This window comes from Bubalus bubalis, chromosome 8 (assembly GCF_019923935.1).
Source record: "Bubalus bubalis isolate 160015118507 breed Murrah chromosome 8, NDDB_SH_1, whole genome shotgun sequence".
Classification (NCBI taxonomy): Eukaryota; Metazoa; Chordata; class Mammalia; order Artiodactyla; family Bovidae; genus Bubalus; species Bubalus bubalis.
In genome coordinates this window covers 117,793,539-117,851,040 of record NC_059164.1, presented here as the reverse complement: position 1 = coordinate 117,851,040, position 57,502 = coordinate 117,793,539, and the positions used below count along the sequence as shown (strand labels likewise).

At 58.2% G+C, this 57,502-nt stretch overlaps 2 protein-coding genes and 2 long non-coding RNA genes across 5 annotated transcripts; 1 reads left to right on the top strand and 3 right to left on the bottom strand.

Annotated features, from left to right (window-relative positions):
* Positions 1–11,854: 11,854 nt before the first annotated feature.
* Positions 11,855–15,067, bottom strand: LOC123334864. The gene is made up of 3 exons (XR_006553036.2): positions 14,840–15,067; positions 13,180–13,635; positions 11,855–12,995 (listed from the first exon to the last, which is right to left on the bottom strand). It is a non-coding gene; the product is annotated as an uncharacterized LOC123334864 (long non-coding RNA).
* A 190-nt stretch (positions 15,068–15,257) lies between these two features.
* Positions 15,258–20,733, top strand: MNX1 (motor neuron and pancreas homeobox 1). The gene is made up of 3 exons (XM_006061412.4): positions 15,258–16,249; positions 19,011–19,171; positions 19,822–20,733. Exons 1-3 carry the CDS (start codon positions 15,550–15,552, stop codon positions 20,182–20,184), a joined length of 1,224 nt encoding a protein of 407 aa, XP_006061474.4. The 5' UTR covers positions 15,258–15,549; the 3' UTR covers positions 20,185–20,733.
* Positions 20,734–37,488: 16,755 nt separating this feature from the next.
* On the bottom strand, positions 37,489–50,250 carry NOM1 (nucleolar protein with MIF4G domain 1). Of its 2 annotated transcripts, none has more exons than XM_025291943.3 (11): positions 49,264–50,250; positions 47,769–47,896; positions 47,043–47,238; positions 44,882–45,205; positions 42,963–43,073; positions 42,022–42,189; positions 41,409–41,530; positions 40,567–40,699; positions 40,063–40,194; positions 38,717–38,826; positions 37,489–38,402 (listed from the first exon to the last, which is right to left on the bottom strand). In XM_025291943.3, the coding sequence occupies exons 1-11, from the start codon at positions 50,233–50,235 to the stop codon at positions 38,246–38,248; spliced, it is 2,553 nt and encodes an 850-aa protein (XP_025147728.3). In that variant the 5' UTR covers positions 50,236–50,250; the 3' UTR covers positions 37,489–38,245. The 2 variants fall into 2 exon arrangements, with proteins under 2 accessions (XP_025147728.3, XP_025147730.3); XM_025291945.3 differs by having other exon boundaries at positions 47,769–47,893.
* Positions 50,251–50,554: 304 nt separating this feature from the next.
* LOC123334863 lies at positions 50,555–52,874 on the bottom strand. Its single transcript, XR_006553035.2, has 2 exons — positions 52,156–52,874; positions 50,555–51,053 (listed from the first exon to the last, which is right to left on the bottom strand). It is a non-coding gene; the product is annotated as an uncharacterized LOC123334863 (long non-coding RNA).
* Positions 52,875–57,502: the final 4,628 nt, after the last annotated feature.

Sequence of the window (57,502 nt, the reverse complement as noted above, 5' to 3'; positions counted from 1 at the left end):
ATAATTATAAAAATGATTTTTTACTCACAGAAATAAAATAAGAATATTGTTGTGAACTATTTTACATTTGTTTTTTTTTTCTTTAGTATTTCTGGAGACTGCATTTAACTGCACTTTAATAGAAAGGTCACTGATGGGTTAATAAAGGGCCAAGGGTGGTCTGGCTACAGAGGCCAGGATGGTCTTTTAAAACCTCTTTAGCTGGCAAGACAGATATTATTAGCTCTGTATATCATCAAAAGGCCCATGTTTGAATCAAATAGTTCTTATTAATTTAATTATTTAACCAAATTTGCAATCATTACAATCCCCTTCAAAAGAAAAATTGTATTATCAATATATTTCCCATCAAGGATTCTGAGGAGCTTACAATTATCTGCAGATATATCCGTGCTCTGAGTGAGGTCCTCCATGTGAGACATTTCATCTTCCTCATCTGATATCCTTTATCACCTGAAAATGCTTTATAATAGATTGGGAAAACCAAACTCTCTTCATCTCTTAAGTTATAGGGCATCAGTTCAAAGGAAGGTCATTATGATATATTTAAGGCACGCAATAACTCCTAGGCATATTTTTTTGCCTGTGTAGGAGCCAAGCAAGCATTTTCCTTGTGGTAATATAAGTGGGAAAGATTCACTAACTAAAAATAAGTATGGCTTGGTAATCACTTAGAACGATCTGGTGAAGACCGAAAAGGTTAGGGTGATGGGGAGGTTGATGATGAGAGTATTAATAAAATGTGTCCTAAATTGCTCTCTAACTAAATCAATAAACCCCAGCCCAGAATCCCCGGGTCTCCAGGCATGGAGGGAGGTAGACTGGGGAGGGCATGCCTTTCGGACGATTTCAGTGTAGTGGAAACTTCATAGAAGTCTTGCCTTTTCTCTCCACGAGGCTGCCTTGACTGAAGTTGCCAGAGTCTCTGGTTGGAAGTGGAACTGCCTCAGCTCGGTGCTGTATGTGTGTCCTCTCTCTCGTGAGCACCAGATGCTCAGTATGTCTTAAACGGATTTTTTAAAAAGTAATGTATTATTTTAAATTCAGCTTGGTATGCAAGAATAAGGTCTATAGAGAAACATAAGAGCAGTCTTTCATGTTGCAAAGTTTTTTAGTTTTTTAAATATTTGTTTGTTTGATTGCACGAGGTCTTAGCTGCAGCACGTGGGATCTAGTTCTCTGACTGGGGCTCAGACTCTGGGGGTGCGGAGTCTTAGCCACTGGACCACCAGGGAAGTCCCACAAAGTTTTCTTAAACAGACCAAGTCAGAGAAAATTTATATACAAAGATAAATCTATCAAAGTAGATCTATAATGAACACCAAAACGCTTAGATGACAAATTCTCATTACTAGATATTACTAGATATATTTTGGGAATCAGTGATGCTATCTAACCATCTCACATGAACTTGAGCAAACTCTGGGAAGTAGTGGAGGACAGACGCCTGCTGCAGTCCATGGGGTCGCAAAGAGTTGGGCACGAGTTACTGACTGAACAGCAAGAACAGCATCTTGGGAATCGGAGGAAAACACAGATAAACTCAAAAAGATCAAATTAGATGGCCACTAATAGTCCATTCTAGGATTCTCCATCCTAACAATTCACCACTTGCTGTTTGGAAAATGCTGGCCTGCATTATGACAGAAGAAGAATATTACTCTATTCAATTTTATTCTAGAAAAATGGATCCTTGTTATCTGAGAACTAATGTGACTTGCGCCCCCAACCTCCCAGGACACCGAGTACCCTCAAAGACACACGGACTGAAATCTGCCTCCTGACATCGAAAGCCTTAAAAGTCTATCCCTCCTCCCCTAAAACACCGAACAGGAAGAGAGCATGCCTGGGGGCAAGGGCAACCCTGGCTTTAAGAATGTCCTGTGTACGTGACCAGCAAAGGGGACAGGGTCACAACACCTGGCACCTCGGCCCCCTTTCCAGATCCTTCTCCTTCAACCAGAAAACCCAAGAGAACACGCACGTCAGAAAGTGCCACGGGACTATGGCATGGCTGAGTGGGTTTTCATAGCATTCTGGGCTTCTGAGCCCCTGAAGCCAAAGGCCAAGCCCAGAGTGGTTCCCAGCTTCCTTTGCTGGGCAGTTCTCCTGGCTCTGAAAATGCTTGGTGCCGGGTTTCTGAGGCCTGGCGGCTTTAGGTGAAATGCAAGGTCGGCCTGGGTTGATTTAGTGCTTTATTAGCTGTTTATACAGTACTGAAGCGGCACAGGACGTATGAAAAATGACTTTCCGATCTCAGGGAGTAAATCAGGGCTGCTCGCGATTCCACTTAATACTTAACTTGGGCCAGTAAAATATTACACCTGTTATTATTCAAGGCAAACACAGCCCTTCCATTTGCTTATTGAGGAAACAATTTATTTGAGGACATTTAATTGCAATAGTGAAGCCTGCCTTGGGGGGTTAATCCCAGTTTATCGATGCAATTAAAAGCAGTGTGTGCTGGGTCTCATATTTATTATCTAGAGGGAGAGTGTTGACACAAGCCGGTGTTAAGCCTGGCCGCCCCAGAGCATCTGGGCGGCGTGAGGTGTAAGTTGCGGGCTGCCGGCGTGTGTCCGGGAACATCACTGTTTGTGCTCCGCGTAACCTGAGTTTGCATAATCTAATTGGGGAAAGGCTTCTAATTTGATTTTACTTGGAGCAATATGGGTTCAAATGGTCATACGGATCCAGCGCTGTTTGGTTTCTTGTCAATGATTCATGGCATCTTAATGCCCCCCAGACAAACACTAAAGCTTGTCACCTCACATTTGGCAGCAGGCCTCGGTCACCTTGGCGTGCAGCCCACCCCCGACTCCTTCCCCAGCCTCTGGATGTCTGTCCTTCTCCACCTCCAATGTTATTAGGTCTTGCCTAAGTCAGTTCCTGGGCGCCTGCCCTCTCGAGGGGTGACAACCTCCTCACAGCTTGGAGGGACTTGTCTCCCAGCGAGCTGTTCTCAGATGGGGTTGGGGGGGGTATGGACAGGAAGCCACCTGCTGGCCCCACACCACCCCCCACCCGGGGTCACCATGAGATGTGGCCAGTTCCAAAGACCTTGAACATCTCTCTCTTTTCCCCCTTTTGGTTACTATCTTCGTTTTCTTGATCGTATTTCTGGGGCTTTTCTTTGGGCTTCCACATTTTTCTCTTTAACTGTCTGTTTAATACTTGCCTCCCAGTCTTGGGAACCACCTCCTGATTTAATTTTGCTGCACTAATACGCGGAATGGGGACCGGCCTGAGGTTTCTCCACTGCCAGCCCTCCCCTTCCTGTCGGCCTCCTCCTCAGCACAGCTCCGAAACCCGCTCGTTTGCCTGGGCTGGCCCTGGTGGCCGCGGCTTCTCTCAGCAGGTCACTGGTTTGCATCAGTGGCCTTCTCTGTGCGTCCTGACCGTCCCCCCGGCTCCGTGTCTGGGGTGCTCCCAGGCTGTTGGTGGCTGGACTCCCGCACTCGAGAGGCGTACAGAGCAGTGGCGCTTGGCTTTTCAACAGAAACGCGAGGCTTCGTCCTGCTGACATGTCACACTGCCCCCTTGCATGGTGGCAAATTCTCCGCTGCGAGGCGCTCGGACGGGGACAGATGCTTGGCGCGAAGGCCTTCCTGCCGAGGGCTGCCAGGCTGTGGCAGGAACAAGTGTGAGCACAGCGACGCGGGGCTTCGGGCCATGCGGGTCTCGGTTCAGATCCTGTCTCCGCCACTTGCTGGATGCGTGATTTGGGGGCAAAGCAGCCAAAGTCCCCAGGCTGCACCCCCTCCCCTGTAAAAGGCCTTAATACCACAAACGGCAGCTGGACTAGCATAAATGACCACTTCTCCACTGGGCTTCCACCATACTGAAATACCACAAATGCTGAAACATCCCCTTCTGTTTGATGACTTTATGAGCCTCCTAACAACTCTGTGGGCTTCCCTGGTGGCTCAGCTGGTAAAGAATTCGCCTGCAATGCAGGAGACCTGGGTTCGATCCCTGGGTCGGGAAGATCCCCTGGAGAAGAAAATGGCAACCCACTCCAGTATTCTGACCTGGAGAATCCTGTGGACAGACGAGTCTGGTGGGCTACAGTCCATGGGGTCGCAAAGAGTCAGACACGACTGAGAGACTGATATATTCATTTTCAATAACTCTTTAAGGATGGATGGCAAAAGACATTTTTCACGGATGATGAAATTGAGACCCAAGGAATTTAAGTAAAATGCCAAGGCGATGGGTAAAGAATGAGAGCCCAGGGCTCGAGCAGAAGTCATGCTTCCGTTGTGAGATGAAAAGAAAACAAGCTTCCCGCACCATTCCCTGTGCAGCCCGGGGTTCTTCCCTTAGAAGGGTCCTGGAGAGACAGTCCTGGGATCCATTCCATCACAGGTGACCCGGCTGCAGGTCCGCCTCCACCAAGCACTATCCCTGCTGCGGGGCAGGATTCCACTGTGTTTCTGTTTCATCTGTGCACGCTTTTCCCTCCCTTCAGAAGGAATTAAGTTCCTTGAGCACAGAAAGGTATTTTAAGTGACTGCTTTATCCTGCAATATCAAGCTGGTTGTGCAAGAGGCTTGATGAGCAGTTGCTGACTTGGATCATGTTAAATAGATTTGGGGCCAACACACCAGAAATGTCTCTGTGAGTGTCACCTGGGGCAGGGGAATGAGGCTGGATCCTCACCCCCTCCCGCCACAGCGGGAGATGTTGCAGGGAGTGGAGGTATTCCAGACTACAGTTTCAGTGAGCGCATCCTCACTTCCTCATCCAGCAGAAAATTCGCTTGGGGAGCTTACCTGCGCTCCCGCCCCCCGGCTGGCCTGTCTCCAGCCCCTGCTCTGACCACGTTCAGACTAAGCAGTGGAGACGAAAATAAAATCCATATGTTTTGCTCCGGGCTTGGCCGTGACCCCCAGGGTGGACATGACCCCCAGGGAGCCAGGCAGACGTCTGCAGCGTTTGCCATCTAGTGATCTGTGGTCAAGGACTCTTCTTCCCGTTAACCTGTTGGTGCACAATCGGGTTAATAACCAGAAAGATGAGCTGACCACAGTTTGATCTTCCCCAGCAGAAGGATTCAGGGTGAATTAAAGGAGACGGCCTGCCCTGTCCACTCTCTGGGAAAGGCTGGTCTACTGTGGTGCTTGGTACTGGAGATTTTCCAGTAGCATCCAGACTGAAGGGTTCCCCCCTCCCATCTTAGGCAGAGCGGCTGAAGGAATGGGCACCAGATTCAACTGGCCAAAGTCCTCCTCTCCCCTCAAAAGATGCCACTGCAGTAAAGACCCCAGGCGCCAGCTCCTCCCTTTTCCTGGAGCAGTGTCTTGGCAGAGAGGCAACTCACGGAAGGGCGGCTAACTGGGGTCCGGGCGCAGGCGGGACCCTGGCGAGGCCCCAACTTCTCTGGCCTGGCTTCCCACGGCCTCAGACGTCAGACGCCCAGACTTACAAAGTTCATTCTCTAGTCCCCTCTCCAGCTCCCCTGCACCATCAGCATTCAGGGAGCAGGCCCAAGAGCAGGACCCCTCTGGGCCAGGAGGAGAGAGTTTGAGGTTCCTGCGGAAGGGGATCTCCAACAGAGGCTGTGGCAGGAGGCTGCCCCAGGGCTGCTGTGCCAAGTGATCTCATGTTCCCACCTTCAGGACAGGGACCTTGAAGAGGAAACCGGAATCCCTGCTCCCTCCGCGGAAGGAACCCAAGGTGCCTAGAGATCTTCCCAGTCCAGAAACTTGTGGGAGGGGAGACTCAGCTCCTAAGAAATGTGCAAAATCAGTTTCTATCTGCCATGGCCCGGTGAGGGGCGGGGGGGGCAGGGAAGGAAAAGAGGGTGAGGGGCTTCCAGAACTCTGGCTGGAGGAAACCACCCCCCACCCAGCCTTAAAACTGGGGAAGGTTTCTATCAATAGAAGTGGCCTGGGGAGCCTGAGCCTGCAGGGAGGTCTCCTGAGAGGCTCAGGCAGGGATGGGGCAGGGATGGGGCAGGGGCTGGGGAAGCTTGACATTAACCATGGGTCCTGGGACACGGCTGTGACTGCCACCCAGGTCCCACTTGGTGGCGACTCCAGGGAGCCAAGAAGCCGACCCTCGGGACCTACTAAGCATCCACAGCAAGTAGGGAAGGACAGAGCAGGGACTGGGCGCAGGGCTGGGTGTGGACTCTGCCCTCGCCTCCTCTCCCCTGGCTGGGCAGGTCGGCGGGTGGGTGGGGAGTCCTCCCATCAGTTACCGAGTTTGAGGCTGGGGGCAAGCAGGGGTGAGGGTACGATGGGGGTGAGGAGAGCTGGGTCGGGGTGGGAGCGGGAGCTAGGCGGGGCTCGCACGGGCCAGCTGGTCCCTAATCACCGCGCGGGTAGGGGGGAGGGGGCGCGGGGGCGCCGGCGGGACGCCCGCCTCTTCCCGGGAGGAATTAGTTAATTCATCAATTAATTAATTAAGGAGAGGAGGACCCCCTCCGCGGTCAAGCTGAACTTCTGCGCCGTCAGATGGTTGTGGGGGAAGGAACGCCGTTGTCGGGGGAGCAGAGCCGGAGAGACTGGACAGTCAGACTTAGCCACGCCGTTTCCTGAAAACGATGTTCAGGCCTTTCAAAGCAGCGAGGAACGAGAGGGCGGTGGACAGGGGAGCCCGGGAGCCGCCCGGGGCCGCCCAACGCACCCAGAGCCTGCTGGGTGGCAGCGGCCCGAAGCCGCCCGGAGGGGCTACGGGCTCCTCCCCGCAGCGCTGCCCGAGGCGGCAGGGTTAAAATCGAGAGCAGCCACGCAAAGGCCCCGGGCGTGGAGGTGGCCGCGGAGCCCAACCCGGGCAGACCCCGGTGCCCATCGACCCGGGCGCTGCCAGGAGGCCCGGCGGCCCATTTCGGCCAGATGTTCAAGACAGATGAGGGACCAGTAGTTAAAACCCGCATTATATAGTTCTGTCGGGTATAAAATTGCATGTGCTGACCCATATATTCTAACTGGAAACGGACTCGAGTCACTTAAAATATTGCAACGTCGATAGGACTAATTAATTGGAAATAAGAAACGAAAGAATACAATTAAACGAGAAGAGAATCATTTTCTAATTTAATAGAGGGACATTTATAAAGATCACAAGCTAAAAGGCATCGAATGATCCTATCGACATTCTATTAAATCAGCCCCCGCGCCCGGCTGGGAGGAGGAGGGCCGGCGAGCGCAGCGTCCGCCCGGGTTTGGTTCGGGGTCTGGGCCCCACACCCGCACGTTCCCGTCTGACCCGCCTGCCGCCCTCCCCGCGGAATCGCTCCTGTCTCTGCGCCGCTTAGGTCCGCCCAGGCCAGCAGAGCCCTGCCTCTGCGAGAGTCCCCGGTTCGCAGATAGATTACAACAAAATTACTAATTGGAAAATGAAATTGTCAATAAAGCATCTCCCCACCCCCGCGTATACAATATCCTTAAATATTAAGTTATTTTATTAGACCCATTTCCTAACAATAATTTATTGCAATAAAACAGACACCGCAGGTCCACCTAAATTGTCTTTTCATAATGAATAAATTTAAGCAGGCTAATTAATATATAAACTAGCCCGATTTGTCAAGTTGATTTGTATTTCAGTTAATTGTGAAAGTAATTACCACATGGTCAAATTAACAGCTTTCTGGAAATGACCAAGCCTGAGGTTTTATTTCCTTCCTGGGTGAAGAAAATTCATTTTTCCAAGCTCTTGATGTGATGAATAAAAGTCATAAATCTGGGTGATTGGTGCAGGCAGAGTCTAAATGGCTTCATATTTCATTTTAGGTTTAATAGAAATATTCATGCTCTGTTTTAATGAAATTAAATTGAGGGGGGATGGGGCTGGGAGGCAGCGGCTGGGGGCTTAAAGCGACAGCGCAGGCTTTCCTCCCCCACCTGCAAGCCGGGCGCTGAGGTCACGTCCAGCGCAGCCCCTCAGCCTCTCCTATCCGTGGGAGCCCAAGGCCTGGAGGGCCTCTTCTGCAGCCGGCTCACCTGGGGCGCAGGCGGGGGCAACCAGCCTGAGCCCCAACCCAGGTGCACTCTCAGGCAGCTGGTGCCCTCTCCCACGGGGCTGAGGTCAGGGGCCAAGGGCAGGGGCAGCCGCTCCCCCAACACCTTTCTGCCTACAGTGGACACGCTCTGGCCTGCGCTGACCCTTCAGAATCCGGGGTCCCCTGGTGGGGACACGCGGGAAGGACATGTGGCAGAGAGCCCCTCACTCACGCCCTCTGCCCTGCGCCCCCTGTGACATCCCTCCTCCCCCCCAAGGTGACCTGCTCCAAATCTGGAGCACCGAGGACCCAGAAGAGTGGAGGGAAGGCAGGCGCTGGGCCGTAGGCCTCTCCCTGGTCCTCAAGGGAAGTGGAGGCGCGTCTTCAGGCCTAGCGCCTCTGCTGTATTCCTCCCAGGCCCGCTGCTCAGACTTTAGGGGAGGCCAGCTCTAGACGGCGGGGCTGGGTACAAGGTCCTCAGGGGTAGCCCTGGGCCCCAGGACAGTCCTGGATCTGCAGCCCCCTGATCAGGGCTGATCTGTGACTTGTTGATTTCCCCTGAGCAAATAAGGCTTTGATGCAGTTCCGGCAAGAGTGGTTAGCTGATGAATTGACAAAAACTAATCAGCTTTATTGGGAAACAGGTTAAGGGCACGGGCGTGTCAATAATTCTCAGCCTGACCCCCTCATCCATTAACCGAGGCAGGCTGATTAGAGTAAGAAGACCCTCTCGCATTTTGCACTGAAATTGCTTTCATAAACTCACCATTATTAGCAGTCGATGCGAGCAGCTAATTTAGAGAAGACATCCCAGGCACGTCACATCTATCATCCGGGTTTATGTATCATTATCTCATTTACAGAATGTCGCAGTGTAATATGTGTTTTTGGCAATAGGCTTGGCCCCCGCGCCTGGGCTGCGCCGCTCTTTTTAGCAGCACAGCGGGGACCTCCTCGCCTTCTGCCCCGCCACCCCGCCTGGAAACCCGTGCCTGTCGGGGCCGGAGGCGCACGGAGAGCCGCCCCCTCCGTCCGAGAGCGTCAGGGCCGGTGGTCGCCGCCCCCGCTGCGCCCTGGCTAGCTGCCGGGCCGGCGTCCCCGCCCGGGGGCTCCCTCGGCGGCCGCTCCTCTGCGCCTGGGGGGCGCGGTCCCCGGCCTCCCGCTTGGACCTCGGCCCACTGGGTCGCTGAGAGGCGGGAAGGCCCCCCTCCGCCGCTCCCCACCCCCGGCGGCGGCCCCACGGCCCAGATGCGCCCGGGGGGAGAGGGCCACCTGTCCCTCCGGGTAATTATTTTAATGCAGGGGCGCAGCGTCTCCGGGTGCGCGCCTCTTGGAGCGACAGACGGCGCGGCGCAGAACCCTCTGCAGCCTTTCAGTGGAATTTCCCAGATGGGCCGAGGGGAGGCCAGGCGGGTCACCAGGGGCCGTTTAACGAGTTCATTAGCCAAATTATCTTGCCCGCCGCACAGGGCCCCGGAGACTGCGGGAAGGCAGCGAGCGCCGGCCGTTCTCACCCCTGGTCTCGAGGTGCGGGTGGGGAGGGCTGACTGCAGGGCTCCAGCAAAGCCCCAGGCCAGCCGGGTCAGGGAGAAGAGGGGCGGCGGATCCTCTGTTGTTGAGCAGCAAACATGCCACCTCCCTGCCATTGTCAGGTCCCACAGGTAGGAAACTGGCCGGGGCAAAGGTCGCTGGGAAAAGGGGTTATTAGATGCGTGGAGTGACTGACCAGGCCGTGGTGTGAGGCCGGGACTGCAGGGTTGGAAGCAGAGCCTGGCCTCTCTGCTGTGGGCTCTAAAGCAAAGTGCCTGTTTTCTCAGAGCCTTAGTTTGCCTGTCTGTAAGATGGGGGCATGGGTACACTTTCCACAGTGACAATGACTATTCGAGGGTGGCCTGAGGCACTCAGGACTGAGCACTTGGACATCCTGGCAGGTGGAGGGGGCGGTGGAACACCTGACCCCGCCGTACTTCCTACCAGCCCTTCTCGGGGCCTCAGATTCCTCTCGGGGGACATATTCCCTGTTCACCTGGTGGGGGAAGCAGGGAATTGCCTGCTGACCACACCCCACCGACCCCCACTTAGGAAACCTGGATGGGGCTGTGATGGGGCGGGGAAGCTCAGGGATGGTGTCCTTGGCAAACCAGCCGCCTCCTGTTTGCAAATACAACCCCCAAGTCCACTCCCAGCCTGAGAGCCATCCTGGGGCCCTGAGCGGGCACCTGGAGGGAGACGCTGGGGCTGGGCTGAAAGAGATGAACTTGACCGAAGATCCCCCAGCTCTGGGCGGGCGCAGCAGGAGGAGGTCCAGCTTCTCTTTGTCCCCCCATCTCTCCGCCTACACCCCCCACCCCCAGCTGCCTCAGCTTCTGCCACCTCAGCAACTTCTAAATAGACCAATTAGCAGCAACTTCCTGCCATTACCCACCGTGAATCTGGACATTAGCGCACTACTATTTAGCCATAATTTGGAGTCAGAACGCACTAAAAAATGCACGCACTGAAGCGTTAAAACGCCCCCAAGCAACGTCTTCCATGTGTTTGTGGGGACTCGGCAGTCAGGGTCCAGGCCTGCGGAAGCCAGCCTGTGCTGTCTGACCTCCGGGAGGGGGGCAGACCTGCTGGCCTGGGCTCTGCAGCCTCCCGCCTCTGGGGTGGCGGGGTGCTGAGCGTGGAGAGGTGTCAGTGCCCCCTGAACACCTGAGCAAGCTGCTCTTCCATGACCAGACACATCCCCTGGGGGACCGGAAAGCTGTGCAGATAAGCCTTGTTCTCGGTTTTAAAATAAGAAATCACCCAGATTCAGGACTCACTCACGAGAGCTGCAGGTCTGAAGGGGTCCTGTGGGCCTCTGCGCTCTGAAAAGCTGGCTTCTCAGGTGTGCCTGCTACATACCTTGTTTCTGCCAACAGCATGAGTAGAGGCCGCTGTGTGAACCTACAATTAAATTACATTGAATTTAAATCCTCTGGCCAAAATGCAGTCTTCTCAGGAAGCTGTTCATCTCAGTTGAGGGTTGTTTACCCCCTCAAGGGGCTCCAATGAGCTTCCTCCCTGCTCCTGAATTTTGGGGGAAATATTGTTTCTCTTTTTAACCTGGGAGCTTTGAATTTGTGCAACAGAAAGGCTGGGTATACCTCTTCCTTCCCTGGTGGGAGGAGACCCACAGGGGTGGAAACACTCTAGGGATACCCCACGCCTGTCCCTTCGCCCTGGTGTCCCTGGAAGCTGGAAGGCTGCCCAAAGTCCCAGAGTAAGGCAGATATTTTTGTGTTTGGAGGAAATTTCCAAAAATAGAAGGCTGGTAGCTTGCTGGGATGTTCCAATGATGGGAATGTAAACCCTGCAGCATCCTCTGGCCTTCTTAGCAAGCCCTCAGCAATGCGCCCCTGGTTTGAGGCTGAGTCAGCTGGGAGGGGACAGACCGAGACCCCAGGGACGCCTGGAGGTGGGCTGGGTTTCAGCCCAGGTGCCTGGCTACACGCAGCCTGGAGTGGGGAACCGCCAGTGTGTCCTGCAGGCCCTTCCCAGTCCCTTTGACAGGCCGAGCGCCTGGGTCTAGGAGGAGGTCGGCGAATCAAAGGGTGCGCTAAGAGACACCTTTGCCCACCGCCCCCCCCCCCCGCCCGTTCTCCGGCTCTGCTGCTGGGGGGTCGGGGGACACCTGTGCAGCCTGCCCCGCCCCCCAGCTTGCCCTCCAGTGACCCCAGCCCCTCCCGCTCCAGTCCCCAGAGTCTCACACAGTTCCTGCCTCGCCCTCCTGCCCCTCCGCCCTGACAGACCTGGGGATTCCTCACCAGCATCTTCGCAGAGTAACCTGACTGCCTAGGTCCTGACTCTGGCAGGTGACACAGCACCCAGGTGCCCGTTTCCTGAAGGACGCCAGGCATGATGGTTCGACTGAAGTTCAGCAGAGTTAGTCCCGGGAGCAGTGCATGGTTTGGGCGGTTCAGGCTGAATCACCTGCACCCGTCCTGGTCTCAGCTCTGGAAACCTCGAGCTCTGGGGGGGGGGGGGGGGGGGGGTGGGGGGAGCTGGGCAGAACGGTTCCCAGGAAAAGCCGTCTTCCCGCCTGTGTCCCAGGGCCAGAGGGATAGAGTCGCCCTCATGTTCCTGCTCTGTTGTGCCTGCCCCCTGCACGTGGAAGGAGGCAAAGTGTAACTGATGAAGAAGGATGCCTGCCTTCCATTATCTGAACACGTGAATATATAGGTTTAATCCCAGCTCCACATATACCGTTCCAGACATGAACAGACATGGATGACAACAGGTCTTTCTTTCCCAGTGGTTTGTAAACATCTCCAGCTCTGCTTTCTTCGTCAAGGAAGGTGGGTGCAGGCAGTGTTCGGTGTTAAAGGGACACGCTGCCCAGAGTGGAGGGGCAGGGTCGGGAGGCAGCTTGATGGGAGGTGCTTCTCCTGGGAAATGGAGGGTTCTCCCTGTGGCCCTGGCACCTGGAGACTGAGGCCAGGGGTACCGCTCAGACCAGACCTTTGATCTCTCGCTGAGGCCCTTCCCCAGACCGAGTCCACTCCTGTCTATCCCAAACCTTCAAAGCCAGCTGGGCTGGGTCAATACAGATGCTGGAAACAGGAAGAGCCCGGTGTGCACAGCTTCACAGGTCGTAAACCACACAAAGACCCCAAACCTCCCAGACCGCTTCATCTCTCTGCCTCTCTCTTCTCATACAACTTCACAGAGACCTCCCATATGTATTACCTAATTCTTAACATAAACAGTGTGTGTGACCATTTTAAAGTCCTTTAGCATGTAGAGTCCATTTTGTCTAACCCTGACTTTTCGAGACAAAGAAAAACTCATCAAGATAAAGAAGCTTCTACATCTGCAATCACACTGCATTTAGAGAGGCACCCAGGGCAACCTGGGCCGTTCAGGTGGTGTGGGCTCAGGGTAACCAGGTGACCCGGTTCAAGCCGGGTCCCACACACAGTGTCCATTCTGTCTGTTCAGGCAGTGTTACCAGCCAGTCCAAGCAGAGTAGAAGCCCAGGGGAGGTGAAGGTTATGCGAGTTCGGGAGCATAGTTTCTGTGGAACAAAAAAATGGTAATGTGAAGTCCTCTAGGAGTTATATTTTTTAAAAAAGAATGATTTTGTTGGTAAAGACGGGGTGATTTATGAAGTCTAGCCCACACACCCCATCAATAACTAAGACAGCCCTGGCAGCAGTTATTTGAGGTTGCAGAGAGGCGGTCTACTTTGGGACGTTTACCTTGCAGTCACACCCCTGCCACAGCCTCCTACGTTGCTGCTCTCAGGACCAGCCGACCTGCAGCACAGGTGGAGGGGGGGAGGTGACGAGATGGGGAAAGGCAGCCAACCATGGGCTAAACACCCCCATCAGAGGGGTGCTCATGTTCGTTGTCTGCTCACTCGATCTTGGGAAGAGTGATCGAGAGTGTTGCAGAGTGGCAACAGACACCGTCACCTCCCTCGAAGGGCGAAGAAGGTCTTTTGTCCAGAACCGCTGGCTACTCTCAGGTCTCCTTGTAAAACCCTCCTTCCCCAGAGAGAACAGACAGGATGGGGAGCAGGGCTGGGGACGCTGGGAGAGCTGGGGACAGCCAGTGGGAATGTGAAGCTCCTGTAGTCACACCCATCTCATTTCAAACTCTGAGGCTTAACAAGTTTGCTGGGATGAAAGCTTCAACCTCTTTGAATCTGCACTCTGTGAAACAGATGAGAAATGCTTCATCAGGCATCACAGTGAGGATGAAGTAAGATAATTCTAGAAAGCCTGTGGCACACAGCAGGTGTTTGAGGGATGTGAGTCCACCCCTCTCTCCACTCAGAGGAAGGATGACTGCACTTTTACCACCATAGAGACATGATCTAGAGAAGATAACCACGTCAAAGCTGCCGTTTCTTGCAAAACTGTGTAACATTTATTCCAGTTGCTGTCACTTATCTGCCCCTATCCTCCTAATCTTCCTACTAGTCCTGTGGGTCTCGGATCTACCCTGTTAGAGTGAAAAGGAAACACGGCTCACCCCCGGAACCAGGAGTCACTGTGATCCACTCTCACCTGGGTAAAAAGCCTTTGAAGGGAAATGACTTGGTCCCTGCATTTACCACTAAAAGTCTGTCTGTAGCAACCTGACCTGCTAATTGTAAAGCTTACCTGGCCCTGTGTTTTATCCTCCCTTGGCCCTCGGCCCCTCCCACAGCCCCTTCCTTTTAGTCACCTCTCACCTGCAGGGGAAGCCACCTAAGCTCCCTCTCAAATTCTCACATCGGTCTGGAGAAGATAACTAAGTCTGATGGAGCTGTTGACAAAGTCTGGTGTTGGTGGCCGCTGGGCTTTTGGACCTGCATGGTCATTCTTTCCACTTCAAAAAGCCCTTGGAAGTGTTTTTTACTGTAAATATGTTAAGTGCAAATGGGGGACGGAGGTGATGGCTGGACTCTCTCCCCACTGCCCTGCTCCGGATGAGGGAAGCCCTTTCCTCCAATTTCCCAGAGCTGCAGGCAGGAGAGAGCCTGCATCATTTAGCCCACGGCCTCGGGGCAGCAGGATCAGAGTGACCAGCCTCGGAGGCCTGCGGCCCTGCTGGGCTCTCCAAGGCCAGGGTAGGCGCCGCGTGCTGCGTGCGCACAGCCGGGCGTCCCTGGCCGAGAGGAAGAGCTCTGTAGTCGAGGGCCTGTCCCAGGGCAGGTGGGCGACGGCTGCAAGCCCATCTGCGTATTGCAGATTTTCACCTGGACCCGAGAGGGCTGAGGGAGAGGGTACGTGTGCGTCCCCCGCCCCACCACACACACAACACCTGAGCCGCACAGAAGTCCCAGAGAAGGTGGGAGACCGATGGCAGGGACACAGCCGCCCACCCCGGCCCCCCCCCGCCCCCCCCCCCCCCCCCCGCGCGTCTCGAGACCTCGGAGCAGGGCCGGGGACTCTCTGCAAACAGCCGCCAGATGTGAAAGCCGCGTGGGCTCTCCCGGCAGAAGCGGGCACCCTCAAGTGCTGGCGGGGAGGAGGGTCAGGACGCACGCTAGACTCGGGTAGGGCGGCCAGCACCTGCTGGCCCGCTGCAAGGTCTCAGGAGCGCGAGCAGGCACCGTGGGGGCGCGCCCCTCGCAGCCCCTCGCCGTCCCGCCCCGCCCCCGCGGCCCGGCAGCCCGCGCTCTTTAGGACCCCGCGGCGCGGGGGCGGGGCGGCGAGAGTCCGGGGAGCTGACAGGTGCAGTCCCCGGCCAATGGCGGCCCGGGGCCCCGCCCCCGGCCCCGCCGCGCGCGCCAATCGGCGGCCGCGCTGCGCTTCAAGTGCGCGGAGGGGCGCGGGGCCCCAGCGGCGCGCTCGCCCGCGGCTGCAGCGCTGAGCCCGGCTCCCGGGCCCCGGCGCGGCGAGCGCTCTCGTGGCCTCCGTGAGGGCGCGAGTGAGCGCGGCCCCGGCGGGCCCGCCCGGAGGAGGCTTTCGGGCCATGGTCGCCCTCGGCTGAGTTTCCGGCGGCCACTTTGATTACCGGCAAATAATCGTAACCATACCGAGCCTCGGGGCCGGCGGCCGCCGCGCACGGACTCCGCGAGCCGGCACGCGGCCGCGTCCCGCACCGCCCGGCGCCGATCGCCGGCCCCTAACGAGCCGATGGAAAAGTCCAAAAATTTCCGCATCGACGCGCTGCTGGCCGTGGACCCCCCGCGAGCGGCCTCGGCGCAGACCGCGCCGCTGGCCCTGGTCACGTCGCTCGCGGCCGCCGCAGCTGGACCCGGCAGCGGCGGCGGTGGCGGGGCGGGTGGCGGGGCGAGCGGCAGCTGCAGCCCTGCGTCCTCGGAGCCGCCCGCGGCACCCGCCGACCGCCTGCGCGCAGAGAGCCCTTCGCCGCCGCGCTTGCTGGCCGCGCACTGCGCGCTGCTGCCCAAACCCGGCTTCTTGGGAGCGGGCGGCGCGGGCGGCGCGGCGGGCGGCGGGGCGGGCGGCGGGCCCGGGGGGCCCCACCACCACGCGCACCCCGGCGCCGCCGCGGCCGCCGCAGCTGCGGCCGCCGCCGCAGCCGCGGGGGGCCTGGCGCTGGGGCTGCATCCGGGGGGCGCGCAGGGCGGCGCGGGGCTCCCGGCGCAGGCGGCGCTCTACGGTCACCCGGTCTACGGCTACTCGGCGGCGGCGGCGGCGGCCGCGCTGGCCGGGCAGCACCCGGCGCTCTCCTACTCGTACCCGCAGGTGCCGGGCGCGCACCCCGCGCACCCCGCCGACCCCATCAAGCTGGGCGCCGGCACCTTCCAGCTGGACCAGTGGCTGCGTGCGTCCACCGCGGGCATGATCCTGCCCAAGATGCCGGACTTCAACTGTGAGTACCGCGTAGCCCGGAGCCTGTGGAGCGAGGAGGAAACGGGGCGGCGACGGGGGTGGCGAGTATGGGCAGAAGGGTCTCCCGCGCATCCTCCGCCGGGCATCTCCTGCCCCGGCTCTCTGCCCCGAGCGAGCTGTGGACGCGCCCCCAGGCCGCCTCGGCTCCACTCGGGGCCTGCGAGGACTCGCGCGGGCTCCGCAGCGTGGGATCGCCAGCGATCGAAAAAATGGCCACGCGCGGTCCTTGTTCTCTTCCTCTCTTAACGGGAAGGGGCAGCTGGAGGTGTAAGACTAAAATCTAATGATTAACTGGCAGGCTAGAGGAGAAGGAAGTGGTGGGGGAAGGCGAGCCGAGTTAGGCGTGCCTGGGAATCAGAGGCCACCGAAACCAGGGCTTTATGCTCAAAGAAACGGACGTGACTTCGGTCCCCCATTCTGGGCTCTGGAGAGACTCCGGGTCCCTCCCAGGAGAGGGAGAGCTCCCAGAGTAGGATAGGAGGAATGAGCCTCAAGAGGCTGGAGACGCGAGGCTGGAGACGCAATGCTGGGGCCCTTATGGGGCTGTGTCCGCCTCTGGAAGGCCCCAGGTCCGGGGTGGGGTGAGGTCCAGGAAGGCGGGTGGCCCGGTCTGAACCAAGATGGCATGCTCCAGCGGGCCAGAGATGCACCCTCCTACTTTGGGGTATTCCCTAAGGGGCTTTGAACAGCAGGCGCCCACCTCGAATTCAGGGCGCCCAGCACAGCACGAACCCCTCCCCAAGACCGCAGCCGGGGAGGGCTGGGCACCCCCAAGCCCAGAGCGCCGGCCTGTGAGCGGAGAACTCGCCACTCAGACAGGACACCTCGCCGGGGCCTGGGTCTCTCTCTTGGTGCGGGCCGGCTGGGGCCCAGGACTGGAGCTGCAGAGAGTGTGGATCTCCGGTCGGCTTGCTGCACCCAGGCTCGATCAGTGGAAGATGCGTGAGGCTTTATGCTTCGAGCGGCCAAACACCCAAACAAAGAGACCCCATTATTTCCGTCTGAGTGAATTGGTTTAGACTAGAGACATGCAGGCATGTGGGGGGAATGAAAAAGAAAACAAATAAACACTTGCCATAAATCAGATTCCTCTGCTAGAAGCGATGGTTGTGACTAAACAGAGAAAAGCTAGGATCCCACAAGGCTGGAGAAGTCACAGCGGGGTGAGAAAAGCCTAGCATGTGCGCTGTTTGCCCTCCGTGCCCAGGCCAGCCCGGCTCAGCTCCTAGAAGGCCCTGATAGCCACCCTTCCCTTCCATGGGGTCACCCCTCCCGGCCCCAGGCCAGGCAGAGGGCAAGCTGGCTCTCACATCCACAGCTTCAGGCACATCTGAACTGCTGACCCGGGTCCACCAAACCCAGGGAGCCCTCGGGGCCTGGCCTCTGAGCCCAGCAACTCCTTCTGATGAAATGCCACCCAGCCATCTTCCACTCTGACGGCATCTCGCAGCACCTGGCAGGCTTAGTCTCCCGCCATGGGGGCCCCGGAGGGAGGGGTTGTGCACACTGGCTGCCCCCCTCCCCCAAACTGGGTTCCCTGGCCACCCGGCTGTTTTCTCAGGCCTGCATGGAGCCCAAGGCTGCCCAGAAAATCGACTAAAACCCCATCGCTTTGCATTCTTACTCCTAATCTTGACCCGGAGGTAGCTAATTAAAACCCAGCCAGCTTTAAGTTCAGAGAAGGAATCTGAACACCAAGTCCTAAAGGGCAATACGAACAGGCAAGGATGCTGGAATGGGTTCTCACTGGAAAACCTGTTTGGTTTCAACTGGTGTCTCAGCCATCGGATGGCATTTCCCAAATGGTCCCTTCAGAGCCAGCGTTTTAATTAAAGTTCTAATGTATTGTCAAGTTGGGAATTCGAGGCCTTGTTTAACTAAAGCAGGGGGCGTGGGCCTTCCCATAAAGCAAATTGCCCATCCCAGGGGAGCCTGGGCTGGCCTGCCCGGGGCTGGCTGCTTCTTTCCTTTCTTTTATTGTCTAACACTTGTCAGGCTCCTGGGAAATCAAGGGAAGTCTCGTTTTGAGGTCATAAAATTCTCTGTGATGTAACCGTGTGAAATTATGTAAATGAAGCAGAGAGACCTCCTTGAACACACAGAAAGCCGGGTCCCCTTGGGCCCAGGCCTTTGATTTGCGTCATGAGAATTGTCCTGAAAAGCTCCCAGTTGCCCCGGGCTCTGCCGCCGGGACTGGGCAGCGTTGTCAGAGAACACTACAGGAGGAGCACATGCTTAGGCCCAGCATCTGGCCCTTTTCCTCCCTCCTCCCTTCGTCCTCCTTCTCCCCCTTTTCTCCTTCTGCTTGTTTTGTATGTAAGGAGGTGGTGGTGGGAATTCTGCACCCGGAAGAAGCAGGAAGTGATTCCCAGGGCCTGTGTGGGTTTGGGCCTGAGTTGGGGGGGAAGTCGCTGGGCAGAGCATGCAGGGGGTGGTCTCTGGGTTTCTGCTACTTGCCTTTCTGTCCACCTGCTTTCCACCAACGCTCACCCGAGGGGGCAAGCCGAGCCTGGTCGATAGGACACCAGGCCCTGCCTGGGATGAAAAGATTTGGTCTCATTAAACCCAGATGGTCTGGGTCCACCTGGCGGTGGGGTCCGGGGCTCCAGGGCCTCCCTGGGGAGGGGTGCTGACACTGAAGACTGAGCAGCAACCCTGCAGGGCCCAAGCAGTGGGCAGCGGGGTATGGGGGGCGCTGCTGGCCCTGGCTTGCTCCAGCCTCACGGCCTCTCCCACCCCAGCCCAGGCGCAGTCCAACCTGCTTGGGAAGTGCCGCCGGCCCCGCACCGCCTTCACCAGCCAGCAGCTGTTGGAGCTGGAGCACCAGTTCAAGCTCAACAAGTACCTGTCACGGCCCAAACGCTTTGAGGTGGCCACCTCACTGATGCTCACCGAGACTCAGGTATGCTGCACCCCCCACCCCGCACCCACACTGCTGGCACGTTCCAGCCTCCCAGGGACCCTGTCCTGTCTGCACATCCTTGCCTCCCGGGGACCCTGTCGCCCCTGCTCTCTTCACCCTCGGCCTCCCTGGGCACCTGGAGCTGCTCCTGCTGACCTTGACGGTGTGGATTCGCATTTCCCCGAGTCCACATCTCCCCTCAGGGTTCCTACGCCAGGGTCTGATTCAGCTGGTTCTGGTGGGCCCAGGAATTTTCACGTGCACACACACATTCACGCACACACCCTGTTTGGTAGCGGGGAGTCCTCAAGCCATATTAGAGCAATTTTGTTCGTTCCGGGAAGAGAGAGGAGGGGGCATCTTGAGACTCAGCGGCGGGCAGCATAGTTGCCCTGACCCTTCCCACGCAGACCAAGGATGCGGGTAGAAGACCTCGGGGGTGGCGGGGGTCTTGGTTTGAGCTTCCTCAGAGCCCCCAGCCCGTGTCAGAGTCTTCCGGAGCTCCTGAGCCCTCTAAGGGGAACCTCACCCGAGCCCTGGCGATGGCGGGCGCGCCGGGCCAGTGCGCAAGCAGGTGCGGGAGCCGGGGCGCAGGAGACGGACCGGCAGGGAGGGAGGCGGCAGGCCTCTCACGCCGCGCGCGCCCGCAGGTGAAGATCTGGTTCCAGAACCGGCGGATGAAGTGGAAGCGCAGCAAGAAGGCCAAAGAGCAGGCGGCGCAGGAGGCCGAGAAGCAGAAGGGAGGCGGCGGCGCGGGCAAAGGCGGCGGCGCCGATGACCCGGGGGACGAGGAGCCGCTGGGGCCGCCGGCGCCCGGGGACAAGGGCGGCACACGCCGCCTGCGGGACTTGAGGGACAGTGAGCCCGAGGACGACGAAGACGACGAGGACGAGGACCGCTTCCCCTACAGCAACGGCGCGGGCGCGCGCGCCGCCTCCTCCGACTGCTCCTCCGGGGCCGACTCGCCGCCCCCGCGGCCTGGCGCGCCCGGCCACCAGCCCCCGCCCCAGTAGGGGCCCCGCCGGCGGCCCAGAACGCCGCGACCTCACCCGCGCCCCCAGGCCCGCGAGCCGAGGCGCGAGGTCCTGGGGGCTGCCCTTCTGAGTCCGTTTTCAAGGGACGGAGAGAGGGAGGCCCAGCAGGTTCAAACTCGAACTCTTTTGTTCTTTTTAATTTAATTTGGCTGGCGTTGGGGGGAGGCGTTTCTGAGAAGAACCGACCATCGGGGTGCCTCCCGGCTCCCTTCTTCCCGAATGGTGACGTCGGAAACCTGCAGTGTTAAACGGCCTCCGAAACCTGAAACCTTCTCCGGATACGCCGTTCTTCTGAGTGTTGGAAAAAGAAAAAAAATGTTTTGTGCTTACGTATATTGGGAAGGGGGGAATTTATGTAATGAGCGTTCAAACTGCTGGACATCCCAAAACTGTATTGTCTTTATTTTTGTATATTGTATTTATAAATATATATATATAAAGAAATGTCTACTTACGCATGCTAAATTATCATTTAGCTTCTGCCATCGACCACGATGGAATGTAAAATAAATTGGTTTTTTTACTGGATGAGAGTGCAAGTCTTTTGAGGGGAGTTGTGAAAGCAACAAAAAAGAAAGTTTTACTGTTTTTGTTGCTGAAATGATGGGGTGGGCTGTATTCCTGAGTTGACAGCAGAAGGTGAAAATCAGAATGGCGAATGGGTGTCAGGACGGCCACCTCCTCCCGGCCCTGAGGCCAGGGGTGGGGGGAACTATATTCCGGCTGCTGGGGGAGGCGCAAGTACCAAATGTCGCTAAAAGTCCCCGAGGCCAGGTGTCAGCGCGCGTCCACGTGCCGGCTCACATCTGTCGCGGATGCGAGCATCTCAGAGGAGTAACTCTGGACGCCGCGTGTCTGTTTTCCTATTTCTATGAGGATCTTCTATCTTCGCTGGCGCCCCAGACGTGGAAACACACTGTGAATGTTTCAGAAAAGGAGCTTCAAATGACTACACTGGTCTCCAGGGTCCGTTTGGCCGCGGCGCTGCTTGCGGGATGGCCTCGGACAGCGCGGCTCGTCTCCTCTCCGACCCCGGCCCTCTTTCCTGAAGCGCCTCGAGCCGGCCAGGGCTGGTTTTCCCGGATCAGTGCAAACGGCAGCCTGCGAGGACCGCAGCGGAAGGCGAGAACGCTCCAGCCGGGCCGCGGCAGCTCTGGGTTAATCAACGCGGCCGCGCGTCATCCATCACCGGCAGAGCCTGGCCCTCGCCATGTGCGGCACACATGCCCGCGCGCCCTCCGCGGCGCCCCTTCCCCCGCGTGACCGGCCGGCCGCCCCCGGTCCGGAGGAAACAGGTGAGCCTGGGCCCTGCTGCTCCCCGCTTCAGCTGCCTCCCCCGCTCCGGTGTCTCACTCCTCGTCCGCACCTGGGCTGGGGCGCGCCCCTCCCCCTTCCCTCCCCCTCCGCGGGCCCCCCTACTCCCGGCAGATAAATGAGTTCAGAAGGGCCTGCAGTTTCATTTGGGTGATTACCGCGCGGGCGAGCGGGGCCACTCCTCGACTTCAGGGCCGGGTGAGATTAATATCCTCGCTGGCAGCTCATTATCACCCCGGCTCCTTCCATAAAACGCGGGCTCAGCCGCGGCCGGGGGCGCGGTGCTGCTGGGAGCCGGGCCGGCGCAGCTGTTGGCGCGGGCGGCCGGGCGCGGGCCTGGCCGCCTGGGGTCCAAAGGTGGGGGAACCGGGACTGGGTTTGCAACTGGGGGGAAAGCCCGAGAGCCCCAGGAAAGGGGTGGGAAACGGGGAGGGGGGAGAGACGAGAAAGACGCCTTGGGGCTTAAGGAAACCTGCCCTCCGTGTGCATCTCGCTGTAATTTCTACCACATTGCTCAAGTTCAGCCTGAAGCCATCTCGGCCCGGCAGGCGGCACATCTGGGGGATAGTCCTCTGCGCCCCGCCTTCCGGCCTGCCGGGCGTCGGCGCCCCCCATACCCCGTCTCAACACCGCCCCCTCCCCCGACCGGCGGCGGCCCTGGAGCGGGGTGGGCATCCGGCCTCGGCAGAGGGTCGTTGCCCCATCCCAAGGCCGGACCCTCCTGAAGCCCAGGAACCGTTCGCTCCGCCGGCGACAGGGGGCAGAGAGCAGGGCGGGAAGGCAGAGTGGTGACGACCCCCGCCCCCGCCCCCCGGCGGAGCCAGCCCGGCTTGGCGCGAGGACTTGGCGGCCGGGAAGGCGGGACCCGCCCGCGGCCCCAGCGTCTCCAGCCAGCGGCTTAATCGCGACTGAATTTATCTCGCTAATAAATTTAATGATCAATTCGTTCTTGTCACAGTAGCTCTTCCCCAAATCAATTATAGCAAATTTAAATATAATCACTGGCTCATCCTCACCCACTCCGGGCACAGCGAACAATTCATTCCGCCGAGTGAGCGGCCGCCAGCCCCGCTCCGCCGCACTGAGGGGAGAGAGGCCCTGCCGCCTGGAGGACCCGGGTCCCAGGACCCCGAGCCAGGTCCCCTCAGCCGGGCCCCGAGGGGGACGAAGCACTGCTTCCAGACAAGCCCGGCCTGGCCGTCGGGCGGCCGGGCGGGCCTCCGGCCGTGGAGCCCCAGTGCCCGGGGGGCCTCTCCGCCGTCCACCCGCGAGGGTCGGCCCTGCGGACCCTGCTGCCTCCGACAGTGCAGCCCCGCCCAAGGCAAACCCTGCCTTTTGGGAACCCTGCCGGCCCCTGTTCATCCAGGGCACCACTCTGGGCGCAGGTTTTCTTCACCGTGGTGGGAGGCGGGGTGGTCCTTAGTTCTCGTCGTGGGTCACTGTCTCCAGGGTGTGTGAGAAAATGCGGTTAAAGCTCTCTGTGATTGAGACCCAGCGATCGCAGGTCCAGCCCTCACAGAGCTCCGGCCCAGGGTCCGAGGCCCTGACCAGCCTTATGCTCAGAGTCTAAAGTGCAGAAATGGCTAGAAAGTCGACAAAATGGGGCTCTTCCTTTCAGGTTGCCTTCCTGCACCCTGCACCCAGGCTGAAGTCAGCCTGGAAGGATCAGCAGGAAAGACGATGACAGCAAAAGCAAAGGAGATGATGTCAGCAGTTAGAACTGCAGCAAGGGAAATGGCCAGCAGGACCAGAGGCAACCTGGGGAGGAGGAAGGCATTGGCAAATCAAGTCTCTGATAAGGGATTGATACCCAGAATATGTAAAGAACTACGGTTCAGCAACAACAAACAATTCGATTAAAAACAGGCAAAGGAATTCAAAAGGCATTTCTCTGGAGAAAATGTACAGGTGGTCCACGAGCGCAGGAATTCGCATCACCAATCGTCAGGGAAATGCAGCTCAAGGCCACAGCGAGCTCTCACCTCCTGCCTGTTAGGGTTTATTATAGAAAAGAGAACAGAGGATAACAAGTGTGGGGGAGGATGTAGTGAAATTGGATCCCCCCAGCACCGTAGGTAGGGATGTAAAATAGTGCGGCCACTGTGGAAAACTGTATGGAGGGGCCTCAAAAAAAAACAAAACCCAAGAACAATAAAAGCCTAGAATTACCATATGACCCAGAAACCCTACTTCCGGGTGTGTATCCAAAAGAATTGAAAAGGATCTCGAAGAGATATTTGCACACCCATGTTCACTGTAACGTCACAATAACCAAGAGGTGGAAGTCACCTGAGTGTCAACAGATGAACAGATAAGAAAATGGGAGCCACATATAAATGGTGGAATAGTGTTCAGCCTTTAAAAAGAAGGAAATTCTGACACCTGTTACAACAGGGATAAACACTGAGGACATAATAGTGAAACAAGTGAAAGTGAAGTCGCTCAGTCGTGTCCGACTCTTCGAGACCCCAGGGACTGTGGCCCACCAGGCTCCTCCGTCCATGGGATTTGCCAGGCAAGAGTGCTGGAGTGGGGTGCCATTGCCTTCTCCGAATAGTGAAATAAGCCAGTCACAAAGAGACAAATACTCTAATTTGTACACAATTCTACTTATATGACTTCCCCTGGTGGCTCAGACGGTAAAGCGTCTGTCTACAATGCGGGAGACCTGGGTTCAAGCCCTGGGTTGGGAAGATCCCCTGGAGAAGGCAATGGCACCCCACTCCAGTACTATTGCCTGGAAAATCCCATGGATGGAGGAGCCTGGTAGGCTACAGTCTATGGGGTCCCGAAGAGTCGGACACGACTGAGCGACTTCACTTTCACTACTTATATGTGTGTGTGCTCAGTCGTGTCCGACTCTCTGTGACCCTGTGGACTGTAGCCCGCCAGGCTTCTTCGTCCGTGGGATTCTCCTGGCCAGAACACTGGAGGGGGTTGCCATTTCCTCCCCCAGGAGATCTTCCTGACCCAGGGATCGAACCCAGGTCTCCTGCATCTCCTGCATCATCAGGTGGATTCTTTACCACTGTGCCACCTGGGAAGTCCATCCTACTTATATGTGGGATCTCAAATAGTCAGATTCTTCAGTGACAGAACATAGAAAGGAGGTTGTCAGGGGCTGGGGGCGGGAGAAAGAGGATGTTCAGTTTTGCAAGATGAAAAAATTCTAGGGCTCTGTTGCACAGTATGTGTATAGTTAATGCTACTTACCAGACCCTTCCCGTGGCTAGGATGATCAGAGGATAGGCCTCCTTCCCCTCCTCGCTCATCCCTCCCTCCCCCTCCTCCCCTCCCTCCCCCTCCTCCTCCTCTTCTCCCCCCACCCCCATCGCTCCTCCAGAAAGGGCTCGCTTGCTGTAGAACACCTGGATCCCGGGAAGGCTGAGGAAGGGAGCCCCGGCCCCCCAGGACTGGAGCGGCACGGGCCCCTCTCCCGCCACCCCCTCTTGGTGTGGGGAGCCTGGTGCACCCCAGGCCGGTTCGCGGGCATCCAGGTTTGCGTCCTCCCCTGTGCCCCCACCTCACCCCCCGCAGACCCCGGGCAGGGGACCGCGCCTCGGGGGTGGGGGCCCATGCGGGGAGGGGCCCCGGGGTGCAGCGCCGGGTGTGGGAGGCGTGGGGGGGCTCTCTCTGCCTGTGGCCCGCGAGCGCCCCCCGCCCGTATCAAAGTCCTGCGGTGCCTGGTGTCTCCCTCAATAAAACTAATCCTTTCGGAGGTGTGACTCAGCCCAGATCGCAGCAGTGTTCCAGGCTGCAGGCAAATATGTTTTTCAGATTTGGTTTTTATGGTCGGATTAAAGTTTATTTTCCATAATAGGGCACCTAATAAAACTCATAAAGCCGGGTCGGGGCTCCAGCTGGTGGCCTCGTTTAACACTTTCACTTCGTAAATCACTTTACGACGTGCCAGGTGTGTCCCCAACGAGAACCAGCCTGCGACCCCCGGATCCCCGCCCCCGCGCCCCGTCCCGCGCAGCCCTCGGGGTCCGGGCCGGGCGGGCCAGCCATCGAGGGTCCGCGCCCCGGTCCCTCCCCTCCTGCACCCCGATAGGCGGCGGGGGACCCCCAAGCAGGCGGGGAGGGGGGTCGGGGCCGGAGGCGGAGGAGGCCCCCGCGCGCGCGCCCCGCCCGCCGGCCCCGCGCCGACCCTGCATTCCACGGCCGCGCACCTGGCCGCCCCGAGTGTACACAAGGTGCCGGACAATGTGCGGCTCCCCGGCCATTGTCCGCGGCGCTGGGCGGGACAAAGGTGCCCCCCGGCCGGCGGCCGCGGCGAGGGGCGGCGGCGCGGTTTACCCAGCTGGGGGCGGAACAAAGGGCCGCCGCCTTATCGCCGCCAGGCGGGTGGGGGGGACCGCGGGCCGGGCGGGGCGCGGGGTCAGCCCGGGGGCGCGGGGAGGGCCGCCCGAGGGGTGGCCGCGCCCCCTCGCGGAGCCCCTGCCGCCCGCGGGGGGCTCGGGAAGGGGCGGCCTAGGCGCCCCACGGGGACCCGGGGGCTAGAAGAAAAGCAGGCTTGTCTGGGGGCGGAGTTGGTGCTCCGAGTCTGCGAAGCTGCTGGTGGTTTTTTAGTGGGATCACCTTCCGATGCAGAGCCGTGGTTCCAAGCACAGGTTTTCTTCTGTGCTGAAACAGCACCTTGGAAAATGATACACAGAAAGAGTTAGAATCGCCCTGGCTCGGGGGTCTGCGAGGAGAGAAGGGCCCGCTTTCCCGTGTCCAATCTGGGGGACCCCGAGGGGTTTTCTGGGGCCAGTCCTCCTAAGGGTTAGACACCCACGCCAAAGGTTCTTAAGGGAGACACCAGAGCCTGAAGCTTGCAGTTGAGTTTTTAAATAGCTAAATCTGTAAAGGAAAGGTAACGTGTGTGTGTGTGTGTATGTGTGTGTTACCCTGGGTCTGCTTTCCTGCTTTGTACCTTTCGCCACCCTGGTTCATTTATCCTGGTGATTAATTTATTGGGGATGGGGAAACTGTCAGATTCCCACAAGCCCTGGGATCAGGCACCTGTGTGACACCACAGCCTTTTCACCTACAAGAGATACTAGCCAGCCCAGAAAATCCATCAACCACCCAGTCGTTTGGCAGATTTAGAACAGCTGCTCTTCTAGACATGGTTCTGAGCACCAGGGTGGGTGCATGGATGAGTGAAAGACAAAAATCTCCACTCTCCTCGAGTTACACAGTGGGAAGGGAAAGACAAAACTGACTCACACTAAACTCGTGCATCACATAGTGTAAGAGGTATGTGAACCCGGAAGGTGTCAGGTAAAAAGTGACCCTGCTAAGTCACTTCAGTCGTGTCCGACTCTGTGCAACCCCAATGCAGGAAAGTGAAAAGTGAAAGTGAAGTCACTCAGTCGTGTCCAACCCTCAGCGACCCCCATGGACTGCAGCCTACCAGGCTCCTCCGTCCATGGGATTTTCCAGGCAAGAGGACTGGAGTGGTGTGCCATTGCTTTCTCCGAAAAAGTGATGCTACTGCTAAGTCACTTCAGTCGTGTCCGACTCTGTGCGACCCCATAGACGCCAGCCTACCAGGCTCCCCCGTCCCTGGGATTCTCCAGGCAAGAACACTGGAGTGGGTGATGAGGGAGGTCCAAAGCCTCCATCACCTGAGATGCAGGACCCATCTTCTCCTGCACTGTGGGAAAGTGAGGAAGTGCGCTGTAGCTCAGGCTGCCTGCCTGTGAGAGAAGAATTAGAGACCTTTAAGAACCATACAGGGTACTTATCCCGGGTCCAAGCCATCAGATACTCACTTCTTGATTTAAAGTGCTTGTAGTCCTGATGGCGGAGTCAGTCTAGAAAACAGAGGTGCGTGTGTGCGTGGTGGAAGTGGGAGTTTGGAGACAGGAATAGGTTTCAGGTATGTTTTCCTCCCTTCTTTGTTTTCCACTGAGATGTAATTGACTTAAACCATGGTATTAGTTTTAGGTGTATAGTGATTTCTTAAGTAATTCAGGCCTTTAAGACCACTCTGGAAAATAGAAGAGAAAGCTGCAGTTTTCACGTAAAAGGTTCACTGCCAATTTTAGGGAGTCTGACCCCAGACACAGAAGCTTCCAGACCCCTGGGAGCAGGACGAGGTCTGGCGTCCCCCTGCACGGAGACGCCTGTGCACTGCCGGGAAGCTGGAGGCAGGCCCTTCACACCCAGCACGCCCCGCCTGCAGGGGCCGTTGGAGCAGCAGAACTCGGGTCTCCCTGGCTCACCGTGGATGTGGAAGCCTGTGCATGCTTCCAACCAGGATGCAGGCCCATCACCGCCCCCCCCGCCCCGCACCAGTGTTCTGTGCCCAGAGGGCCCCGTGCCCCCATCTGTAGGAGGAGGACCGGGTCGTCCCCATCTCACAGGAAGAGAGAAGACTTCGACAGCTGAACCCGCACCGGGCTGCACCCGCAGGCTCACGGGACAGTTACACAAACCAGCCCTCAGCTTCCAGAGCCGCAGGCCCGGGTGGGACGCAGAACCAGTCCTCGAGATCCACTGAGGATCCTCGGGGTTGCAGTTCAAGGCTGGTCCGGGGGAAGGCCGTGGTGGGTGCGGTGTGGGCTGGGGAGGAAATCTCAGGGATTCCAGGGACTCGGGAAGCCAGGCTGAGAGCCAGGAGGCAGAGGTGCAGGCGATACCTGGGCACTTAGCAGCTGGGCGGCCTTGGGCAGGGGCGTGAACTCTCTGTGCCTGAGCGCCTCGCTTGGGAGAGTGGCAGCACCCATCTCCTGGGGCAGCTGTGGAGAAGGGCATGCACCGTGAGGAGGGGCCAGAGGAGGCTCCCCACGTCAGCCCCCCAAGCCTATACCCTCTTGCCTGGGGGGTCCCTGCTTTCTACTCACTGCCCTGCTGGGCTGGTCGGCCAGGTGTCACGCAGACCCAGGGCCACTGTGTCCACACCACGGGATCATTCTCTTGGGGACTCCAGCCGAATGGAGAGAGGGACAAACAGAGAAGGAGAAAGCGTGTGAGCTGATGGCTGCCTGGGAACCTGCCTCTCTGGGCAGCCCGAGCCCTGAGCCTCCTTTGGTCCAGTGGGCATGTGCAGATGGGATGTGCCAGGGCCTTGGAAAGGGCTTGTCCACCCGCTACCCTGGAGGGGCAGGGGCCAGCCAGCTGGACTCAAGTGACACGCAGGGCGACCGCAGGCCTGGGAGGGAGCCCCGAGTCCCACCCGAACCGCCGACCCAGACAGAGACAAGCTGAAGGCGGCTGCTGCAGGTCGCTGCGTCCAGGGCAGCCTGTCACCTGGGAGAAGCTGTCTGAGGTGTGGCCACACGGACGCCGGGGTGAGCTCTGGCCTACTGAAGGCTCCTGGACCCCGATGGAGGTAGTATTTGTGGAGTAAGTCTCATCTGCTGACTCGGAGCCAGTCTGGATGGAGGACAGAGAACTGCAGAGCCGGGCTGTCCCTGCCGTGGGCCTCAGGGCGGAGCAGGCTGTGGCAGGAAGCCCGGGTGGATCCCCAGGAGTGGGCAGCTCCCTGGAGGTGTCCACACAGCCCGCGCTAGTCGGTGACCGTGGGGTCCTCATTCTCAGCGCTGTGCGCACCCGCCGAAGCCTGTAGGCTGCTGGAATGCAGGGGTGGAGTCAGCGTTCATCAGTGAGGATCGCGGTGGGGGGCGGTCCCCAGGGGCAGGAGAGCCCGAGGGACAGAAGTTCACTCTGTCTCCTTCCACCTGGGCCCCTGGGGCTGGGCTGGTGGCCCTGGGACCCCCCAGGTGCCCAGGCCCTTTATCACGTGGCTTTCCCTCTGTGGTTCAAGATGGGGCTCGGGAATCCTGGCCAGCCAGATGGAGGGCGGTGTGCGTCCTTCCTGGGGATGAGAGTGTGGCCCCTTCTTTCCCTCCCCTCTGGTGAGAAGTCTCTCTGTTTTAATTTGGGTGTGCTGTACGGCTTGCAGGATCTCAGCTCCCTGACCAGGGATTGAACTGGGGCCGTGGCAGTGAAAGCCCCAAATCCGAACCACGAGGCCCCCAGGAAACTCCCCGGTGAGAAGGCCTGATGCCCCCACACTGAGCTTTGCCGGCGGTCAGGAAGTCTTTATTTCCATCTGTGCACAGGCCTGCGTTTCGGTTGTGTGTGTGCGTGTGTCCAGTCACATCACAGCATCGTGTTCCCCATTTCTCACCCCAGCCTAACTCTGTCCTGCTTAAACACCAGCCTCCCCAGCCCCCGACCCGGGAACCTGTGCTCTGCCGTCCAGCTCTGAGAGTCTGCCTGGTCTGTTGAATGAGTAGGTTGTGGTCCTTTCAGACACTTCCCACAGCATCCCCTGTAGGTCTGAGCACGTTGAGGGGCTCCAGTGAGTGAAGCTGGTTTTCCCATGTCTCCTCCCCGGTGTTTGAGCCAAGGGCTCCGGGTCACATCTGTGCTCCCTCTCATCCTCCCAGTGCAGGCCCTGAGGCTGAAGCCGCCCTGGACACCACACAGGGCCTGCCCCAGTGCCGCGGCCTCCGCCATCGCCCCCGTGTCCGAGGGCCTCCCCACCGGCCGCCCCATCTGCCCTGTGCCCAAGAGTCCAGGGGCAACAGCTGGTGGCCCGGGTCAGGAGCCCGGCAAGCTGACTCCTGTGCACCAAGGGTTCCTGAGGCCTGACCGACCGGCCGTCACGGGCACCAGTACACGCTGCTGCCCAGGACGCGCCCAGGAGCCCAAGGGCAGGGCAGCCAACAGAGCAGCGGTCAGGAGGCGGGGGCCAAACGTCTCGCTTTGAAAGGTTAGAGCCAGTGCCCCCACGACGTGAGTCCTCCACTGCATAGCACCGGGAGCTATGCTCAGCAGAACCTGAATATACATATATACACACATACACACACGTATGCTTAGCAGTATATGATAACCTACAAGGGAAAGAACCTGAATATACATATATACACACATATACATGCATGTATGCTCAGTAGTATTCATGTTATGGGCTTCCCTGATGGCTCAGTCAGTAAAGAATTTGCCTGCGATGCGGGAGACCTCGGTTCTATCCCTGGGTTGAGAAGATGCCCTGGAGAAGGGAAAGGCTACCCACTCCAGTATTCTTGCCTGGAGAATCCCATGGACAGAGGAGCCTGGTGGGCTACAGTCCTTGGGGTCACAAAGAGTCGGACACAACTGAGCAACTTAGCACAGCACACATGCTCAGTATTATATGATAACCTACAAGGGAAAAGAACCTGAATATACATATATATATGTATACACACACACACACGTATACACACACACACATACACATGCACACACATATACACACGCACACATATATACACATGCACACACATATACCGACACACATATACACACACATATATATACACATGCACACACACATACACACACACACCTACATATATATATACACACGCACATATACACACATAAGCACACACATACACACACATATACACATGCACATATACACACACATATACACACGCATGTGTAACTGAAGCTGTGCTCACGCCCAAAGCTTACATGATATTGCAAATCAACTCTACTTCAATAAAGACAGTTTTTAAGAAAGTCCTCTGCTACATTTAAAACCAGCAATATTGGCGGGCTCCATAGCTCTCAGAAGTCTTCCCACTACCTTGACATATTTCCTGTTCCTATTTTCACAGGTAAAGGAAACACCTGAATTGTCACACACTGCATTCTTGGCAGCTTTTCAAAACTGCTTAAAATAGTCCCAGGTTTTCCCAGAAGCACCAGGGGTGTCGTGACCCCTTGGGTCTCCTCCCAGCAGCACCCTCCCTGCGGGTGGTCTGCCCCCCCGGGGGGGCCATGGAGCCGTCCCAGGGCCCCCACACTGTGAGGCCTTCCCCTATCTTCGTAAAACAAAGTAATTCGCTTTTAATGACTGCCGGTGTTTCCTTTCCCAGTTCTGTTTGAGCAGATAGTGTGGCGGGGGCGGTCCCAACGGGGTTAAACCACCGCGACCTTCATAATCAGGGAACAGAAACAAATTGTGTTTACTCACATATGTGACCCAGTCTCTGGTGCCCAGGTGCCCCCTAATCACAGGTGGGGTGATAATATGTTGCTTTTATCAGGCCTCTCACTCACAGGTAACAAAGTACTTTATTATCCCACCCAGCAGGGACAGGGCCCGTGGTCACATGGTGTCCGTGGCCTGGGGCACAAGCGGTCTCCCTGCTGGTGGCCCCGCCTGGCCCCCCAAGCCTGGAGATGGGGGTGGCAGGAGGTGGAGGGAGCAGAGCCCCCGCGGGTCCCCTCTGCGGTCTCGACAGGCACTGTTGGCCGCTGCTTTCAGGAGCCACGTCCATGGCCCCGGCCCCCCTGGGCTGGACTGACCTCAGCGAGAGGCGTGACCAGCTCACGACAGACCCCCATCCGCGTTATTTCTCTGCCCACTCGCTTCCCAGGGCTGGGCCAGGAGCCTGCACGGAAGCTCGGCAGGGAGGTGGCTGGAGCCCACTGGTGTCGGGGAGAAAGTGGAGGCCTGCGCCGACCTGGCAGACCCGGACCTGGTTTCCTCCAGGCCTGAGTGGCCCGGCCTCCAGGTGGGCAGGTCAAGCCCCAGATGCGAGGCGACTGGACGGGGACATGGAGCACAGCTCCACCTCGGCCTGGTCCTGCGCACATGGCCCGTGGCTCGCGAGCATGGGGGCGGTGGGCCTCGCTCCTGCTGCCGTGGGCCGTGCTGTGCGGACAGACAGGGCGCAGGAGCAGACGGCCAGCCCAGCCCCGGGGTCTGCCCTGTGTTTCCCGCTTCTCTGTTTCAAGGCTCTGGGGGGTGTTCGTGGTGGGGCTGGCACACCTCTGTTCCAGGGCCGACCCGGGGCAGGCCGCCTCGGCCTGGGCAGCGTTAGTGAGCCCTACAGTCACTAAAGTAGTATGCGGACTCTGGCTGGCTCATCAAATCTGATTAAGAAAACAGGTTTAAAAAACAAAAATACTCATTGTCCGTCTAAGTCAAAGAGCGTATGGGTTCTCATGACCACTATCTGCGTCTCTTACCTGCTAGCCTGGAACCAGACTGAAAAGTACTTCCTCCCCCAGTGAAAAGTTCGAGGGCAAGGATAGAATAAATCTCAAATAATCACGTTGTATTTTTGATGGGTTACATAAGCGAGGTCTCTGCCCCGGGCATGTGGACTGGCTTTTCTGCACACAGTAAGCCCAGGAGAAGCACTTGGGGAGGCTGGGTTTCTGAGAATCACGCCCTCGGGCACACCTGCTCGCAGTCGGCTCTTGGGAGGAAGTCGGAGCTCTGGCTGCCGGGTGCAGTTAAGTAATGATCCTAACAGCACTCGGGAGGCCCGCCCTCGGTTTCGGACGTGTGGTGCTGGCACTCTGCAGGCGGACTCGGAGCCGGGCTGGCCCCCAGCCCGGTTTCCTCTTGCGCTTTTCTGCAAGTCTTGTTTTACTCTCATTAAGGATAGTTTCCCAGAGATAGTAACAATGTCCTGAATAAGCCAAAGGTATTTAAGAATTATAAAGTAGATTCAGACGGCAGATTGGGGATTGAGGAAGCAGAATGCCCTTAGACACACCCCCTCCCCAATGTGCGCTTTGGGGAGAAGCAACCACAGGGACACTCCAGCCTCAGACGACGAGCAGGCGCCTCCTTTGTCCAGGTGAGAGGCTCCCTGGGGGCTGACTGACCCACGAACACAGCACCAGGCCCCCTGAAGGACGCATGGCTCATCTTAGGCCATAAAATCTCCTTCTCCTGCAAGGTAGATGTGCCTGCCCTCCTGCGAGGTCAGGCTGTCCGCGGAACTGATAAGCACGGCTTCTTTGGTCAAGTTACTGATGCAGACTCGGGAGGGTGGCGGAGAGGGAAGCCGAGTGTGGGGACAGACCCCACGTCCCTGCTGGGGACCCTCGGGGCCCGTCCGTGGGGCCACTGGACGGTAGCGGGTCCCGCTTCCCAGCGCTGCTCGTCCGAGAGCAGCCCCCACTGAGCTCTTGGGGTGACCGACCAGGACAGCTGGCCACGCTGCCTGTTCTCCTAAGTGGGCAGTGATTCAAGGTCTGTGAAAAGAGAAACAAGAGGAGCATGGAGTGACTTCGTGGTTAGTGAACCATCCTGAGGCTCAGAGAAATTACCGCTGCCATTCCGGGCACTCACAGACCTACCTGAGCAACTAGAGAACACACAGATGGCAAAGCGGCTTCACAGAAGGGGTGGCCGCGCTGCGGGCGTGGGGGGAGGCTGGCCTGAGCCGGCCAGCCCCGACGCACTTCGTCCCTTCTGCACCTCGTGCCTGAGCAGCTGGCAGGCTACCGGAGCGTCACCGTCGCTGAGGCGAGACGGGAGTGCTCAGGGGCCGTGCCACGAAGTCTGCTGATGAGGGGGTTGGAAACTGAACCCTAGACCTGGGTTTACAGAGCTGGGTTCCCTCCAGCTGGCAGGATCTCCCCCGACAGGCAGGGGACCCCCGCCCGCCCAACCCGAGGCTTTGGCGGGAACACATCTTCTGTGCTTGCCGCGGCCAGCGACGGTGTCTCGAGACTGCCATTCACCACTTCAGTGCTCTTGAGATGGGTAGAGTCTGAGCTTTCCCGGGAAAAGCAGAGGAGTATAGAGGCTCATTTTTCAAGAATGCGAGCTAGTCATGTAGGAGGGATGACGGAGTTAGAAAGTGACCAATTTGCCATAATTGATCCTGGCAAGCATCACTGGCACGGGCCTGACCCACTGGGCAAACATATGGGTGGGGAGCAGGAAATTCACATTCTGCTGCACTTTTCCCTGTTGTAAGATGTCCTTAACTTCTGGTGATTAGTTTCCCTTAATCATCACAAAGGTGACAACGTAGCTGTGCAGGCCTTGGCCGTAACTAGTGGCCAAGCATCGCTGGCCTGAGCCGTGCGCTGACCGCTGTCCCATGGTGCAGCTGGGAGGGGCCGGTCCCCGAGTGTGCTTCCCCGGCCACGGCCACACGGAGCCCGATGGACGTGTGCAGGGCTCTACGTGACAAAGGGCTGGTTTCTTGGGGAATTTTAGTTTTTTGGCAGCAGTATGGGGCATGTGGGAGCTTAGTTCCTGACCAGGGATTGAACCAGTGCGCCCTGCGTTGGTTGCCAGGGAAGTCCCCCCGGCCCCTATTTTTGGGCCTTGAGTGAAAATTTTAAGTGGAGATGGGATGGGGTGGGTGTTCGATACTAAAAAAGAAATAAAAAGAAATGTAACGATTGAACCTTGACTGTATTCTGTCTAGGGGGAAAAAAAAGCTGTAGGAAATTCACTTCAGGACAACCGGAAGGATGAAAACGGCCCGTCTGCTGGACTGTCCCTGAACCGACATCCGTGTTCTCAGGGTGCGCCTGACTCCCTTGTACTCGAATGTACGAGAATGTCCTCGTTCTCAGGAGACATGGGCTGAGGGCTTAGGAGCTGTGTCCTGACGTATGCACTTTCTATAGCTGCCATCAAAACGTGTGTGTGTAAATGGATGTGGATTACATACAAAAAAAAAGAGAAAACGCAAATGGGGAAAATGTTAATGACAGACAAACCAAAAAATAAAAGCAGAAGAATTTGCCATCTTCTTAGGAAATGCTTCCGACCAAGTAAAACGAAACATACAATCCACCTTAAATGATTTTCTCTAGAGAATAATTTTTAAGTCTTCTTACTTATTTTGACCTCGGGCTGAGCCAGATAAATGCGACCCTGGTTGCACATCATGGGGCCCTAGAGGGGCAACCCCCAACACCTCTGTCAGCAGGAGTGGTCCTGGTGTGTGAGGGCCAGGACGGGAGGTCCCAGGCTGGTTCCCCAGGGCTGGAAGGAAAGACGCAGGCCGTGCCGCAGCCGGGGGTGGGGGCGGGCACCCATCCCCTGCAGACTGGCGGCTTGAGTGCGTGGGGACGTGCCTCCGCGATAACCCCCCAAGGCCCTGGCCGAGCATCCGCTTTGGACATGCTCAAGGTCAAAATCAGTCTGCTCCCCAGGCCGGTGTGCACACACATGGCATTGTTTTCCAAACACACACAGCAGCCTCAGAGCGTTTTAAACTCGGTCCCCACTTTCCCTTTCATCATCTTATCATGCAAACATCATTTTTCATTTTACCCAGCTCAACTCGAGATAAACGTCATCTGCGTGTGAACTTGACCCCTCTCCAGTCGGCGTCATCCGTGTGGAGTAAGGTCTGAAATGTGAGAAGAGGAAAAGCCCTGATTCGCAGGCCAGTACTCCTTTCCCCGGAAGACCCAAGGTTCACCGGCCTCTTGGAACACTCTGGATGTGTGTGCATGGTGCTCCCTGCACACCCACTCGTGCGCCTTAAATGCTCGCCCACGGGCAGACGTGCAGCCCTGCAGAGGCTCACAGTCGTTGCTCCCGTCTGGGGTCTGCCTGAAGCCCCTCCGCAGTCACAGAGCCACCGTCCCGGGACGGTCCTGAGCTGTGCTGGAGCTCCCGGGCCGTCTCTGGGTCCTCCCGGGTTCTGCTCTCTGCACTAGAAGCTGCCAGGTGGCACCCTGTCCCTGGCCTCCTTCTCCTAACTCAGCTTCCTTGGGGGGTTCCGACACCTGGGCCTGAGGCCCCCACCTTGGGCGGTCTGTCTGTGGCCTCCTGCCCGATCCTGCTGCTGACGGGCACTGGCAGGGCCCCAAACGCCCACTGACCTCTTCACTGAAAGGCGCCCCCTTCTGCTGTGTGTGCCTCAGTCGCATCTCCAGAATCTTCCTTCTCACGCTGCTGTCCTGGGCCAGGAAGGGGATGAGAGCCACCTACCCGGGCTCAGCTGCCAGCCTTCTCACCAGGTGATCTGGCACCTCTCGCTGTTTTCCGGCAGCATTCCTGAGAACGCAGCCTTGGTGGCTTCACTCCCTTGCTGACGCTCCTTCGATGGCTTCCCCTGGTGGAGCAGATACATGCCTGCTCCTCACAAGCAGGCTGCAGGTGCTGGTCCTGTCCCACCGTCTGTCCCGGGTCCCAGGGCCCCACACGGCCCGGCCCCGTGTCCCGACCCTCCGCTGCAGCCCGTGCTTCCCTGAGTGCCCCGGGCTCTGGCTGGAAGGGCCGGGGCCGGGGTCACCTCCTCCGGCAAGCTCGCCATGCCTGGCCCACGGGGGCTGGCTGGCTGGCTGGCTGCCGGCCACCCTTGGCGCACATGGCGACAGGGCACGTGATGTCTCTGAAACCTTCAAGCTGCCCCGGGGCTCAACTCCGTGTGTGGCATGGAGGAGCCCCCAGCAAATGCTGAGTGAGACCAAGCCCCACTCCTACTTGGCGCCCCTGGAAGAGGCCTCGAGCTGGTGTAATTCAGACACCGCAGCCTCAGGACAAACAGCCACACCGCAGCTGGGAGCGGAAACGATCCCAGACGGGCTCAGGTTCTGCAGCAGCTGCCGGTGCCGAGTCCTGCCACACCCAGCAGCACCCAGCGCAGACTCGCAGCGCCCTGCCCTGACACCCTGGCAGGGATGCGGTCTGCGGCCCCCAGTCGGCAGCCTTGAGCCCAGAGCTCTGGTGACCAACGCCCTGGCCACCCAGGCCCAGGTCAAGGTCAAGGCGCAGGCCGTCCCTCTGGCTCCTCCTGCTGACCCAGGGGCACCTCGCAGGGAAGTACAGCAACAGACACGGGGTCACTGCTTTACAGTAAGGACTAAGCCATGTTTTTAAAAAGGAGGTTAGGGCTTCCTCGGTGGTCCGGTGGTAAAGAATCCGCCTGCCCGTGCAGGAGACCTGGGTTTGAGCCCTGACCTGGGAAGATCTCACGTGCCTCGGAGCAACAGGGCTCTAGAGCCGAACCTGCAGAGGCCCAGGCGCCCTGGAACCTGCGTTCAGTGACAGGACACGCCACCCGAACGAGCACCTGCACCCCGCAACCGGAGAGCAGCCGCAACCGGAGAGACGTCCCTGCAGCTACGAGGACCCCGCGTGGCCACCACTACAGTTAATACAAAAAAGGAGCCAACGGTGATCCGAATTAGCTTAATTATTTTCATGGAAAGACAGAATATTTCACACCTTGAAAGAATGAGTTCTGCAGTATGCATGTTTTAGAAGAATTGTTTATTTTGAAATAATTTAAAACTTGAGGAAAAGTTATAAAAATACATTCCATCTGCATAAACCTCACCCGGACTCAGCAACGCGGACATTTCGCCTCGTCTGCGCTCTGCCCAGGCGCAGTGAGTGGGGGCAGGCGCTGTGCTTCAGGGGCAACCCGGGCATGCCCGCTGCGGGCGGTCTGTCTTGAGTTCCCACACGAGAACCCACTCAGCAGGCGCGGCCGGCCAGCCCAGGCTCCGTCTGCTCACGCGGGGGCTTCAGAGTTGTGTGGAGTTAGGGACACTTGGGGGAGCTGGCCTGCCCCAGTGGGAACCTAAGGTGAGGAGCCAGGAGCACCCCCACACCGTGAGGCCCAGGTCAGCTGCCACCTTTCCCAGGACAGCAGCCTCCAGGACACTTCATGTATCAACACAGCATCAGGCACGTTTGATGGACGACTTCTGAATTTTTAACCGATATACAAAGATACAACCACCACCAGTCTCTCTCAGACTGTAACCTCGGGCTCATCCTGTCTCCGAAAAAAAAAAAAAAGACACTGCACACCCTCTCCCTCACTGCCTAGGGCCTGCCCTGCCCGGCCCCCTCCTGAAGATATAAATAGTTATCTGAAAATGGTTTAAAATACAAATACAATACAACCCTGGAGCAAAATACACTAGCTTACAATACAGGGCTCCAGCCGCCCCGCCTTCCAGTGAGCTGTACAGGAGATGCCTTGCAGACAGGCCCCCTCCCCTACATCCTGAGGGACCCCCGCCCCTGCAGGGCCTGGGTGCACAGTGTGGCGCGCTCCCGCAGGGCGCCGGCCTCCGGGGCGCCCCTCAGCAGGAAGTGGCTGATGAAGAGCTTCAGGCCCTCACGCAGCAGGCCCAGCGCCGGCTTGTCCGACACCCTGGGGAGGAAGGGACACACGTCGGTGACCAGCTCCTGGCGCTCCGTCGGGGGACCCGGAGAGGGAGGCTTGGCTGGTTCCCACCGAGGCACAGCCCTCAGTGCAGACGTGCTGTACTGGCCACAGACCCCTTCAGTGCCCTCTTAGGCGAGCCTCCCACCCCCAAGTAACGCTCACCACATCATCCAACTTACACTGAAAAGCTGCCCCTAAATACCACATACAGCACAACAAGCTCGCTTTTCTAAGATAATGTGAGTGAAATGCTTTCTCTTTTCTCCTCCATATGTTTTATCAAAACGCTGGGAACAAACCTTGCAAAAATCAAACCAAGGTCTTCAACTTCTGTTTCCATCAGCAGTATATGTAACACTTTCCGTAAGAAGTGGACTCTGGGTTTGTCCAGTTCACTGAATTCCACAACCTAATAGAGTCAGGATAAAAAATAATAACGTTACACAGGTTTAGCCAACTTTTCAATGATTTCTAAGCACAGTCTGAGGGAATGCTACCCCCTCCCCCGCCCCCTTAACTAAGGTTATCTCCAGTTTTATAAAGTGACCAGCTGAGGCCCTGCGCCCTCTCATCACGGTTGCAGGGTGTGCGCCCGCCGGCGAGGGGACTCAGCAGAGCTCAGTCAAGTTCAGGGGCGGAGGGGCACCGAGCGAAGCAGGACTCCCTAGAACTGAGACAGGTGCGATCATCTCCACGCCTCAGAGAAACTACCCCCTAAGACCACACACACACACACACAGAATCTAGGTCCAGGAGGGACAAATTTGTGTATATAAAAATCACAGTACACTTATACAGTGGAATGCTATACAACACTAATAAAATCTGAGAACAGAAGTGCAGAGATCAACGAGGATACATTTCAAGCTTATGCTGAATCACAGTAAAGGACAGCCGCAGCCCGGTGACCCTGCGCCACCAACGGTACGGGGGGAACAACGTGCAGACAGAGGCCCAGTCAGACCCCTGTGAAGGAAGGAGGGGCTGCCCTGGCTCAGGGGTGTCTCCAGGACCTACTGCAGCTGAGGGACACGCCGTGTGCCGTCCCTTCTGAGCTCAAACTCCAGTAAACACAAGGCGAGATCCCCCCAGCAACGAGAAAGCCAGAGAGGTCTGTGCCATGGGTGTGCCCCGTGCCGGGGTGTGGGGCGAGGCGGTGGGCCCTCACGCTTGCTGCGCCGTCTGACGCCCAAGCCCCACCCCAAAGGCACAGGAGGCTAACACGACAGGTGTGTGAGCAGCCCCTGCACTCGTGCCTCCGGCCCCAGGGAGAGCAGCCAGCAGCTGTCACGGCGCCCTAAGCCACCGGCAACCCGACGCCGCCCGCAGGGTGAGGACGCTTCCCAGGCGAGGCAGGATCCAAGGACGCGTGCGTTCCCAAGGCAACGAACACACCGGCTCTGGGCCCCGAGCACGCCTATGGACTGCACGTCCACTTACACGAGGACGTCTTCCCCTAAAACGCACTGCAGGGCCATAGGCGCCCCGGCGGGGAGGCTCCTGGCACGTGGAACCAGAATGCAGAGGCGACTGTGACGTCAGACGAGGACTGTGACCGCACCGGGGTCTGCCCGGGCCCCGCGGCTCCAGGCCCAGCTGCGCTTTCAGCTTCAGTGCCCTGAGTTACTCCGTGGGCTCTACACACCTTTAAGAGGGAAAGTGGCAGTGACTTCGTCTTCAACAAGTGGGCCACCAGATGAACCAAATTAGCAAAATTAGTGGCTGGCAAATTTTCTAGGTCCCGAAATTTGTCCCATATGCTGAACTGGAATGTCATCTAACAGAATAAGAAGGGGGAAAAAAGTTAAAATCCCACAAATTAAAATCATCACTACAAACATAATCCAAAGGTATGACACTTAATCACTTAGATGTAATATCCTTAAGCTGAAGGCTTCTTAGAAACAACCACACTGGCTTTGTTACACAGTTTGAAACCGCTTCACAGTCATCTCTTTCTTTTGAGATGCTGTCCCTCAAATCAGAGAAACACTGGACTGCAGACGCCTCGCCGGTCCACCAGGTCACGGCACCCTCATCTGTGACGCGGATCTGGGGGCGCCACGTGGACGCGGGGAGCCCACCCGCCACGCGGGGCTCGGGGCCTGCAGTCAGACAGTGATGGCAGGTGGCCTCCCGGCCCCGTCACCTGGAACCTCCGCTCGTAGGCACAGAACTTGCCGGCCAGGAAGGCGTAGAAAGGGTTGTAGGTCTTCTCCTGCAGGCAGCAGTCCACCAGCACGTGAACGATCTCTCTCTCCTGCTGATCCTTAAGCCCCAGCCTGGAGGGCAGAAGCAGTGAGCTCTGAACCTTCAACCTGCCCGATGTCGGCAGCCCGAGGCAGACAGCTGTCCCAGAGGCACTCCCTGTCCAGCCGTCTGTCTGGTGAGGTGAGCCGAGCAGAGAAGGTGAGGGGCAGGACTGGACCCCCGGCCCCGGGAACAGGGGACCCCAGGCCTACAAGGGCCTGGGCTGGGGACTGAGCCACAGGACAGCGTCTTAGCCGCGGGCCGGCAGCGCATCCCTGCCACTGCCCCTGCTGTGTCTGTCCTGTGTGGGCGGGTCTGGACACAGTGAGCCCTGCCCCTTCCGTGCAGTGTGGAGTCTGCACAGTCCTGCTATACCCACCCTCTATTTCTTCCTGAATTTGAAGCAAGTAAAGGAAAATTAATGAACACTAGACTTTTTAGATGTACTTTGTCAAAGTACACAGATGCTTTTAAATCTCATTACAACCGAGTACAGAAGCCACACGGGAGGTTTAATTTAGATGTAGTCAGAAAGACAACTTTAACAGGAAGAGTTAAGCGACTCATGACAAGCGGCGGCCACTGGGAACCATCAGGTGGCCACTGGATCCCTCCAATCAACAGATCATAAGCTGTCTGCATCTGGAGCGACCATCGGTCAGTCAGCAGGAGGGACGCTGGGGAGGCGGGTACCCCAGCCCCTGACTCAGAGGCCAAGGAGGAGGCGCACACAGGGCTTACTTCAGGAGCTTCTCGAACGCATCCAGAAAGTCTTCGCTCGTCATTACTGTGCAGAATATGTTTCTCCTGACGTCGGTGTTCATTCTCTGCTTGCGGGCAAGCTCCAGGATCTTCGAGCTCACCTGCAAAGAGGGACGACAGGGCGTAGGTCGTACAGATATGTCACTAAATTTCTCCTTTGCTTCAGTACAGTTACGAAGTTTTTAAAAACTTATGTGTGTAATCCTGCGGTTTGACCTCGGGGATAATTGTAAGTCACACATGTAAGTGCTGAATCTTCATTTCTGAGCACCACCCCGCAACAGCAAGACGCAGAGCAGGCCCCGGAGGAAGCCGCCGCATGTGGCGGTCTCCCGTGTGAGCGAGGGGCGGGGCGGTCGAGCATCCCCTCACTCGCCTCTGCGTCTAAGTCTCCCAGCTAACGTTTTGATACTTTCAGAGAAAGTAACAGAAATGGAATCACATGAGGTCACAAAACCACAGCAGCCTCTGTGATATCGTCAACTACCCCAGGGACAGCCGCACGCGGGCTCGGTCCCCCACGCGCCATCCCTGCCCGCGGACTCGGTCCCCCACGCGCCGTCCCTGCACGCGGGCTCGGTCCCCCACGCACCGTCCCCGCGAGAGGCTTCTGCGGGGCCTTCTGCAGACCGCCATCCACCATCGGGGCGCCGCTCCAGGCGGACCCCACGATCCACCAGCGCCCGGTGCGCTCGGCGTTCAGGACGCTGTCCCAGGACACTCGGAGCTCAGGGTCCGTCCCTGCGCTGGCGCCGCGCACCTGGAAGAGAGCAGCCGCGGCCGGTGCAGTGGCTCAGCACGCGAGCACCAGCCAGGATGCTCCCGCCTGGGCGAAGGTGCTGCTGGTGCGGAACGCTGAGCTGAGTCGCCGACAACCCGGACACTAAACCCCTGGGAGGGATGGCAGCGTCAGAGGAGAACTCCGCCTGTGAGCTTCCTGGGCCCACTCCCAGATGTGCTGTGGGAGGACAGCGGTCCCACGGGGGTCCAGGGAGAGCCCACGCCGGCAGTGAGGATGCCGCCAACCAGCCTGTGATCCATGGGACGCAGCGACGGGACCAAGGCCTGGGGCTGAGGGAGCCGCCAAAGGGGCCCACAGCGAGAAGTCCCAGGGAATTTCAACAGACGAGCCCTCACTCCCAGGCTGACCTCGATGGTCTGGGTGGGACCCCAGCCAGAGGACGCGCCTGTGAGTCTCTGTGTGGCTGAGGGCTCAGTGCAGGGGTGTCCACAGCTCACGGGGGGGGGGGGGCGGGGTCTCACCACAGAAACCTGCAGATTCCCCCCGACCTGGGGACCCCGGCGACTGGACGGGGACCTGACCTGTGGCTCCTCTATCTGCTGCAGAAGTCTCATGGGATAGTGCAGCCGGGGAGCATAGGAGCTGAAAGGAGGGCTCCCCAGGGAGAAGGGGGTGTTCCCCAGGGAGGAGAAGGAGGCCCATAGGAAGGAGGGGGGGCTCGCTCCTCAGGGAGGAAGGAGGGCGCCCAGGGAGGAGGGTGGGCTCCCCACGGAGGAGGGGGGCGGGCTCACCAGGCCTCTCTGCAGCTTCCGCAGCCTCTCCACGGGCTCGGGGTCGTAGCCTGGGATCTTCCGCACGTCGTTGTTCTTCAGTGCCAACAGCGTCTCCAGCATGAAGCGGACCTGAGACACGGCAGGAGGAGCCACCCTTTCAAAAGGGAGGAACCGGCGGCCTTTCAGCTCGGGAAGGGAGGGGGTGTCCTCCCGTGTGCGGTCGCCGCCGCCGTCGAGCAGCACTGCCGCGTGGCTGCCCGCCCGGGGCTCCCAGCTGCCCCACCAGCTTCAGGTGTCCCCTTCCCACCCCGACTTCTTCCCACTCCTCGCCTTTCTCCTTCTTTAACTCTCAAACTGGAAATAACACTGTACTGAGAGAAAAGCTGCAAGAACAGCAGTGAGAATTCCCACAGGCCCAGAGCAGAGTCCCCCAAATGTGAGCGCTGAGACACAACCCACACCACGCGCGCACTGAGCACTTGGGCCGCCGCCTCAGCTCAGCAACCCCAGCCCTCAGCGAGCCCCCGCCCCCACCCACCTCCTCCAGCTTCTCGCTACCATCAGAGCTAAAGGCACGTGTCTGCTGACCTCCCTATGGTCAAAGCTAAAGGTCCGTCCAATCAAAGCTATGATTTTCTCAGTAGTCATGTATGGATGTACAAGTTGGACCATAAAGAAGGCTGAGCACCGAAGAACTGATGCTTTTGAACTGCGGTGTTGCAGAAGACTCTTGAGAGTCCCTTGGGCTGCAAGGAGATCCAACTAGTCCATCCTAAAGGAAATCAGTTCTGAATATTCACTGGAAGGACTGATGCTGAAACCAAAGCTCCAATCCTTTGGCCACCTGATGCGAAGAGCTGACCTTTACCCCTGCCTCTTTCCTGAGCATCCAACACAGGAGAAGGGCGTTGGTCAGGAACCCCCGCTCGGCTCCCACGACCCTCCATGGCGGACATGGCACCTCACCCCCCTCCGCGGTCCCCAAGACCCTCAGAAGGCTCAGCCCCGCCTCCCTCCTCACAATGAGCTGGCTCTCATCTCAGGATTTCAAAACTGGGCCAGTCTTCCTTTTCGGGCTGTGTCTCTCAACAACCTACTGCCCACCTGGACACCCAAGCTGGGTACCTGGTATGACCTCTGACCCCTGTCTCCCGCCCCCTCCCCAAGTCTGAGGACTTCTAAGTCCTAGACTCACGCCCACTGCAACTCTGCTAATCATCGCCCCAACCCAAGGTGGCTTTTCTCTTTCCTTTTTTGCATCCAAAGTGACCTGAGCATGAAAACGTGCGTTTACCTACTCAGAACTCATCACGTGCCTCATGCCTCTGGGACAAGGTTCCAATTCCCTGGGAGGTTCACAAGGCCCTGAGGCTAGACCCTGCCTGCTCCCCACAGGGAGGCCGGCCCTGCCCCACTAACGAGGCCCCTGCCCCCCCAGCACCCCACGGCTTCTCCAGGGAGGTCATCCCTGCTCCTCTAACAGGGGTCCCTGCCCGCTCCCCCAGGGAGGCCGTCCCTGCTCCTCTAACAGGGCCCTGCCCCCTCAGCCCCCTACAGCTTCTCCAGGGAGGTCATCCCTGCCCCTCTAACGGGGCCCCTGCCCCACCCCCCAGCCCCCACGGCTCCTCTAGGCCTCTCAGTCTGCAGGAGTTACCATCAGCCCCACCTTCCAGATGGGGAAACTGAGGCCCGCAGCACACAGTCCCTTGGTGGCCAAGCGCATTGACCCGAGCCCCTCGCCACAGGCTTTCCCAGTAAGCCTCTTTTGAACAACTGAACGGTCTTAAACCCGTGAGAGTCAAGAAGGAGGTTCATTCACAGACTGAAGAGAAAGCCGCAACACCAGATCAGGCACGAGACGCAGGGCTCACTGGGACGGGGCTCGCATGCTGAGGCCGCGTCAGGGCAGTGAGGAAGCAGGTCGGGGGGGCGCGTACCCTGGTCTGGTCCCGGAACCTGCCGCCTGCTCCGCTGGCTTTGGCCTGAGTCTCCGTGATCAGCTCCTTCAGGGACAGAGCATCGTCCTTCCTTAGTGAAAAGCCCACGGTCTTCAGCATTAACAGGATCAGCTCGATATCTTTTTCCGTGAAACTTTCAACAAGTTTCCTCAAAACGTCAAAGATGAGGAGAGACTGCACCACGTGGAAGTTGTACAGATGGGCGATGATGGCGAACAGGTTGTCGCACTCCTTCCCGTCTCGCCCGCGTTTATACGCATCATCAAACCTCCTCACCACCGCCTCCAGGAAGTGGGCACCCACCTGCATGGAGAGCAGAACACACACGACCACACAGGCCTCGGGTGAGCGGACAGCAGAACACACGTGACCGCACAGGCCTCGGGTGAGCAGGTTGTTCTCAGGGGCGTCTTTCAGCTTAAATGTGTGTTAAAAGGATTCGTGCTTTAAAAATTAACAAAATACACAGGTGGCGGGGTATAAGATCCCACAGGGCAGAAGGTTTAAGAGCTTGAGCCTGAGTGCACAAAGCTTCCCAGAGGAGAGCCTGAACTGCACAGGACACAGAGCAAGCCGCCCAGGCCTCCCTCCAACGCAGGCGCCTTTTGCGGCCAGCAGCCACTCCGGTTCCTCGGAAAAATAGAGTTGTGAAAACTGCTAAGAACACACCCACATCTCTAAAAACATGCTATCCAACGCGGCTCAGTTCTCCGGCTCAGTCTGGGCCTGGAGGGCGGGGGCCCGCGGAGGGGGCGCAGGGTAGGGGCAACGCTCCAGCTGAGACTCAGGGACCCGGATCACTGCAGCTGGGCTGGACCCGGGCAGGCAGACCAGACGTGAGTGACCCAGGGACAGAACCAGAGTGGGTGGCCAGTCACGGAGGGGCTGATGGAGCTTCCAGTGGGGCATTAACCCACAAGGAGGAGTGGGAAGGGTGGGCAGGGACTGCTTTAAGACTGAGTAAGCCCGACCCCTGGACGCCTGGGTGGGCGGCTGGAGAAGCAGAGGCCGCGTTAAATCCCCAGTGAGGACGGACTGTGGTGGAAAACACACACGTCTTGCTGGCAAATGCAAGATAAGGCAGCGCCGGGGGCCCTCAGGGAAAGGCAGCCGATGGGAGCAGGGAGCAAGGGCTCCGCGGAGGCAGCTCTGATGGGCCGGACGCGTCCTCTGGCTTCTAACGACTTGCAAAGAGTCTACCCTGTAAACACCCGAGTCAAGCATCTTCACTGAAGACGCCCCTGAAGAACACACTCTTTCGATAATGACCACCATGCTACATTCAAACAGACCTTAAAAAAAAAGAGTCCAGAATTCCACAGACATTGAGAAAAACCGCGCACCTGCAAAGTGGGGCTGAACAAAGCCCTGCACAGCCCCTGCCTGGAGCCCCCAGGACTCGCATAGTGGCCAGACCCGCAGCGGCGCCCCGCTGCTGAGAGGCGGCAAAAGGCCCCGTACCGCCAAGGCCCAAAGGGTCTCAAGGTCTTCTGATACAGACGTCGTCCGGGGACGGAGGCCTCGTTCACTTCCTCCCCCACTTCCTCCGCCACCTCAGTATAAAGTCCCATCATCAGAGCTCCCTCAACAGCCCTGGAAGCCACTACCCTGGGCGAGCGGACGCCAAGGTCAACGTAAGGGTGAAGAGGCCCCGCGGTGTGTGGGACCCCCGACCCGACACAGGAGCACTGAGCCGGGACTGAAAACCCGGGGGCAGGGGGACGGGGCCAGGCTCCGAGCAGCGGGCGCTTTAGAGGCGTCGTCCACGGAATCCTGACAAAGGGCCCCTTCACAGACACGTGCAGGTCTGCGGCCCACCCGGGGACACCAACACCCCAAGGCCAGGCACTGGCCCGTCTCCTCTCTTAACGCCGTTTTCCCTCACACTCTGGGGGCCTCCCGCCCAACAAAAAGGCCTGTGCTCGGAACACCGGAAACAGTCACCGTCACGGCGGGATCACAGAGAAGGCAAAGGCAAGGCAGACGGTATGGTCCAGAGGGAGAGAGACTAACAGCCAACAAGGACCAGTCAGGACCAGAAGCCGGGCAACATCACGTGGGCACGGAGTGCAGCCTGGACTGAGACCGCGGCGGCCGGCCACTGAGACGAGAGGCGCCGGGACGGCCGCGGCGGCCCTACCTCGAGGCCGACGGTGCGGTGCAGGACGCTGACCAGGAGGACGTGCTCCATGAGCAGCCGGGCGGGCATGGCCGTGTCCGGGGCGCAGGCGCTCAGCACGACGGCGGTCAACGTGGTGTTCATGTCCTTCCGGCTGTGGCCCATGTACAGCTCCTCCAGCTGGCTGCTGATGGAGGCCAGGTTCGGCTCGCTCAGCCTGCACACAGGTGAAAGACAGAGCGATTGGGCTGCTGTTTTGGGGGTCATTTTAAGAAAAGGGAAAAGTTACTAATATACCAGCAGGTCCTACGCTGTGTAGGCAAGCCCTAAACCCGGCACGTGTGTGGAGAACACACAATCCTCTGGGATCAGCAAATAACCTAACTGCTGTCCTTCTGCTGAGACGCGGCCCCAGTGAAGCGCACGCGGGACCCCCGTCAGAACCAGGGAGGCCGTGACGAGGACGCCCGCTGCCATGCTGACTCGGTGCCCCCGGCAGGCCAGGGGGCCACCCTGAGCACATCCGCACGTGCTGCTGGGAGAAGTCAGCTTTCTCACTGTCAGCCGGCATAAGCACCTGGATTCCCTGGTGTGGAAAAATGGCTGTACTGGTGGGGGTGGGAGGATGTACACGCCCCGCTTCTGTGAGAAAAGTGCTTCAGCTAAAAAAAGCATCTTGGGCTGCGGCGAACTCCCAGCATCGCTCGTCCACTGTCTCCCGAGGGGCAGCAGCACTGCCTGGGTTACCTGTTGATGAGGCCCGTGACCTGTTTCTTGAGCCTTTCCAGCTCTTCCTTTTTCTGGGCGTCCTCTGTCTCCTCCACTCGCCTCACATGAGGTGGGACGTACTTTCCACCATTTTCACCAAGACTCTGCTTGAAAGGACAGAAATAAATTCTTCTTAGACACTGGATTCCCAGGCCATGGGGCAGGCGGCCACCACCGCTGCTTGGTGAACACCAGCTGTCTCCCGAGCGCCGCTCTGGCCCTGGACAAGCACGCCAACACTCAGGTAACTGTCAGCACTCCATGTCATCACCTCCCTTTTCCCTCTGGAGCTCTGCTGACCTGGCTGCGCACGTCCAGCTTGTGCCCCCGAGGGCCCTACATCCTACCCTCTGCCAGCCTCAACAGACAGCAGGCATGGCCACGCACAAACACCGAAATTACATGCACCACCAACGTTGGAGAAAAAGTTTGGAAAAACTTCAAACTTGCTCAAAACTAGTATCTAAGTTTACATGATAAAATCAACCTACTGCTCACTGGTTCCTAGATTTTCACCTTACGGGATTACAGATCATTATCACCAACCCTCCCTGACACCTGAGTGACAAACCCGCTAGGAAACAAACACTTTTTGTAAAGCGTGATCCGTGCTTAGACAGAGAAAAGTACATTTATGCACAAAGAAACTTAATCTTAAGACGCCCACTAGTAGGTCAATTACACCTCCACGAGCTGTGACCGAGACTTGGGAAGAGTCAGAAAGCCGGTGCTCAGAGGAGCTGATGGCACTTGGGGACTTGCTCAGAGTGCCAGGCACGGAGGCACCAGGGACAGCAACGAGACAGATCATACCCTTAGGAGGGGGAGAGTCCCAGAGACGTGTGACATCAACAGATAAACGCATCAGTGAGAAAATGAGGAAAGGCCTCGCACACAGAGTCATAGCGAGCGAAGATCAGAACGCTGAACCGGGGAGAGGTAGGGAAGGGAGCAGTTCCACAAGGTGCGTGCTGAGGGGAGGCTGACAGGTGAAGGGCCATCCCTCGAGCCCATCAGCTCTGCCATGGGTTCCAAACTCGGTCGTCAGTGTGAGACCTCATCCAACTGCGTGTTAAGAGAGCAGTTTTGTGCCTTAGAAGGACTCACTCCGGGAGCAGCTGGACAGGAAAAGGACTAGGTGGGGGCACGCAGAGGTGCTGCGGCTGTTCCAGGACACACCAGAGATCGGACAGAGCAAGGGGGTGGGGAGTCAGGTTTGGAGCCTGAGGACAGCCGGTGGGGACGGCCGCCAAGTCCCTAGGACAGAAAGGGCTCTGGAGATGCTTTCTCCCTTCTCTGTTACCTGCTGTGTGCCCAGTCGTATCCGACTCTGTGACCCCACGGATGGTGGCCCGCTAGGCCCCGGTGTCCATGGCATTCCCCAGGCAAGAGTACTGACCTGACCAGACCCACACCTAACCGCAACCCTCGTTCCTCTGAAGATCCCGGAGGACTGAGATCGTGCGCACGATACCTGATCGTCTGTACGCACAGCCTCCGAGGGGGTTTCACTCCTCTCTTCATCTTCTGCAAAACGGACCCTCTTTCTGCCCCCTTCCTCCTTGGCTGTGCCCAGGGCTCCGCGCGCCTCCTCTTCGGCATCGTCCTGGTCCCCCTCCTCCTCGCTCCACGCATCCTCTGCCGCCTGCCCGCTGCTCCGCTCCAGGTCCTGCTCCTCCCATCCGTCCTCAGCGTCGGTGTCCAGCTCACTCCCGGGGGGTGTGGGGCCCGCGCCCTCCTCCGCCTCGCTGCCGCTCTCACACAAGCCACTACTTTCCCCAGAGCCCAGGGCCTCCAGGACATAGTCGAGCCCGTCGCGGGCAAAGCTGAGAGGTACGGAGCTGCTGCCGTCGCCCTTCTTCCTGCGCTTGTTCAAGCCGAGGCGCCGCTCCAGCTTTCGGATCTCGCGGTCCTCCTCCTCGTTGGCCGCCAGAAGCGCCCGCTTCCGAGCGGTGAGGGCGGCGGCGGAGGGGGCCTTGGTCCTGCCGGGCGGGCCGTGGGCCTGGGTCCGGGCCGGGGCGGCCTTGGGCGGAGCCGGGGGGCGCCGCAGCCCCGCTGACGGCAGGTCGGCCTCCTCCCGCGCTGCCCCCGCCCGGGGGTCGCTGGCTTCCCCGCCCGGGCGGGGGTCCTGCGCGGGGCCTGCCGCCCTCTGGAGCCGGCGCGCCTTCCTCAGATGCCGCTTCTCCCTTCTCAGCTCCCGGCGGCTTTTCCTCCCGCCCGGGCGCGCGCGGCCCGCAGCGCGGGGCCCCTCGCGGCCGCCGGGGGTCCCGCCCTCCGCGGTCCCCTGCACGAACTCCTCCACGGCTAGCTTCAGCCGCCTCAGGGCCCCCTCCCCACCGCCCCCCGGCCCTCGGCGCGGCCCGCGCCCGCCTCCGCGCTTCCCGCGGCCCATGCGCCCCCGGAAGCCGCCCCGCGCCGGCACCGTAGCGCCGGTGGACGCCGCCATCTTTGGGGACGCACCAACGCGGGATTTCCGGCCGGGACAGGACTTCCGGGAGGGGAGCGGCGCGCGGCGCAGGGCGGGCGGAGGCGTCGCCCCCTGCTGGCGGGAGGCCAGCAGCGTAGGGAGCCGCGCTGTGCAGCGTTGTTCACAATCCGAAAACAACCCTGATGTGTGTCAACAGTAAACGGGATAAGTAAACCACGGTATATTTACGTTTCAGAGCCCTATGCGAACATAAAAACGGAGAGGACTACCGTTGCAAAGAATAATCGAGATGCATGGTAAAAAGAAAACGTCGATTGAAAAAAAAACAAAACTAAAAACAGGCATAAAATAATTCAATTAAAATTCAAAAAGAGAAACAAATATTTGGTCTTGGATGCAAAGGTATTTGGTCAAACCAAAAACAAAGCAGATAATAACCCCGCCTGTTTAGAATGATGGGTCCCTCCAGGCTCTCCCACAAGCCCACAAGAGGGGCTCGTGAGCACAATTACAGTATCACTTAAAAATGAAAACCTTACGGATGATGGTAAAGAAGGCTCCGCGCTTTCTGGGGGGTGGATCCTTGGGGAGGGGCGTGCACCTGGGAGGGTGGCATGGTGGGAACTGCGCGCTGATCGCGGGAGCCCCGTCCCGCGCTCACTGCTCCGGCCTCAGGCCTCCCGACCTCAAGGCTCCAGATGAAGACGCCCCTGTCCTTCATTGGTGTTGCTCGGATTGCCGGGGTGATGGTCCCCCGTTATGGTGCCATGGACGGCCGCCCGCCAGCGTGACTGGTGCCCCCAGAGTTCACATCTGCTGGTATTCAGGGACCTGACCTGGTGTGGAAATAGGGCCTTTACAGATACTTGGGTGTGAGGAGGCCCTGCTGGCCTGGGCAGGCCCTGTGTCCAACGACAAGGGTTCCTAAGAGAGGGAGACTGGAGTCCCAGCTCCCACCGGGGAGACCCACCTGGACGTCGGAGGCAGCCATGAGGACTCAGGGGGCCGGGACTCCCAGGACAGGCCACAGCAGAGGCTGGAGGAAGGTCCGCCTGGACAGGCCCTGTCCTGCAGCTGGGGGAGCCCACCCCGCCCACACCTAGATTCCCAGCCTCCAGCCTCAGCACCGGGCCTGTGGATGTCTGCTTTAAGGGGGGTGGTTTGTACCGGGAAAGGAGCACAGCACGGGGAAGGCGGGAGCTGGGGCCCGCAGGACTCAGGGCTGGATGGTGATGGGAGGACACCCGTGTGGAAGTGCCAGCCAGCGCTGGGGTTACCATCCTGACCTCGCTGCTGCGTGACCTGCAAAGTGCGGATCAGCGCCCCATCCCACAGGGCTGCCATAACATCAGTGAGTTTTGAAGTAACTCGTTCCGCAATGAAACGGACCCTGTCCCCCCGCAGCTCTGCGGGGCCCTCCTTGCTGGCCTGTCCCTCTGGGTCACCTGCGTGTGGCTGCGGAGGCCTCCCCAGTGAGGGCTTGTGTCCCGAGGGTTCACCCGGCCGGCAAAGGCTGGGCCGGGAGCGGAGACCTCCCAGACCAGTGTCCCTAATTCCTGGAGAGAAGTGAGGGGGAGGACCTCCTCCCAGCTGGCACCCTGGGCCTGGGGGTGAGGGGCAGCAGGAGGGGCCCCCGGGCAGGTCCCCCTCCCCAGGCTCTCCTGTCCTCCAGTAATTTCTCTGGTGCTGACTGGGGGAGGGAGCCAGCCAGCCTTGCGCCCACCCCTTTTAACAGGAACCAAAAAGACCCTGAAGCTGGGAAAGACTGAAGGTGGGAGGAGAAGGGGACGACAGAGGATGAGGTGGTTGGATGGCATCACCGGCTCCATGGGCATGAGTTTGAGTAAGCTTCGGGAGTTGGTGAAGGACAGGGAAGCCTGATGTGCTGCGGTCCATGGGGTTGCAGAGAATCGGACACAACTGAGCGACTGAACTGACCTGACCTGACCTGAATCCCATCACTCGCTCCCGCGGCGTGCTCTGGGAGGGGCTGGTACCCGGCCAGGCTCGGGGTCAGCGGCCCCCACGTCCTCCGCCTCTGCTCTGACAGGGGCCCGGCTTTCGCTCAGGAGTTTTCTTGCTCTGAAGTCACGACTTTGAAGACCTTGTGGGGTCTTGGGGGTGTTTTTCAGGCCCAGGATCCTCGGGGAAGGCGGCCTTTGTGGCGATTCTGTCTGCCCCACACCTGGGGAAGCTGCGCCTCTTAGAGCCTCAACAGGGCCGCAGGCCTGGGGCGCTGGATGGAACATTTTCCCCTGGTTCTGGTGAGAGGGGCTGGCCGGGGGGACGAGGGGGCCTGGGCATCTGGCTGCAAACGTGAAGGAGCCCACGGATGACACGGACAGATGCACGGGCAACGCAGGCACAGCGTGTGGTAGGGCCGGTGCTGGCGTGTGTGCGCTGTGCGTGCGCAGGCGCGGGCCAGAGGTGGGGCTGGAGGAGTGGGCGAGGCCGGGGGGAGGAGGGGCGCGGGGGCCGGGTGGCCTCGGCTTGATGCTGGGCGCGTGGGGAGCCGGTGAAGTCGTGGGCAGAGGCTGGGTGACCAGGACGGGGCTGCGTTTCAAAGCGACGGCTGGGCAGCTGGCAGGGCTGCCTGCGGCGACTCAGAATTGATGGGTGGACGGAGGCTGTTGCATCAGACGCTCGCTCCCTGGCCTGGAACAAACTGCTGGCTGCTGACAGCTCTTTAAAATAATAGCGTGGATGATCTATGAAGAGTTAAGATGATGCACAGCTGAAGCCTAACCTTCTGCTCTGTGTCTTAGTCCGTGCGGGCTCCTGCAACCGAACACCATGAATGGCGGCTGAAACTTCAGACGTCCGCTCCCCGCGCCTCTGGAGCTGGCAGTCGGAGGTCCGGGTGCCCCGACCTGCTATCTGGTGGGGACTCGCTTCCAGGTTCACTGGTGGCCATCCTCAGGCGCTGTCCCCACCTTGGGGGAGGCTATGGGCCCGTCTGGGGACCCGGGTATAAGGACCCTAACGCCATCATCAGCACCCACCCCCACAACCTAATCACCTGCCAAAGACCCCACCTCCTAACATCTTCCCCCTAACACACACGCATTTGGGGGAACACATTCAGTCCAGAACATTCAGCTTCCCAAACTTTTTTTTGTTTGTTTTAATTTACCTATTGCTTATTTTTAAATGTTTTTTTTCAGGTAGAAAAATAATTCATGTTCACCATAAAACCCTGAAATATCATGGTTAGATGTGTGATGAAGAAAGGGGAGTCCGGGGACTTCGCTGGCTGTCCAGTGACTGAGACTCCGAGCTCCCAGTGCCGGGGGCTCGGGCTAAATCTCTGGTCAGGGAGCTAGAACCCGCAGACTGCATCTAGGAGCTGGTGCAGACGACTAAGACCCGGTGTGGCCACAGAAATAAATACTAGCAAAAGGGGGGCTGCCTCCAGCTCTTCCTCCCAGAAACTCGCTTCCTTCCAGAGAGTCAACGCACGTGTTAACTGGCGTTACGATCACTCTTCACCAAAGTAGGGCGCATTGCCGTGCAGTTGCCCGTGTGCTCCTGACGGCGCAGCTCAGGGTTTCCCACCTCAGGAACCTGCACAGACAGCAGCGCTGCCTGGGGTCCTGTTGGAGGCGCAGCACGGCGGGTCCTCCAAGACCCCGGGGCCAGAATCTGCATCTACCAGCTTCCCAGGGTCCCGGCCGCCTCCCCAGCACTGAGCGTGGGAGACCTGCTGGTTCTGGGTCCCTCACTCTTCTCAGTGGGTTTATGGGCATAGTTTACGGAACCAATCCGCTAATGGTGAATATTTGTTTCCTTTTAAAAACATGCATACGGCACTATTCAACAGTGCCTCAACAAATATTCCTGTGTGTGTGTGGGAGTGTTTCAGTGTTTTACAAAGTTATCACCCTACACATTTTCTCGCTGTGTGTGTGCTAAGTCGCTCCAGCCGTGTCTGACTCTCTGCCACCCCATAGTCTGTAGCCCTCCAGGCTCCTCTGTCCATGGGACTCTCCAGGCAAGAACACGTGGGTGGGTTGCCTTTTCCTACTCCAAGAGATCTTCCCAACCCAGGAATCAAACCCGCATCTCTTAATGTCCTGCATGAGCAGACAGATTCTTCACCGCTAGCGCCGCCTGGGAATCCCTGCTTAGGGAAATTGTATAAATATATTTTTTGAATGAACAGATAATGTCAATTTCCAACCAGAAACCTGGGCCAACTCCTCCAAATAGAGAGTGTGAGTGTTGTAGCCACACGTTCTGGGAAACAAACTCACTCAGAAGGACGATGCAGATAGTGGGGTGCAGTTTATTACACCGGCGGGCCCAAGGCAGAGTCTCCTCTTAGCCAAGGACCCGCCCAGTTTTTGTGAAAACCATATATACCCTAAGTGTACGTGCTCAAACCCGCCTCCCCAAATTCCCCGAAACTAGTCTGAACAAAGGAAAAGAAAGATACAATCCAAGCTAACCCGGGATTCGTATGCCTTAAGCCTAGGTAGTTAACAATGGACAATTATCAATAGGCCTGTGGTCATACCCCAATAAGCATAATAGAATTTATGATTCCATCCGGTTACACAGATAATTAGGGTATTCTTTTAGGACGGAGAGTCTAGGTAGGAGCCCTGGGGCTCTTCCATGGTTGGGGGGGGGGGGTCGGGTCTGGTTTTCCAGCTGGAATGTTGTTTCCATAGATACTGGGCGTACAGCTCAAAGTCCACAATCCGGCCCAAGATGGAGTCCTGCTTTCAAGGTGGAGCCTGTTCTGTCTGTTTCCTCCTTCATGAGGACCTGCCCGGGGGGTCCTCTTGGCCCACCTGACAGGTGGCAGATCAGCGAGCACCTCTGCAGCAGCCTCACCAGCCCGCCTCCTCCCCAGCAGCCAGCCCTCCGACTCTGATAGAGATGGTCCAGTCAGACCCTGGCCTGCCGCCCCAGCCGCTGCCCTGGGCCCGGCCTGACCTTGTCTTCTGCAGTCCACTGTCGGCCTGAGAGCCCGCGTCAGCCCTTCCGGTCCCCCGACAGCTGCCGCCCCCCCGCGCCCCCTCTGCCAGGGCTCCTGGGCCTGGTCTCCCTGGCTTCCCGCGTGCCCTGTCCGTCTGCCATGGCTGGAGCCGTCTCCCTGCCTGCTGCTCCCGTGGGACCCCCGTCCCAGGGGAATCCTGCGGTCTCCTCTGCGTCTGCGGAGGCAGCAGCTTGATTCCGGCTTCTTCAACTTCCTGCGGCCTGTTTCCAGTTCCAGGGCTGCCTCAACTCCAGGCAGGAAGCAGGCAGTGAACGAATGAATGAATAAATGAGCGAGTAAACGCCTTCAGATCCTACTGGGGCCCAGACAGGTGCACCTTCACATCCTCAGTCTTCTCTCACCATGTTAAGAGAAAGACTTCCCAGGTGGCACTGTGGTAGAGAGCCCCCTGCCGACGCAGGAGACCTAAGTGGTGTGGGTTCGGTCCCCGGGTTGGGAAGATCCCCTGGAGAAGAGAATGGCCACCAACCCTAGTATCCTGGCCTGGAGAATCCCAAGGACAGAGGAGCCTGGCGGGCTACAGTCCAGGGGGTCGCAGAGGGTGGGACAGGACTGAGTGCTTAGTGCCCATGCATGCTTGTTAATTACCAGCTGCATGTTTAGCCAAGAGCAGTGGGGGCCAGGTGAGCTTGGGCAAGGGGGTCAGATGGACAGGGAGACCCCCGGGGGAGGGTCTCCCAGTGAAGGCGGGCCTCTGATCCAAGCTCGTCCTCGGGCCAGAGCATGTGGTTTGTTCTGTTCGCTGCAGGGTAAGCTCACCAGGTGACACCCACTCACAGAGGACCGAGGAGCTGCCCCCAGGTCGTAGACCTGGGCTGACATCTCTGACGAGTAAAGCAAAGGGAAAAGAGTCGTAGCTGTACTTTGTGATTTTCAGTAGTTTTAGTTTACAAGCCAACTATTCATCACATTAAGACATTGATCTATAAATAAAATTGAAGGCAGTGATACATCTGGGTCTTTGCAGGCCTCAAGTCGAGGCGATGATCTGTAAATATATTTGTCTGTGTCATTGATCCCTTTTTTATTAATGTCGTGGCTTTCACTGTGGTTATCAATTTCATTCCGGATTACCAAAGTCCTTACAAAACCTTTGTTCCCTGGCGTGGGCTGCCTTGGTCAGCGCTTATGCGTTTGAGTAACATAAAGTTACATCCACTTCTGGCTGGAGTTCAGCTGTGTCGTTAATTTTCATTAGCTCTTCCTGTTCTTTCTATACTTCTACCCATTTTCAGTGTATTTTTCTATTATCTGGAGGTGCTACTCCCTTGTGGAGTGCACATGACCTAAATGCTCTTGAAGGAGGGAGGTTACATTTCTGACTCCAGTACTTTGGCCACCTGAGGCGAACAGCTGACTCATTGAAAAAGACTCTGATGCTGGGAAAGACTGAGGGCGGAGGAGAAGGGGGCGACAGAGGATGAGATGTTTGGAAGGCATCACCGACTCAATGGACGTGAACTTGGGAAGCCCTGGGAGATGGTGAGGGACAGGGAGGCCGTCCTGGCGTGCTGCAGTACACGGGGTCGCAAAGAGTCGGACACGACTTGTCAAATAAACAACAACAACACATTTCTGACGTGGGCTCACTGTATCTTCTGGGCAAAAGTTAAGCCTATTTTGTTAGTTATGTAAGATTTCTATTTTTTTTTTTTTTATTAATCTTTTTTTTTGGCCGCTGGATCTTAGTTCCCAGAGCAGGGATGGAACCCAGGCCCCTGCGGTGGACGTGCACAGCCTTAGCCACTGGCCCAGGAAGTGCCCCGGCCTCTCACTGCCGTTCAGCAGTGTCTCTGCGGTCGGCGCCACAGCGGGCTTGTGGGCAGGCAGTATCATGTTTCCCGTGAACATTCTGCACGAGGCCATCCAGCCTAACTCCGTGTTGGCGGTGACTGCTGACACGGGAACAAGGGTGTCTGCTGCCTTTAGCTCTATTTTTAAAACTCTTTGTCTTTCTAGACAGCTATCACACTTATCCTGGTTACACTGTATTTTGCTTATATTAGAGCAAACTGGTAAAACTTGGATATAAAAAAAAAAAAAACACGCACAAACACACACACATACACACACAGCCCTGGAAGGCTGCCCTTTCAGGCTGCATAATGCTGCTCAGTGCCATCGCTAGCTACACGACCAGCCTTCCAGGTGACGCAGATCCCAGCCTAAATGCAGATACCGTTTTCTCCACTCAGAACCCCCGGGACTGTGATAATAACCAGGCATATCTTATTTTTTCTAAATGGAAATAGTTTTCTTTTGATTTCTTTTTATCAGAGT

Coding starts and splice junctions, on each gene's coding strand:
- MNX1 (XM_006061412.4), top strand. CDS start 15,550: ATGGAAAAGTCCAAAAATTTCCGCATCGACGCGCTGCTGGCCGTGGAC. Junction 16,250..19,010: donor CAAGATGCCGGACTTCAACT/GTGAGTACCGCG, acceptor CTCCCACCCCAG/CCCAGGCGCAGTCCAACCTG. Junction 19,172..19,821: donor TGATGCTCACCGAGACTCAG/GTATGCTGCACC, acceptor GCGCGCCCGCAG/GTGAAGATCTGGTTCCAGAA.
- NOM1 (XM_025291943.3), bottom strand. CDS start 50,235: ATGGCGGCGTCCACCGGCGCTACGGTGCCGGCGCGGGGCGGCTTCCGG. Junction 47,897..49,263: donor CTGTGCGTACAGACGATCAG/GTATCGTGCGCA, acceptor TGTCCTTTCAAG/CAGAGTCTTGGTGAAAATGG. Junction 45,206..47,042: donor ACCGCACCGTCGGCCTCGAG/GTAGGGCCGCCG, acceptor CTCTCCATGCAG/GTGGGTGCCCACTTCCTGGA.